The sequence below is a fragment of the Phocoena phocoena genome, chromosome 19 (assembly GCF_963924675.1).
Source record: "Phocoena phocoena chromosome 19, mPhoPho1.1, whole genome shotgun sequence".
Classification (NCBI taxonomy): domain Eukaryota; kingdom Metazoa; phylum Chordata; class Mammalia; order Artiodactyla; family Phocoenidae; genus Phocoena; species Phocoena phocoena.
This window is the reverse complement of record NC_089237.1, coordinates 33,215,073-33,286,649: the sequence shown is the minus strand read 5'-3', so window position 1 is coordinate 33,286,649 and position 71,577 is coordinate 33,215,073. Positions and strand designations below refer to the sequence as shown.

At 46.0% G+C, this 71,577-nt stretch overlaps 1 protein-coding gene across 1 annotated transcript; it reads left to right on the top strand.

Moving 5' to 3' along the window:
- The first annotated feature begins 20,322 nt into the window (after nt 1–20,322).
- HLF (HLF transcription factor, PAR bZIP family member) lies at nt 20,323–70,338 on the top strand. Its single transcript, XM_065897172.1, has 4 exons — nt 20,323–20,437; nt 22,618–22,953; nt 64,914–65,134; nt 70,123–70,338. The coding sequence occupies exons 1-4, from the start codon at nt 20,323–20,325 to the stop codon at nt 70,336–70,338; spliced, it is 888 nt and encodes a 295-aa protein (XP_065753244.1).
- The last annotated feature ends 1,239 nt before the right edge of the window (nt 70,339–71,577 follow it).

The window sequence follows — 71,577 nt, the reverse complement described above, 5'->3', positions numbered from 1 at the left end:
TCAGCCTGAATACTACTTCTTTTAGAGTAACCTGACTTCTGCTGGGGCACTTATAGATTGTAAACTTTAGAATAACAACTTCACAAAGATTATGTGATAGCATTGGTCAATATTTAATCATTTTAAAAAACACCATAGACCCTTCATTGTGTAGCTCATTGGCTTTCATCATTCCATTTTCTTGTTATGTTGTTTAACTTTTCTTTTTACTCTGTTATCTTCAGATACACCAACTATCTGTCTTAACTCATTCATCCATTCAACAAATATTAAATATTGGTTACCACTCAATATTTCTATGTGGCAGGCATTGTTCTAGATGACAACAGTAGAGGAATGAATGGGATGGACCAAGTTTCCACCCCATGGAACATACCTTTTATAGGGAGGAGGTAGTAAATAATTAAACAGAAAACTAAACAAGATCCTTTCAGATAGAGATACGTTTTAGGAAGAAAAACCAGGATGATGTTAAAACCAGTGTGACTGCCAGGAAGCAGTGGATCGAGGATAACTTTAGTGTTTGAGCTGAACCCTGAATGACCTGAAGAAGCCATTCATCCAAAGACCCTCAATTCCTCTTTCTTTGTCTCACTTCACATCCAACCCTTCAGAAATCCCAGCTGAGGGTTTTTGAAAGTAGATTTCAAAATATATCTCAAATCAGGTCACTTCTCACCACCTCAGCTGCTACTACCCTAGACCAAGCTATCTTTATTTCTCCACTGGTCTCTGTTTCCACTCTTCCCTCCTGAATCTACTTTCCTCTAGTATCCATAACAACTTCTGAAGAATCAGTCACATTGTGTCACTGCCTTGCACAAATCCCTACAATGACTTTCTATGACAGAAAGTGTTATTTTCTTTCTTTTTAAAACAATTAATTAATTTTATGGCTGCGTTGGGTCTTCGTTGCTGCACGTGGGCTTTCTCTAGTTGTGGCGAGCGGGGGCTAACTCTTTGTTGCGGTGCACAGGCTTCTCATTGTGGTGGCTTCTCTTGTTGCAGAGCACAGGCTCTAGGCACTCAGCCTTCAGTAGTTGTGGTGCACGGGCTTCAGGAGTTGTGGCTCACAGGCTCCAGAGCACAGGCTCAGTAGTTGTGGTGCACCGGCTCGGGTGCTCCGTGGCATGTGGGATCTTCCCAGACCAGGGCTCAAACCCGTGTCCCCTGCATTGGCAGGAGGATTCTTAACCACTGCACCACCAGGGAAGCCCGAGAGCATTATTTTCAACCAGAAAACATTTATGTCTTCTTCCTCTGCTAATAGAATTACCTAATTTTAGCAAAGCACATTTCCCAACTTCCCTTGCAACCAGTTTTGGTTATGTGACCAAATTCTGGCCAATAGGATGCGAACAGAATCGATGTGAACAATTTCTAGGTTGTACCCTTAAAACGAAAAGAGTTGTCCTTTCCTTCTCCTTTCCTCTGGTCCCCATGGGGAACATATGGTGATGAGCTACCTTCTACCATGTAGAAGATGGCAAATTATGGGGGATGAATAGGATAACAAGAAGAAAGGTGGTTCTTTTTTTTTTTTTTTTTTGCGGTACGCGAGCCTCTCACTGCTGTGGCCTCTCCCATTGTGGAGCACAGGCTCCGGACGCGCAGGCTCAGCGGCCATGGCTCACGGGCCTAGCCGCTCCGCGGCATGTGGGATCTTCCTGGACTGGGGCATGAACGCGTGTCCCCTGCATCGGCAGGCGGACTCTCAACCACTGCGCCACCAGGGAAGCCCAGAAAGGTGGTTCTTGACACCATGGAGGTCCTTGGACTGCTTACCTTCAGACTGAAACCTTCTCTTACCTTCAGAGGGAGAAATAAACTTCTGTGTTACTTAAATCATTGCTATTTAGGGCTGTGAGCAGAAATGACGTGTGGTACTTCTGGATCATGCCCTTAAAAGAAAAGATCAGGGCTTCCCTGGTGGTGCAGTGGTTGGGAGTCCGCCTGCCGATGCAGGGGACGCGGGTTCGTGCCCTGGTCCGGGAAGGTCCCACGTGCCGTGGAGCGGCTGGGCCCGTGAGCCATGGTTGCTGAGCCTGCATGTCCAGAGCCTGTGCTCCGTAACGGGAGAGACCACAACAGTGAGAGGCCCGCATACTGCAAAAAAGTAAATAAATAAAATAAATAAAGTAAAGAAAAGATCACCTTGCCTTTCCCTGACTTTGCTGTCTGGGATGCAAACACAACAACAGCAGAGGGAGCAGCCACCTTGGGTTCAGAAGTAGAAGCGTTATCTTAAGGATTGCCTGGCCACCTCCTGATCCTAGGCTTCCTACTTATGGACAGTTATGTGAGAGAAATCAAATCAACTTCCAACTTCTAACCTGTTGGAACCTCTATACTCTTGGGGTCTCTTTGTTACATCATCTTAGATCCTACCTAACTGATATATTTCCTTTCACACTTAAATCTGAAGTCCTTAATGAGAAGACCAGTATGCATAGGGAGGTCAACACCTAGCACAGTGTTTGGAACAAAGTATGCACTAAAAATATGAGTGTCCTGCCCCTCCCCCCACTTCACTCAGCACATAATTTTAATGCCTGGAAACCCCAAGGTCAATGTGACTACGTTTTAATGGGAAACTAAATACCGATAATTACAAAAGGTTGTTCTTAAGAGGATAGCATCACTACATATGTTTGCCAGGAGATATCTTGCTCTATTTTTGACATTAAAAAGTTTCCAGTTCTTTGGGAAAGTGAGGCATTGTTGATTTCATGCCTTATAACTGTCATAGATAGCTCTTCATCCAATCTAAGCCTTAGTTTTCTCACACTTCTCAGAACGCCTGCAGGAATGGATTCATTAGACATTCAGTGGCAGAAGCTTGATGTGTTAGCCCCGTGTGACGGTACAAGCTCTTTTCTTACACTGTTAAGGCCTGTGAATGTCAGCCCACTGCCAGGGCATTAATTAAATTGGGCAACAGTGAGAGCCCTGACTAGAAAATCCGTGGAATAGTGAAGAGAGGTTTCATCTTGTTCAGCCTCCACCAGCTGCTGCCACTACAGAGAGGAAAAGGCAGCCAACAGGGTTTCTACTAAATACCAAGAATGAGACAGGTGCTTTACACACATTGTTTCCTTCATTACTCGCAAGAGCCGGATAAAATTGTCATTACGATCTCCGTTTCATTGATGAGAAAACTGAGGCTTAGGAGACTTGGCTATTTGTCCCCAAGTGCTGAACAAGGAAATTATGAAGTCGGATTTTCTTGTGTTTGTTAAAAACTCATGGTTCTTCTATCCACCCACCCTGCCCCCACCCCCAGGCTTCTGACACTGTGATGAAGGGATGTGAGTTCTGGGTGGGGCCCAGGAAAAGGGGTTCTCAGGACCAGGCACTCGGGGCTCAGTGTCCTCGTCTGAAGGCCGTGAGTGCTGGGGTTGAGCTAGACAATCTCAGGCTCTTGTGGGAAGAAGGCTGTGGAACCTGCAGCTGGTTAGGAATGACACAAAGTGCTTCCCAATCCGCACGTTGGGCCAGTGTCTCTGTTCTCTTTCTTGCAGCCACACACACGCCCTGGGCCGGAGCTTCCTCACAGGCCCCGAGACAGCCAAGGATCAAGGGCTTCATTCACAAAATATGTATTGAGCACCTTCTAGGAGCCTGACCTTGTGCCCTGGTCACACTGATCAACAAGACATGCATGATTCCTGGCTGCATAAAGCTTATACTTTAGTAGGGGGCACAAGCCAGAAACAAACAATTACCCAGTTTTAAAAGTATTTAGGGGCTTCCCTGGTGGTGCAGTGGTTGAGAATCTGCCTGCTAATGCCGGGGACATGGGTTCGAGCCCTGGTCTGGGAGGATCCCACATGCCACGGAGCAACTAGGCCCGTGAGCCACAGCTACTGAGCCTGCACATCTGGAACCTGTGCTCCGCAACGGGAGAGGCCGTGACAGTAAGAGGCCCGCGCACCGTGATGAAGAGTGGCCCCCGCTTGCCACAACTAGAGAAAGCCCTCACACAGAAATGAAGACCCAACACAGCAAAAGTAAATAAATTAATTAATAAACTCCTACCCCCAACATCTTAAAAAAAAAAAAAGTATTTAGAAAGAAAAAAATAAGGCTTTGAAAAAAAGAGAAAAAGAGTAACTCGACTTTAGAGACAGCAGCTGTGGGGGCAGGGGGCAGACCTGGGAAGGTTAGGTTTTGACTGACCAGTCCGGGCTGGAAGGACTCGGAGTTCTAGAGAAAGTGGCAGGAAGAGCTCCAGGCAGAGGGAACAGCGTGTGTAAAGGCCCGAAAGCTGGAAAGAACATACCAGGTTTGAGGACCGGAGGCTTGAAGAAGTAAAGCTGGAAATCGAATCAGGGGCCAGAATCTGCAAGGCAGGGCTTGAGAGCTGTACTAAGGAGCTTAGATTTTAGCTGAAATGCAGGAGAAAGCCAGAGAAAGATTTTAAACAGGGAAGAAAAGTGATCCAATGCCTCTGTCTTTTTTAATCCTCATGCTTTTCAGGGGGTAAATTTATTGAAGTTCGTAAGTTCAGTAAAGTCCACTTATTGTAAGCGTTCGGCTCAATAAATTTTAACAATGTGAAGATCTCTAACCAGCACCCAGATCAAGAAACAGAACATCACCCCAAGCCCAGAATCTCCCCTCATGTCCCATTCCATTCACTTATCCATCCCCGTCTCATGCTGAAGCTGGCTCCTAGTGGCTTGTGAGTTATGAGGATGAAGTTTTCAGGAATTTATGAACTGGTTGTTAAACACAGCAACTATGAAAAAAATTTATACAAACTTCTAATTAAATAAATTATATTAAAAAGAAAGGTAAGAAATTCTAGGAAATGAAAAATAATGAATAGTGACAGAAAACAGACCAGTGTATCCTGGAGATGAGGGAGGGCAGGGAGGGAAGGAGGAAGGGGTCGCACAGGGGCATCAGGATATGTTGAGGTTGGTGGATATGTTCATTATCTTGATTGTGGTGATGGTTTTGTGGGTGTATATACAGATATCAAAACTTAGATTGTATCCTTAATCATGTGTAGTTTACTTTATGTCGATTGTACTTCAACAGAACTGTCAAAAAGAAAAACTGATTGGAACATAGCTTGCTAAATATTTGTTCATACACTGAATAAATATAGATAGACTAGGAGGGTTCAAGAACGGTAGAAATCGGGCTTCCCTGGTGGCACACTGGTTAAGAATCCGCCTGCCAATGCAGGGGACATGGGTTCGAGCACTGGCCCGGGAAGATCCCACGTGCCGCGGAGCAACTAAGCCCGTGTGCCATAGCTACTGAGCCTGAGCTCTAGAGCCTGCGAGGCACAACTACTGAGCCCATGTGCCACAACTACCGAAGCCTGCACACCTAGAGCCTGGGCTCCACAACAAGAGAAGCCACTGCAGTGAGAAGCCCGTGTACCACAACGAAGAGTAGCCCCCGCTCACCACAACTAGAGAAAGCCGGCACGCAGCAACGAAGACCCAACACAGCCAAAAGTAAATAAATAAAATAAATAAATCTATTTAAAAAAAAAAGAATGGTGGAAATCAAGAGGGTATTTGGACATTTGACATCATTTCAGTCCTATGTCTTAGAAGACATTAGCTGCTGGGGCTTTCAAATTTGCATGTGAGTGAGGCACTGGACAGGTCATTTAGTACCCAGAAAAAGGTAATAAATATTCAAAATTCTCCACTTCCTAAGCATTCTAATACATTTTATTAGTATTTATGCTCTTGAGGTTATTTACATCTGTCCAGTGGAAATTCCACATAATGTTGTGCTACAATATAGCTTTTCCCAACTCTGCATTAAATGACATTGCATTAGTAGCTTGAAATTGGCCGAGATAGAAGTATTTACACAGGGAAAACAGTCAATGCTAGAAATCTTGGCTTTCTTTTTCTGAGAGCCAACTGTTAAACATTCATCTGTCCCCCCACCCATCCCTCCAAGAGTAATGGCAACTATACTGGCTTCTAGACCCATAGAAACCTTATACACGGTGCATATACTCTTTTGAATCTTTATCTCTTTGGCTCCATCCATACTGTATTTGTGAGACTCATCCATGTTGTTACGTGGAGTGGATGCACTGAGGAGAGAATGAATAGCAGGGGTACAAGGATGGCAGAGGTAGACACCAGTGAAGAGGTGCTTTTGGCCAGATTTTGCTTTCAGGATAATATCTGAGAAGGGAGTTAGAAAGGTGAGGCACAGCTTTGCGGTGGAACACAGTGTGGTTGGTTGTTGGCCTTGATCCCAATGTCAAGGAGGGTCACAGCTTCTGGAAACATTCTAAGACCTGGAGTTTTGGGGTAAGAGAAAGGATTGAGGACTGTATGAAAGGTAAAATGTGTCTTGTTTAAAGAGGGGGCAGCTATAGGATTTGTAACCTATAGTTGGAGGATTAGGTGTACAGGAAATAAACATACGGTAAAAGAGACGGGGCTCTTGTAGGCAAGGCAGTTTGCAGCCATGAAATTAAGACGCCCATACTTTTGCTGAAAAAGCAGGTATTATTGTGAATCCTTGGTTTCAAAGACTTCTTTAGTTTGAAGCAGGGGAAGGTGGCTAACACACAAAAAGAGAAAAAGGAGGAATCTTATCTCAATGGTAAAACCATACTGATAAGACATAGGGAAGAGAAAACCAGGATAAGGATTACAGGGAGGAAGGGCTGATTATTTTTCAAGGTTCAATATACAAAACCCTGCATGAGTTGAAAGAAGAGGAAATACTTCCATTCTTTTGTGTGTTTGTTCATTCATTCATGCATTTAATATCTATGTTTCCAGCAGTAGGTTCCATGCGTTTGGTGAAGAGGCAGCGTCTGAGCCTCAAACTTTGCTTTTAGAGCCAAAGGCTTATATTGGCTGGAAAGGAAAGGAATTCAAGAGGGGAGAGAGAGAGGGAGAGGGAGAGAAAAGAGGGAAAAGGAGGGGAGGGGAGGGGAGAGAGCAGTATGGAGCAGAGGAAGGAAGCCAGCCCTTCTGCACTTCCTCCCCTCCTTTTCTTCCACAACAGCAATGTGGGAAGGAAGATGTGCTCTGCCCAGGGGGAGAGCATTCTCTTTTATTTCTTATTTTTCAACTTACTAGTATTCTAGTGTAGAACTGTCTAGATATCATATAAACTAGTACAAAGATAAGCTCTAAAACTGATCCAGGACCTAGGGCAGCATTTTTACAGTATAATCCCAGAACTCCATAAATCAGAATAACTTTCTGTAGTGGGTCGAACTTAATCCCATCAAGAAGATATGTCCAAGTCTTAACCCCCAGTATCAGTGAATGTGACCTTATTTGGAAATAGCATCTTAGCAGATGAAATTAAATTAAGGATCTCCAGATGAAAGCCTCCTATATTTAGGATGAGTTCTAAATCCAATTACTGGTATCCGTATAAGAGAAAGAAGAGGGATATTTGAGACACATCTCAGAGGCAAAGGCCATGTGAAGGTGAAGGCAGAGACTGAAGTGATGCAGCCACAAGCCAAGGAATGCCCAGAGCCCACAGAAGCTGGAAGATGCAAGGAAGGATTCTTCCTTATGTGCCTTTGAGGGGAACCTCATCTACCAACACCTTCAGTTTTGGCCTCCAGAACTGTGAGAGAAAAATTCCTTTTGTTTTCAGACACCAAGTTTTTGGTAATTTGTTAGGGCAGCCCTAGGAAACTATATGCCTTGATGAAAAGGCAAATACTTAGACCCTACCCCAGACTACTGAACGAGAACCATTAATAGCAGGCCCAGGAATCTGCATTCTTACAAACCCCTCTAAAAGTTGGTATATAAAGCTTGATGGCTGCTGATAAAGAACAATGGAGTGTGGCTTCTGTCTTTCAGGACTGAAGTGGCCCAATATTTCAAGATTTTTTTTTTTTTAATGAAAAAGGAAATCCCATAGGCTGCCTGCCATTTTCTTAGCACAGAACCTAGGATTATTAGGCAGAAGTATGAGATACCCAGATTACTAGTTATTGGAGACATAATTACTTAAGCCCTGACTGTGCAGCAACTGGAGCCACAAGCCTGGAGACCTGGTGGCCGGTCTCATTGTGGGAAACCTCTCAATTGTGTGTGCAGAAACTAATGAGGGAGGAGAGCTGAACGGTCATGGGTTGGTACTGGCAGGTAAACAGAAACCAAGCTGGAGAGGTAATGGAGAATCTGGGAAGCATTGATAACAAACACGACTAACACTTGACGTGGATAAAAGCTGACAGGTGAAGGTGGAAGGACCAAGCTACTGAACTCTGTAAATGATATTTTCCACGCCTTTGAATGTAGGCAAGTAGGAACAGCTGAAATGTGAGAGTTAGAGAAAACAATGGTTAGGTAAACTGATCGGTGCCTTTGGATGACCTGGGCAAACGACTCTAAATTTTGGTGTTGCCCCCATGCTATCTATATTTTAATGCCTTCAAACAGGTATTGTCTTCTATTTGGTGGTACAGAGTTAGGTATGGTGATGAATACCAAGAGGAAAGAACCACACCCTCGAGGAGCAGAGGGAGAGATGGACATGTAAGAAAGAGTTTCAGGAGTACAAAGGAGGAGGAAGTGTTTCTCAGGGTGTCAGGAAGGTTTCAGCAAGGAGTGGTAGCTGAGCTGAGCCCGAAGGTCAAGACAGGCATTCATCAAATGGGGAAAGGAAGGGAGCATGTGCTGTGAGAGCATGACTACTCATATTTATTGAGCTCATACTTTGGGCCAGGCTCTAGCCTAAATTCTTACGTGTATTAATGCATGTAATCCTCACCTGTGAGGTTGGTACAAGTGCTATTCTCATCTTATGACTGGGGAAACCGAAGCACCAAGAAGCTAAGTGACTTGCCTCAAATCATCCAACTGACAGATGGTGGAGCCAGGATTTGAGCCCTAAGGTCTTGTTCCAGAGGCTTCCACCTAAACACTGCATGCTGCCCCCTGCTGGTGGAGAGCAGCAGACGGCAGGAGCTAGAAAGAATCTGGAGGCTGGTGCTCAACTGGGACGGGGTGTCTGCTGCATGGTAAGAAGGCTGGGTTTCACTCTGCAGGTAGTGTGGAGACACTGAAGGCTCGTAAGTAAAACAAAACAAAATAAAATCCAATCAGACTTTTGGAAGATAACTTTGGTGGGAGACTGTTTTGGGGTGGGAGTGAAGAGAGAAAGTACAGGGACAGCAGTAGGTAAGGAGGCGCCCCTCTAAGGAGAGCTGAAGCAAGTCTTAACCAAGCCAACCGCACTGAGGACAGAGGGGAGGGGGTATTTCTGAGAAACAGATAGGATCTGCCTTTGATTTTAAATATTGCATTTAGTCCTCAAAAAGTCAGATTGGGGGGATAAGGAAAAAAGAAGGGTCAATTCTGTAGGTTCTAACTTGGTGACTTGGTAAATTGGTGCTAGTGGTGGCAGGGGGCGGGGGGGGGGGGAGAAGGAAATACAAAAAGGGGAGGAGTTAGTTTATTTGAGAGCAGGAGGAAAGTGGAGTATAACTTAGAGTTATATTGCAAAGAGCATTAGATTCTCAGCTAAGCTTACTTGGTTGAATTAGAAAATTGTGCTAACCAGGCCGTATTGTTTCCATTTTCTATTTTCTTCATATTATGATGGTTTGACATCTTAAAAACCTTTCTGGCTGGGGGGAGACTGCCCCTCTTGGTGCTAGACAATTGTTAGAGATAGCAGAGGACTCAGCTGGGAGCATGCCTTTGATTTACAAACCAACCAACCCAGAGCCATACCTCCTCTAACTGGCCTGCACACCCCTGAAGACAAAATTTCTTTGCCTTAATTATCCCAGGGCTGGGTGCTATGCAGCTAGGGACTATCTCTATAGCCTGGAGCCCGCTGAAATTATTAAATTAGCCAATTGTAGACTGTGTACCCTTCCCTGACTTGCCTTTCCTACAGAAACTCCAGTAAAGGCTGTGGCCCAGGTTCTCCCCTCACTCCTGCCCCTTCTGCCTCTTGACTAGCACTGGCGTTTTCCCATGTGGCCCCGCACGGAGTGCCGTGCCTCCCATTTCTAGGACCTGTGGGTATAATAAACTTGTTTTCCTGAGTCTCTCCTTGTCTCCTCTTGTGGCTGCACCTGACTGATCATCACCTGAAAGAATAAAAAAACACAGGCAAATTCACCAACTCTGAAGCCACAGACTGCGCTATTATCCTTGAGGGGAGAGATAGAAGAATATAGTTACCTCATTGCAAATCCATCTCTTCTCATGGAAAAACAGTTCTAGGCAGAGATAATACGTAATCCTCATATATTGAAAGCATTTTTTTAGACTATCAACTTTAATTTTTATAAAATAATTTAGCTCCAAAGGGTTTGAATTTAATTTTGTCCATTATATGGCATCTAGTTAGCATTTATGTGTACGAGTTGAACCCAGCACTTGAAAACAAGGAGGCAACTCTCTGACAGGGAAACTGGTAAGACTCAAAACCGAAAAAAAGGAGGTTGAGATAACCCAACTTATTGTCTGTAAATGCATGGGGAGGAGGCCTGGGGGCCAGCAAAGACCAAGCAAGGTCCTTCGAGAGTGTGGGGCTGTGTAGGGGAGTGGTAATCAGTACTCAGATGGACCAGGGCTTCTCAGCCTTAGCACTACTGCCATTCTTGAGCCAGATCATTCCCTGTGGGGCTGCCCTGTGCAGGGTACAACTTTAGTAGCATCCCTCGCCAGAAGCAGCCCCACCCCCAACCAGAGTTGTGAGGAGCTGAGATATCTCTAGATGTTGCCAGTTGCGCCAAGGGGAGGGTGCAAAATCCTCCCTCTTTGAGAACCACAGAGAAAGACTTAGATTGGATTCCAGTTTCTGCTACTTATTAGCTGTATGACCTCAACATGTTAGTCAGCCTCTCAAGCTTCAATATCCCCATTCCTAAAATAAAGAATGCAAGGGGCATATGTGATTTTGTCTGCCAAGGACCCTCTTCTCTAACTGGTCTTCCTTCCACTCCAACCATTTGGTCCCAGTTGGGTGGTCACATTCTTACCATCTACAACCATTGCTGATTAATCCCAGAATGGGCAGCCAACTTAAGCTGGGCCCATCTGAGCCCTTCTCTGGGATTTTTTTTTTTTTTTTTACTAAAACCAAGAAAGATCTGAAGTCAGGGAGCCTGATTCCTCCAGCTCTGTTTTTTTCTTTCTCAAGATTGCTTTGGCCATTCAGGGTCTTTTCTGTTTCATACAAATTGTGAGATTTTTTGTTCTAGTTCTGTGAAAAATGCCATTGGTAGTTTGATAGGGATTGCATTGAACCTGTAGATTGCTTTGGGTAGTATAGTCATTTTCTCAATGTTGCTTCCTCCAATCCAAGAACATGGTATATCTCTCCATCTGTTGGTATCATCTTTAATTTCTTTCACCAGTGTCTTATAGTTTTTTGCATAGAGGTCTTTTGTCTCCTTAGGTAGGTTTATTCCTAGGTATTTTATTCTTTTTGTTGCAATGGTAAATGGGAGTGTTTCCTTAACTTCTCTTTCAGATTTTTCATCATTAATGTATAGGAATGCAAGAGATTTCTGTGCATTAATTTTGTGTCCTGCTACTTTACCAAATTCATTGATTAGCTCTAGTAGTTTCCTGGTGGCATCTTTAGGATTCTCTATGTCTAGTATCATGTCATCTGCAAACAATGACAGTTCTACTTCTTTTCCAATTTGGATTGCTGTGGCTAAAACTTCCAAAACTATGTTGAATAATAGTGGTGACAGTGGGCAACCTTGTCTTGTTCCTGATTTCAGAGGAAATGGTTTCATTTTTTCACCCTTGAGAATGAATGATGGTGGCCGTGGGTTGGTGATATATGGCCTTCATTATGTTGCGGTAAGTTCCCTCTATGCCTACTTTCTGCAGAGTTTTTATAATAAATGGGTGTTGAATATTGTTGAAAGCTTTTTCTGCATCTATTGAGATTATCATATGGTTTTTATTGTTCAATTTGTTAATATGGACAGGACAGGAATAAAGACACAGACATAGAGAATGGACTTGAGGACACGGGGAGGGGGAAGGGTAAGCTGGGATGAAGTGAGAGAGTGACATTGACATATATACACTACCCAATGTAAAATAGATAGCTAGTGGGAAGCAGCTGCATAGCACAGGAAGATCATCTCGGTGCTTTGTGACTACCTAGAGGGGTGGGATAGGGAGGGTGGGAGGGAGATGCAAGACGGAGGGTATATGGGGATATATGTATACATATAGCTGATTCACTTTATTATACGGCAGAAACTAACACAACATTGTAAAGCAATTATACTCCAATAAAGGTGTTAAATAAAACAAATAAAAATAAAAAACCAAGAAGGAGAGTTAGTCCTTCTCTGGTGGAAGAAAGCCAAAGAGTTTAATGAAACTCCTAAACAACCAGAAGTCATATAGTGCACAGAAGAGGCCAGTTTGCAGAAAGAGGGAAGCAAGAGACAATGAGAAGGCAAAGAGGAGCCTTCCCAAGCTCCCCACACTTGCCTCAGCCAGTGTGACTTTGGCTTATGACACCCCAAGAATTTTCATCAATAAAAATATATTAGGGCTTCCCTGGTGGCGCAGTGGTTGAGAGTCCACCTGCCGATGCAGGGGTCACGGGTCCGTGCCCTGGTCCAGGAAGATCCCACATGCCGCGGAGCAGCTGGGCCCGTGAGCCATGGCCGCTGAGCCTGCGCGTCCGGAGCCTGTGCTCCGCAACGGGAGAGGCCACAACAGCGAGAGGCCCGCGTATTGCAAAAAAAAAAAAAAAAAATTAGTGCCCGTCTCATAAGGTTGTCTTGAAGATGGTCTGTGATGATCAAAAGTATTTAGTACAGAGCCTGGCCTGGTCTGTGTTCTGCAAATAGTCATTGTCATGGTTAAGATCATCTGTATCATTCTTATTCTTGTGAACTTGGCATTCCAGAAACTGAAGAGCCCGTAGTTCCAGCTGTGCTATTCCACACCTGTGTACTTTGTACTGGGCAGACCTCTCCTGTTCCCCACCTTCCTAATCTACTCCTATGCTATCTACAAAACCTTCCTGAGGCCCCTCTCTGAAGACTTCCTAAGCCATTCAGACAGAGGCAGTCACTTCCCTCTTCACACCCCCTTTTTCTCTCTCAACTGTTCAGATCATACTGACGTAGGTATCTAGTTAACTGGCTGTCTCCCCACCTGACTGCAGGGAACCCCATACTTCTCTTCTTTGCTTTAATCCTCAGCATCCAGCATGGCACTTGGCCCCGAAGGGTCCTGCATCAGTGTTTTGTGCACTGAGGAGAAGAGGACCTGCAGAATCAGGAAGACAGGCCCGCTGAAAGCTCCTCAATCTTCATGTTCCCTGCCTGACGTTAAAAAAAAAAGCACTAACAGATGGGGAATAGTGTGCTTGAAGTCTAGTAAAAGTGGCACCCAAAGAGTCAGGAAGCCTGCTTCCAGCTCTGTGCAAAGACCAGTAGATGTGAAGCCTGGGAGATATAACCAGTAGGAACGGTGAGCTTAGAACATGTCTGTCAGTGTGTGAGAAGACCTAGCACCACCTCTAGCCAAGAAAGGCCCTTTCTCCTGCTTCTCCCACTCTGGCTCTCAGCCTCTGTGATGTAAATGTCCACATCCTCACAGCTACTCAATGGGAGAGAAGTCGCAGCAAGACTGTGTGCACCCGGCTGGCTCTGCCTGGTGGCATTAAGGCCGTGCAACTCACTTGCCTTACTCTGACTCCATGCCCAGCAAGGGTGCTCCCACGGAGAGTGTCCCTATGGGGCAGGGAACACACTGTCCAGCTGACATGAATTTTTAAGGATTGCTTGAAGTTCAACATACCTGGTATGCCCAGAGCTCCTTTCCAAAGGAAAGCCGTGCCAAGTTAATCTGCTGGCACATAGTTTGTGCCACGTGTTTGAGTTAAACCAGCTGCCTTGGCCTCTAGTAATTGAATCGATTACCAATGTCCCAACAAAGACACACACTTATAGGCATCAGGTTGGCCAATCACTTATGAGATGGCAAAACTCGATATAGAATGGTGACGCTGTCTGCGGATCAACTTTTGTCTTGGCGTGAAGACACAATGAACAGAGGGAAGTTTGTCCTGCATCCCTGCATGCGGAGAGCCAACTGTTCCTGTTCTCTCCAGGTCTGCGGGATGTGGTGGTCAGGGAAGTGCTTGATCCATGAGAGCGTGTGTCCTTAGCACGATTTTGTGGTCTTCCTCTCTGCATGTTTAGCCTAACAGTAAATTCTCATCACCTCAGGGCATCTGGCCTTACATTTTCCATGCACCTAAAAGAGCCTAATGTGCAGCTTGGAAATTATATTTTAGAGAGTGATTAACGCTAATCGATTTTGCTGAGCCTGATGGACCCTGGATCCTGAGAAAACTGAAGACTAGATTCTCGGTCATGGCAAGTCCTTTCCTCTGTAGCTCAGCTGTCTCTAACTTCCGTTATATTTACTAGATTTGAAATATTTTCACGTATTGATTAAGCCACAAATTTCTATTCCTCAGCTTTTAGTAAGACAGGAAATGGGCATCCCTCCTCTACTCTGGCTGAAGAGCTATTTGGAATCTGCTTTACTTGATTGTTTCATTGAACTTCAAACTCATACGTCTTTTGGAGTCTGGGAGCAATAGAAGGTGGCTGGCCTGGGGAAAGGGAGAAGAGGGTGAGAAGAGAAAAGGACATGTGTGTTTGGATGAAAAGGAGCATCTAATGTCATGGACCAAATAAACAGAAATGCAAACACACAAGGGGGAGCATCCCTGCAAAGGAGCAGAAAAACAGAAAATGCAAAAAAGCCCCACTAAACAAGTTCTCACATTTGTTTAGTCCTTCACAATTTACCAAGCACCTCCATGTGCACTATCTCATTTAGTCCTCCAAGCGACTCTGTGAGCTTTAGTTTATATTTTACACAAAGAAAGTGGAGATCTGAGAGGTTATTCAAGGTCCCACGACAGAGACAGAATTTGAACGAGCTGGAAGCCCAGCAAGTTTATTGGATGGATGATTGCCATTCATTTACTGTATGGAGGTTAAGAGCGTAAGATTTGCAGTCAAGCAGAACCGTTTTCAACTACAGCTTCTCCATGTCTCAGCTAGCCAGAGGACCATGGCAAGTCACTGACTTTTCTGAGTCACACTGCCCTTATCTGTAAAACAGGGATAACAATGCTCCATGCCCTATGCTGTTGTTGCAATTATTATTTTAGTAGGAGCAGCAGTACATACCGAAGTACGTCTCACCCCAAACTCTGTTTATTCTACTGTAACACACTGCATTTTTTTTCTCTCCCTTTTTCACATATATCTTTTTCTTTCCTTCTCTTCAACACAGCTTTTCTTCACCTTCCTTCCTATCACACATCCATAAAGCCTCTGGCTTTCAATAAACACACACATACTTGGCTTACTACCTATCTGTTTGTCCCAGTCTTCCTCACTCACATTTACTAAGCACCCCACGACCCAGAGCTGGGATAGAAAGTCCAGCCATGGTCCTTTGCACGAGTCATCCTTTGGAGGAGAGCTTAGCCTTCCAAACACGTGTTTGATTGTTTTTGGTTTGCATGTTCCTGCACCAAGAAAACGGATTTGAGGGTCTCCAGTAGTTAAGCTAATTCAATATAATTTTCCATTTTCGGTGTTTTAGCTGGGATAGAGGTTTCAGGAAGGAAAGAAAGCTGGGTTAGGTGTATCCAGCTCAACTCCCATGTGCTGCCTTTTACTTCTGATTTAATTCCCTGGATAAAGTGCCCTTTCTGGCAACAAGATGAACATCTTCATCTAGAAGTTTGGCTCGCTGGCATATAAAGACTTTTATAGCCCCAGTGCTTATCTCTCTCCACCCAAGGCTCCTAGCCCCTGGTAGGATACAGTGGCAGGCATTGTGTGCTCAACAAGGTTTCACACCCATTGGGAATCTGAAACACAGACACTATTTACCCTGCAAAGACCTTTCTGCAGACCTGCAGGGCCAGTGCCAAGGTGGCTGCATCACATCTGCCCCCACTGGGCTGCGAGAAAGACTTCCTTACCCAACCTCACTATTCAAACTCCTGAAATAAGACAGGTAGAAACCATTGGCTGGGCAGAAGGCTGATTTTCAGAGCTTCGGGGCAGAGTAGGGCTGTGCTGGCATCTTTTAAGAAGTGGATTCTGAGAAACCTTTCTTCTATGGTCATTTCTATTTTTAGGACAGTTCCATACCCTGGAAGCCTCTGTTATCCTTCCTCGCTTGAAGAGGCAACTGAAGAGTTTTCCACTGACTTGTCAAATGTTCTCTTTATAGTATTTATTTGTTTGGATTTATGCAACAGAGGTTTAGTTTTGATTTTTTTTCCCCCTCAAGCACATGCAGGTTAGGACAGGAGTGCTAAAAATGTTCATAGTGTAACCAAAAACATCCAATAGACTTGATTATTTGCACATATACATAAAAAGCAAATTGGCCATTGCCTCTGACTCTAGGCTCTTATTTACCTTAATGTAGACAACTTTGTAGAAGGTCTTGTAACAAACCAAAGGAGCCATCGAAAGTGAGCCATTCATTTTAGCTATGAACTTGGATGAACTTTGTTCTGTTGCTTGATATGAATCAGAGCCCAGGAAACTTAGAAATAGCATTATTCTGTCCTTGGAAATAAAGCACCCACTTTCCCTTGGGGTCAAAGGTTTTGGTCACCCACAAATATACAATCAAATAATTTTCAATAAATACACTAAAGCCATTCAAGGGGGAAATAAAAGTCTTTCAAACAGTTGCTGCTAGAACAATCAGATATTCCCATGAGAAAAAAATAGAACCTCAACCCCTACCTCAGTGCTATTCACAAAAATTAATTTGAGGTGGGTCATTGACCTAAAAGGAAAAGCTTAAGCTATAAAACTTTAGAGGAAAATATCTCCAAAACTCAGGATTCTTAGTTCACAGAAGGTAATAACCATGAAAAAATTTTAATAAATTTCATCAAATTAAAGTTCCATGAGTCCATGAGTTTTTGCTCATGGAAAGACAATGTTAAGAAAATTAATAGGCAAGCAACAGATTGGAAGGAAACACAACACATATATTTGTCAAAGGACCTGTACCCAAAGTATATAAAGAACTCCTAAAATTCAATAATAATAATAAAAAAACGATTTAAAAATGGACAAGGCACTTGAACAGACACTTTGCACGGAAAGATGTACAAATGACTAATAAGCACATGAAAAAGTGCTTACCATCACTTGTTATCATGAAAATTCAAATTAAAAGCGCAATGAGACATCCACCCACTTCAATGGCTAAAATACTTTAAAATTGACACCACCAAATATTGGTGAGAATCCAGAGCAACCAGAATCCTCAACTGCTGCTGGAAACGTAGAATAAGTCACCTACTTCAGGAAGGTGTTTGGCGGTTTCTCGGAAAGTAAAACATGTATCTACCCAATAAAACCATTTCCACTCCTATTTGTTTATCCAAGAGAAATGAAAACACATTCACAAATTGTCAGTTTCCTTTCTCCATATCTTTACCCATGTCATTCCCTTCTGGAATTCCCTTTTTCCTATCCCATCCCTGATTTCTGCATGTACAAATACTATGCAGTCTTCATGTCCTGTTTTGAGGAAGCTTCCTGGTTCCCTTCCCTTCTCTTTATCCTCCAGACCTCTTCTGTACTCTTCCAGTGTTTCTCATAGAACATCACTTTTCACATTGGTTACATATGGCATATCGCCAGCCAGTCTCTAAGCTCCCATCTGACCTGATCCCTCTGGTCTGATTTATCTTTGCACAGCCCTCAGAGCTTTACAGTACCGAATGAATGACTGAGTGGACACATATTCATCCAATGACATGCTGGACTTATGGTCAGAAGATCTTGGTCCAAATGCTGGCTCTGTCCAATGACGTTGGATAAATTCTCTGATCTTATTTGCCTTTATTTAAGATAAAATAACTTAATGACTGTGGTAGACTCTTACTTTGGGGGCCTCCCAATGAAGTATGCCACCCAACTTCCATGCCCTTGTATGGTACCTTCACACACCAACTCGAGGCTTGGCCACATGTCTTGCTTTGACCAGTGGAACATTAGCAAGAAAAGTCCTGATGAGCACTGCACACTGGGGCTTACCTTGGATGGATGGCTCTTGGCAGCCCTGAGCTGCCACGTCAGAAGTCAGACTACACTGCTGGAGAGACCACACAAAAAGACCATGTAAGGAGGCCACATGAAAGTAGAGAAACCTTGACCCTCCATAGAGAGGAAGAGAAGGCTGGCCATCTCAGATTCCCAGCTGAGCCTAGGCCAGATTGCAGGATGATGAGAGAAAATAAAATGGTTGTTCTTTTAAGCCAGTAGGTTTTTGAGTGATTTGTTTGGAGATGTCACTTCCATCTATCCATTTTTGCTCATTTAAGACAATCTTATAATGCACATATATGCCAGGCCTGAAACTAAACTTCCTTGAGGGTTAGATATGTCTTATTCATCTTTTTCTCCCCAGTTCCAGCATAGTCCCTGGCATACAGTTGGTGCTCAATAAATGTATGTGGCATTAGCTAAGTCTGATGTTTTTGGAATTTGGTTGAAATCTGAAACATTACAGCACCGTCTCACTTAGAACGGTACCTCATCTTTCGTCATAATTTTCTAGTGAGGAGAAATGTAGAGGTCACTTGATCATATGCCTTTTACGAGGAAACTGCAGCTCAAAGAGGGAAGGGCACTTGCCAGTAGTCACCCTGCCAGGGGCACCCTGCACCTGGTCTCCTGGCTTCCAGATGCCATCGGGGGCTCCAGGGAAGAGCCACTGAGACTCCAGCATATCCCACCTTAGAGGCAGTCTTTACAGAGGCCTTTCTGCCTCATTGAAAGAATGTTTTCTTTAATTTGTGCCCATTCCTTCTTTCAGTCCTTTCCCCAGATGACGGTACCCTAATCTTAGCGAGGAGACAAAGGTGGGGTGGAAGACCCCGATGCCTGCTGTGAGCTCTCCAAGCCTGGATGCCAGCGCTTCCACCCAACCCACACCCAGTTGCTGGCAGTGCTCAGCGACCACCAGTGCCCTGAGACCAAACTGGCAAAGCTGCAGCCGCTGCGATCGTCCTGAACGCCTATACCACTTTAAGGGAAACTTTACAAAATTATTTCAATTACCGTGCAGATCTCGTAACCCAGGCACAGTCATATGTTCTCTCCTAAAGCAAATATTTCTGAAATACCATGCCCTGTGTGTCTCTCTCCTGTCCTCACTCAACTTCAGGCCAAAGTTTATCCCTATGAATAGCCCCTTCAAAGCGTGGGAAACAGTTCACAACGAGTCTCTGTCGTCCCCCTCTCTGCTTTTTGTAACTCATTAGAACTTCTAGCAAGTACGGGGCAAGAGAGAGGGTGCTAAGCTTGGCTGGCGCCAGGAGAAATATTTAGAAGGGTATTTTCAGTTCGATCTAAACCAATCATTGTCGAACTTGGCTGCTCCTTAAAACCACTCCGGGAGCTTTAAAAACTAATGTTGCCTGGATGTCAGGCCGGAGGTCCGATTTAATTGATCTAGGATGCGGCCTGGGCATCTGGATTTTTTTTTTTTTTTTTTAACTCCCTAGATTATTCCCAGGTTAAAAACTACTGAGATAAATTTCTCATTCCTCTTCTTGCTCTGAAAAAGTTAGATTCTCAGCCCAGGTCTGTGGCCCAGGGGACCTGATGCCCCGACGCCTGTCTCTTTGCAGCCCGCCAGAGCCACACGGTGCCAGAAAATTGGAGCGCGCGACGACGCTAAACACGCGGCGGCGGACGGGCGGGCCCGCGTGGGGCCCCGCCCCCGCACGCCTATCGGCGCGCGGTGCGGGCCCTGACGTCACTCTTGTCAGGCCGCGGCACATGGGCGGCCGGATGCGCTGAGCCCGGCGCTGCGGGGCAGCGGAGCGCGGGGGAGCAGCGGCCGCTGGCTCGGGGAGGGGGATGGGGTGGGACGGCCCGCGGCCTCTGAGCTAGCGCTACGCGGCCGGGCGGTGCGGTGCCTTCCGCCCTCTGCAGCTGTCTGCATATTTTTTCTTTCTTTTTCGCAATTTTGAACATTTAACAAGACGAGGGGTTCGAAGCAAGTGAGAGCATCCTGCACGTCGTGGAGGAGCCCGCGGGCACTTGGCGCGCTCTCTGGGGACTGCATTGGGAACCCGAAAGTTTTTTGTTTTTATATTTTTACGCAGATGTATTTATAAAGACATAAGTAATTTTTTTTTCTTCCCTGTCTGCACCGCCTTGAAAGCGATAACTTTTGGCAAAGGACGGAGGAAAAAGCTCAGCAACATTTTTGGGGGAGGTTGGGGTTGTTTTTTTATTTTTTAAGAAAAAAAAAAATTGAGTGCATCGCGATGGAGAAAATGTCCCGACAGCTCCCACTGAATCCCACCTTTATCCCGCCTCCCTACGGCGTGCTCAGGTCCTTGCTGGAGAACCCGCTGAAGCTCCCCCTTCATCACGAAGATGGTGAGCGCTGCCCTCCTGGCTGCCCCGCTCTGGGAAGGAACAACGCTTCCGGGGCCCCCTCCTGGGCCGGGCACCCCCGCTGGAGCATCCATACCCCTCCGTCCCTGCCCCCGGCACCCCGGCCTTGTTTTGATGAAATCGAGGAGCTCACCTATCGCCCCATCCCTCCTCCTTAAAAAGGGGAGGGACCCCCTCGCTGAGCAACGTTTAAAATAGCGTTGGGGACCCGGCCGGGCCTTCCCGGGTCCCGCTCGGGCGGCGCAGGTGGGAGATAGAACTTGACAGGTCAGTGTTCCCTAGATTGAGGTTCACCCGCACGCAGAGGGAAACCGCCTGCACGCAGGCAGAGTAGCGCGGGCTGGGAAGAGAAACCACAGGGCCGGCTTCCACGCGGGTGGGGGCTCGAGTCGGGGGGTCTCACTGCGGAGCCTGGGTATTGGGATCGTGCTTATCGCTGCTGTTAGTTGTTAGTGTTTGGAACACCCGAGGTGAAAGCGGAGATGCCTGTTCTCCCGGGCTGGGTGCTTCAGAAAGGGGGTTGTTGGCTGGGGTTGGCTGGGGGAGTGGTCTCTGGGCGGGATGCCGCGCACGCCCCCAGCGCTGCCACCTTCCCAGTGCACTTTTCCTGGTGGGAGGGGAGAGCGGAGCAGGCTCACGTGTAACCGCGCAGGAGCCTCCTCTGGCTTGAGCCTTTTCTTGGTAAGTCCCAAACCTTCCCCAGGCAACCTTGGTTGGAGCGGGCCAGGAGGGGTCGTGCGAGGAGGCGCCGAACCCAGCTGGTGCCGCCAGGGATTTGCCGTTTGGGTTTCATGCCTTCGATATCACGGTAGCAGATATGAACCGTGCGGTGAACCGTGCGGCTCAGAGTGTAAAGTCTTGAAAGATCATTTGGCTACAAGTAGCCCGGGATTACTCGCATCTTCTTTCCTAGGGCAACCTGTTGCATTACAAGAGTTGAGGGGTTTGGTTCGCCGTCTGCAGAACATAGCTTCCCTCTTAACTCCCCTTTAAGGAGGAGCACTTGGGAGGAAGGTGCTGCCTGCAGTCTTTTGCATCTGTGGGTGTTTTAAAGTCAGATTCTTGAGAGATGAGACCGTAGAGGATTAGAATGAATGGCGATGGAGACTGTGTTTCTGTGAGGAAGAAGCTCAGAAGCCAAATTGCTTAATCCCAGATGCCACCCGCACCTGAGTACTAGACTTGTCCAAATCCAGAGCGCTGGTTAAAGACCTAATGGGGTGAGTGATACTTACAGGTAGAAAGCAGCTGCACACCTCCATCACAGGTATCCAGAGGAACCACCTTTTCTGATATTTGTGCTTTTGACAGGTTGCATACATGTATAATTTTTGAGTTGGATCATACTTCAGTGTTTGGGGAAGAGGAGGAAGAAAACACTTCGTATTTAAAACCAAACCAAAACAAAAAACTCCTTTTGTAAAATACAACGTACCTCAGTGGCTTTAGAAGCAAAGCACATTGTGGGCTAGGCAGTTCTCAGCTTTCCGCTCTGCAATGTGAGGCATTGGTCAAGCTCCTATCAAGTCTCAGAGCCTCCGTTGCTTCATTGTGAATGGGGATCGTCGCTATTTGCAAGTTTATTATGAGATTCTTTTGGGGGGAAAATATATGGAAAGAACCAGGTATGTTAGTAGGTGCTCAGTACATGGTATCAAAGAAGGGTGGAGAGTCCCTGCTTTACCAAAATTAGAATTATGAATGCATGCACTGGCTTTCTAAATATGAATGACCTCATATTGTTACTGTAGTCAATTTCCTGGAGGATAAATCATGCCTGGTTATTGGCTGTGTTCTTAAAAATCACAGCAGTTGTATGTAATTGCAGGTGTTATTTTACCACTGTAGATTTAAATTATCGTCTCCTCAAATAATGCACTGAATCCTGTGCTGTCTTGTTTATATCCCAGATCAGTCTCTAGCCCTGTCCCGAGGACTAGTGCTTTCTTTCCAAAGTAAATAGGAAGATGTTGAAAAACAGGCAGAGATCCATGTCCTGCCTGAACTTTTAACTCTAGGTCCACAAGAACCAGCAGCTAGAGAAGGACCCCGGCATTTGTGGGAAGTAGTCTTGTAGCAGAAGCCAGGAGGAGTGATTAAAAAAGCAAGACTTTTTCATTTTCTTTTTTAAACTCCAATTCCCCCCCCCCCCCCTTTTGCAGCATTTAGTAAAGATAAAGACAAGGAAAAGAAGCTGGATGATGAGAGTAATAGCCCGACGGTCCCTCAGTCAGCATTCTTGGGACCCACCTTATGGGACAAAACTCTTCCCTATGACGGAGATACTTTCCAGTTGGAATACATGGACCTGGAGGAGTTTTTGTCGGAAAATGGCATTCCCCCCAGCCCGTCTCAGCATGACCACAGCCCTCACCCTCCCGGGCTACAGCCGGCTTCCTCAGCTGCCCCCTCCGTCATGGACCTCAGCAGTCGGACCTCTGCACCCATTCACCCTGGCATCCCATCCCCAAACTGTATGCAGAGCCCCATCAGACCAGGTAAACTCTCAGAAGGTTCTCCCTTCAGGTGGGGAGGAGGGAGAAGGAGGGAGAGGGTGTGGGTGATATAAACGTCTTAACGAACAGGGGTGCTTTAGCACACTTGAAAAGTGGAGTCTTGTATTTCATTGTAGTGGTTGTCCCACTTCAATGAGCATATCACCTGGAGAGTCAGCTAAAGGCAGATTCTATGGAACCTACCCCCAGAAAGTCTGATTTTTCAGGTCTGGATGAGGCCCAGGGATATGCATTTTTAACCGGCCCCCTGGGGGATTCTAATGCAGCTGATCCAAGGACTGCAGTTTAAGAAATACCAACCTACAGTTAATGATTTGGATAATTTAGGCATCCATCTCATCTTCTGTCTCTTTTCCTCATTCTCCAAATACACAGATAATAGGACCTTGCTGAAGGATTTGGGTAGACTGTCTATAAGGCTGTGGTTTACCTATATGCATTGTTCTCTGGCCCAAAGGAAAAAAATGTGAGTCAGGGGTGTGGGGCAGATAGCTTTTCCATCCATTTCATCTTGTGTTGTCGTCGATTGAGAAACTAAATCTAAAAGCAGCTCTCACATTAAGCGTGGCTTAACCATCTTCAGCATCAGATCCCGCCTCTCTCTTTTCCCCATTCCTATAAACCAAATTGTTCTTATATATATTTTTTCATTTTCATCTGTTCACCACACATAATCCACTTTTATCAAAACCCACAAGGCCCCAAGGCTGGCTTTAAATGGTGTTGAAATATTACACAAAAACGTTACCTGAAATGACCAGTACTTCAAAACCCACCGCCAAATGCTCAGATATAAACACAAGTTGAGGGAGCTCTGTCTTCGTGCCTTTAGTACCCTGTCGTACAAAATGAACAGGAAGAAAGGCCACTTCACGAGCGAGCGCAGGTAACCAGGAACAAAGATGAAGCCAGATTAATTGTCAGGAAGGTCGCTGAGCCAAGGGCCTTAGCTGTGGGGAGGACAGAAAGCAGGACAATGGGAGACTTGTGCTAGAGATCATTCCTGAAGTCTATGTCCTCAACTCGTGTAGAATTTCTGTGACACACAGAGCGAGATTAAAATGAAACGAAACGGTGCAGAGGAGGAAGAGAACGCCCCTGCCTTGAAATGTTAGTGTTGAAGCTCTCCCATCAAATCTCTCTGTGCTGCCCCTTCTCCAAAACCCACTTTGAATTATAACTTCAAGGCTACTGGCTGGAATGGCTTTAAGTCTTAGCCTCTGACCACCTCAGAAGGCCATGGAAGCTTAGGGAAACACTCCTTTATGTGACCCTGAGCCCCTGTTACTTAGGACACACAGGCCGTTTTCCCAGAACAGACAACAAAATAAATAACCATTCAGAGTGAGAAAACAACCAGGAGGAAGGGGACAGAGCCTCAGGGAGAAGGCGCAGTTATGCCTCAGTCATCTTCTCTGCAGAATGAGACTGACCACTTCGTAGCCGTGTGACCTTACAAAGTGATACAGTCTTTCCGGGCCTCAGTTTCCCTTTGTGTAGGAGGGTATAATTTCTATTTGATTGGACTATTGTGAAAATTAGAGACAGTATGTATAAAGGGTCAAATGACAAGCACTAGTTATTTTTTAATGAGAGCAGTTACGATCATTATTCTGTGTCAACTTTCATCATTTATTCCAATTCCTGCCTTCTGAAATACCTTCATAAAGCAATTAGGTACAGTATATAACCCTTTTTTCTGGAGAGAAATGTCAGGAGATTTTGACCAATAGTTTTTGGCTTGGGGTATTCTAAGCCTAACACATATACTCAGTTGACAAGTATTTCTCAGTTTTCTCTCACGTACAGGATATGTGCCATGTTAGAAACTCTGTATTTTTTCCCAAGAGGCATTTAGATATTGGGACCCCACCCTTAGGTTTCTACTGAAAAATCAAGAATTGGGGTTTCGGAGTTTGAAGCTTCCTTAAAAGTCACTTGTCAGGCCTCACAGAATCAGTATTAATGACTTTCAGAAACGTCTGATGCCCGAATCAGGTTTGCAGTCCGTAACAAAGGACTGCTGAGTTTCAGTGGCTATCATTCGGTTAGGTTATGGAGTTAAAGGCACTAGGATCAGACGGGGCACTGGCATCTAGAAATAAGCTCTTCATGTAAACGTCCTTTTTCATAATGGAAACACACTTCAAAATAATACTCTTCAATTCAGTTAAACTCGGTGATAGTCCTGACAAAAAAGGAAAAGAAGTTAGAGCTCTTCTTAAAATACCAAATGCAGGTAAAACAACACTGCTTTTCGTACAGTGCCGGCCATTATAAAGGTGATGATGCAAAGTAAAGTTCTAGGGAGTGTTGGGTGGCGTATCCCAAGCAAACCTGAAAAAGGAGGAAGTTCCTGATCATTCTCTGTAATCACAGTGGTGACCAGAATAGAAATACCAAGTTAATCTTGAGGAAAATAAGTCCTCAGAAGGGAAGAGCACAGATGTAGCTGTGAACATTCTGGGAATTGTAGAATTTCAGTCTAGAGCAAGATTTCTCAGCTTTGGCACTGTTTGACGTTTCAGGTTAAGTCTTTGTTGTCAGGACTGTCCTGTGCATTGTAGGATGTTTAAGGGCATCCCTGGCTTCTGTCCTCCAGAAGGCAGTAAAACTACCCCCTCCCACAACCTGTGACAAGTAAAAATGTCTCCAGTTACTGCCAAATGTCCCCTGAGGGCAAAATCACCCCCGTTGAGAACTACTGATCTCGACTTTCGATTTGAATGACAAAATCTGGGCTTAATTCAGGGTCCTGTCGCACACATGGATGCTTTTTACCTCCTGTAATGCTTTATGGCAAAACTTTTGAGAAGGTCAGGAGACCTTAAGTTGCCAAGAAGAAATATAATGTTAATAAGAGTATACTTATACACTTTTAGTTGATAAAACTGAGACATCAGACTAATCAGGAGATAATTGCAAAGCAATTTTATTAAACATTTGTTTTCTGCTCTCTGCTCAGCGTGCATCTTTTGAGTTACACTCAGTAACATTGTGCCATTAGTGCTGCCTGTGTGGTTGAAAGGAAATGAAGCTGTGAGGTGACAAATTATGCATTTCTAGGTTTACCCCAAGCGTGTCTTGGGACGACAAGGTGAGCGTTCTTGTGAATTCTCTTACCATTTACCCTCACTGCCCTCCAACCCCTTTCCTGTTTTATATACTCATCCTTATTCCTCTGTCTAGCTACCTGATCAAAGAATGAATTAAATATCTGAATACTATGTTCCTTGAAGAAATAACCCAGGGATACATTGAAACCTCCTGTGGCTATGGGGTTATTGCTAAGCTTTCTGGGGTGACATCTTAATGAAGGAAGAGTGGTGGTTCCCGGATGCTATAGCCACCTGCACGGGCTTCTCAGTCACCTGAGATGCAGCTTCCTGGACTTTCCCAGGCAGGAAATCATCCTGACCACTTCGATGTTTGCATGTCAGATGCTATCAGAGGTGGTACCTGGGAGTGCTTTCCTGGAGGTATGTGCTGCGTACTGGAAAAATAAGAATCAGTTTGCCCTGAGAATTGAGCAATTGCTTTAAGGACAGCAGTCCCTTTAGGGAAGTCATCTATAGCAGACAAAGGCAGAGTTATTTTTAAATCACATGCTTGTAAAGCCAGATTTGAAATTGTTTCCTCTGGTGGTTTTTCTTTGAATAGCTTGAGGGTGTCCTACCACTTTAGACCCGTATTCAGCTGAGAATTACGAAGCCTCTCTTTCCAGTTCTGAGCACAGAGCCTAGGTTGTGATGAAGGCTGGTTACGGAGTGAAGTGAAAACCCTTACATGTGGTGGTGAGTGGGAAGAGGAGGGCATGAATGGGTGGCCCAAGGAGAGTGAGGAGGTAGGGGAGACCCCATGGTACCCTTGCAGGATGGAATCCGTGTCCTGGAATTGCCGACCTTGCCTTGTAATGAGCTTTTCACGTGGAAGGAAGATGCTGGCTCTGGGTTCTGAACCATGGTGGAGGGGAGTTCTGTGCTGGTGGTTCTGGGATTATGAGTCCTGCTTAGGCAACAGGCTTCTTTTGGTTTTTCCAGTATCATGAGATGAAGCTTCAGTTTCTCCCTCCCCTTCAGGTCATGCAGTTCATATATTTTCCCTTCCAGCATGTTGATAAATCTGCAGATTGGCAGCGCCCTGATTGAGTTGAGGTGCACTGTGCCCCAGGTATATCTTGAAAGTGCTTTTCATTCATCAGGTTCAAGGAGATCACGAGGGGAGAGAGACAGCTTTGTTCTGGAAGCAGGCAGACTTTTTTGTTTCTTGTAAGGGTTTGTCTTCTCCACCGCACCTTGTAGAGGACAGGCCTGCCCTGTTCTCTTGGCTTTGTTGTGCGAAACATTGCCAGGACAGTGGATCCTAGCCTTCTGGCAAGAGGTATTCCCAGACAGGTATGGACAGCAAGGGTGACTGGGTGCTTAAGAGTATCAGCTCTGGACCCAGGGACTTGGGTTCACATTCTGGATTTGTAACCAGAGGTCAATTCCTTGACCTCTTTAAGCCTTGGTTTTCTCATCAGTAGAATGGAGACTGTAAATAATCCCCCTTTTGTGGGGTTTTAACAGGGTGTGTGGCACATGCATACTCAGAGCCTGGAGCTAGAATGATGTCGTGGCTTGCAAGTAGGGAAAGGAATGGCTTATTCCCAAACCTGTTCTCCATTTAGGGATTTGTTTCATCCAGTGCCCTTCCCTCTGCAAAAATAGGACGTGCGTTTTTTTTTGTTGTTGTTGTTTTTTCCCCAGCATGCCCAGGCCCTATTCCTTAGAGCCTGCCTGACTTTTCTCCTCTGCTCTGGGTTGAGACGAGCCACTTCCCTGACGTTACCCCAGCAGCTGCGCTTCTGGGTTAGCAACTCCTGTTCCTCCAGTGTGGAAACAGCCGCTCACTGGCTACCCAGCCCCCAGGTCTCGTGCGAGCTCCGGGCACCCTGGCTGCCTGCCTGCGTGACCGTGTGCTCCAGGCACGTGGCTGTGCCCTGTGGAGCTCGCCCAGCTCTGGGTGGCGTGCTGGCTGCCTGCCACCCTCCCACCCCCACTCTCGCTTCCCTTCCCAGGCCAACCACAGCGAGTGCCAGCGAGGAACTGTAATCCTGACCCTGGCATGAGAAAGTTGAGCTCTGGAGGGCCGTTCCCATGCCAGGGAAACCTGCTCTGCCCCACATTCTAGCCAGACCCCAAATGCGGCCCTCTCTCCTGCCCGTCTGCCCAGAGGCGCTGTGTTCTCTGCGCTGCTACAGGAGGCGGGATTCCTGCAGGCCAGCGCCTGCCAGGGGGCTTGTCAGAGTCTTTGCAGTTCAGCGCTGTGTCTACCAGACTAGAAAAATAGCAACATCAAGACAGAACTCGGTAGAGAAGGAAGGGGGTGGGGGTGTGGGTGCGAAGAAAGGCGCTGTGATAACGTCCTGGTGTAGAGAGCCAGAGGGTGAGAGACAGCGGTGACTTACTAGGTTTCTCAGAAACCTCCCCTCCAACCGGCACTAATCACTTTCACCCAGGAATCATTTTTTATGTCTCAGCAGTGGAAATGGAGGAGAGAGGGAAGGTAGTAGGGGAAGTAATGAGATTGAAAAAAACATTGGAAAAGAATACATGAGAGAGGGACGGGGAGGTACAGGGCCTGTATTTGGTTCTGTAAGGGAATGATTGAGAGTATTGGTCCCATCTAATGTCTTCCTTTATTATAATATTTGGTGTCCCCGCAGCAAATGTCTTAATCTGAAACCACTAAACCATTGTTTTGGAATAAACTGAAATGTGCTGCAGACCTAGATGCCTGCTGGCTCACCATTCAAATGTCCATCAGAATGACCTGTGTTTGAAAAGACACAGATCCATCCCGGCAAAATCCCGCCCCTGCCATGCCTGCTCACGATCTCAGGCAGGTCCTTCAAATGATCTGAGCTTCGGATTTCCCACCTGGAACTTCGGAGTAATCCCTGGACCTGCCTCCTAGGATTGCTGAAGTTTATATGGAGATTACTTGGCACAGTGACGGGCACACAGCAACGCCCAATAACAGCTGCTCCGAGTGGCTTTCTCATTACCATCTGATCTCATTTCTCATAGGAGGACCTCACACTGGACTCCTAGGCAGTCTCCATACTTTTCCCTTCCTAGCCAGTTAAGGCCTCTGGAGTTGGAATTCCTCCTCTGCTTCTCTGCCGAGCCTTTGTCGCCCCTCTCTTCGCCTCTGAGTTTTAAGTAGCCTTGGGTAGCTAACTTTATTCAGTCCTCCTTGTTCATGAGATTAAAAAAATCAAGCAAGCCAAACGCAGTTCAAAGAAGTTCTTGAGTAGAGGATTTCTCCAGGACATATATGGCTAGTAAATCAGTCAATCAACTGTTGTTACTATTGTGAATTTTTACTAGTAGGCAGTAATTATACTTGAAGGAAATACAGTGACCTCAGGGGTAAAGGAACCATAAAGGCGTGTTAGGGTGCTGGGAGAGGAGGGGAGTCTAGTTCATCTTCCTGCTTACAAGTAAGACTTTACATAAGCATTCCAGAATAATAATTCCTCCTTCCCCCCAGTGGTCCTTTAATGGATAAATCTTTCTCTTTCCACACATTTATTGTCTCATCTGCAAAGTAGCATTTTGGTTGGGTCGATGTGAGCTTTCTAATGTGCATGAAGGGCCAGCATGGTACCTACCCTAGTTGGCCAGCCCTTACCCGAGATCCATACCGTTACTTTCCTGCAGTCAATGGTATGAAGATGAGAAAGCCGCAGAGGAAGCTGGCGGGGTGGGGAGCCATGTGGACGGTCCCCAGCAATAACGCCAGCTTTGGCTTTGTGCTGCCCCCTGGGGAAGACAGACAAGGGTGTGATTTGGCTGTTGGTCTCCAGGAGATGGCAGCTTAGTAGGGAAGATAGAACTTGTAGGTAAAAAGATGAGTGACAGGACAAGCTCGCATGTCCTCAGTGCCAAGTGATGTGTACATAGAAGCCTCCAATATCTACTGAAAAGAGGAGGGTGAAACAGTAAGCAAGAAAGTGAGTAAAACATTTGAAAATTAATAAGGGAGCAGTGCAGACGGTGAGGACTGCCAGGCCTCACAGGAAGCAGTCAGTGCCTGGGGCGAGAGGGCCTGGGGCGAAGCTTCTTGCAGGAGTTGGACCTTCCGTTGGGCCTCCAAGTGAGTGGTGGAGGAGCCAGGATGGTGAACGGCAGAACGTGGAGGCAGGGATGCCCATGGGTGTTTAGGGAACAAGGTGTGGATCCAGTTTGGCTGGTGCAGAAAATTCATATGAAGGAGGCAGGAGTGTGAGTCTGGAGAGGCAGGTGCCAGCCAGGCTGGCAGCTTCATGCATGCCAGGCTACCGAGCTTGAACTTGATCCAGGAGGCAGTGGGGAGCCATTGAAGGTTTTTGAGCAGGGAAGTGGCATGTGGACGTTTCCTCTCGGGTTCAAGGTTGGATTTGAAACATTTTTAGATACTTCACAATAGTTTCCTCTGGCGAACCGGGACTTCCTTATTTTTGTTATTTCGAAAATAAATACTCTCCCTTGAACATAAAACAGCTTTTCAAAACACAATGTTCTAATGATCTAGAGAAAGTAATTCAAAAACACAGGGTTTAAGTTTCACTTCTGAAGCCCATAATTTTGGCAATTAGGGGAAACACTCTTTGGCAAGAAAATAGTTTGAGGGATTTGAATGATTCAGAATTTGAAAGTCCAAAAGCAGGCCTGATCTCATAGGAGTAGAAAAATAGATTTTAATAAGCCCAAGCCATTAATATTCATGACTTTACAATGCCTCTGTTATAAAGCTTACTGGGTTTGCAAACAAGTATGTTAAACCTATTTCTATGAGTGTAGGTTTTTGTTTTTCTTTGAGTGTGTGTATATGTGTATGTGAGAGAGAGAAAGAAGGAAGGTCTCAGTGATACAAATAGTACTTGATTATAAGGATTACCTGCAGCAGTAATATCAGGCTGAAAACACTTAGGCAAGTGTTTGGCCAGCTTAGTAATTTTACTCCTGAGAGACAAAGGAGTCCTTATTACAGTTTTGTATTCGTTTTTTTTTTTTTTTTTTCCGGTACGCGGGCCTCTCACTGCCGTGGCCTCTCCCGTTGCGGAGCACAGGCTCCAGACGCGCAGGCTCAGCGGCCATGGCTCACGGGCCCAGCCGCTCCGCGGCATGTGGGATCTTCCTGGACCAGGGCACGTGGACTCTCAACCACTGCGCCACCTGGGAAGCCCCAGTTTTGTATTCTTGAGTCCTGACCTTGTATTTGTGGCTCCCTTCTTCCCTGAAGCCGGAATTAGCTGCACAGCATGCAGAGATCTGGTGGCTGGGGTCGGGGGTGCTGCTGGAGGAAAGGGACTTTGTGGGAGCAGACAGGCTCTGCGAGAGCAATGGGAGCTGCTGAGTGGCACCTGCACAAAGTAACTCACTCAGGTACCCCTGAAGTGTTCTCTGAGATCAAGCCAAGATGACAGAAATAAGGAGGAGTTGCCCTAACCCAAACCAGTTCCCTTAAGTAAAAGAAAAAAAACAAAACAGTCAATGTGTGCACTTTCACCTCCAGCTATGTACAATAGACAATTACAGGAGTGTTGGCAGAATCAGGCGTCTGTTGGGGGAAAACTATTCAGTACTTGTTTCTGTCAAATTGGCTTCTGGTGGATATACACTCCATGACTTAATGTGAAAATTCCTGAAATGTTTGTTTTCCTTCTTTTCTGACTTTAGCAAGTATTGTTACTGTCTCAAGTCCCTAACCATCCAGCTCATAATGGGAATCCAGTCTCATTTTCTGTCCTGAAAAATTATACAGTTCTACTGTCACACAGATCTCCTAAAAGTTTTGTTTTTAGAAGTTTAATCTAGGATTTTTTTTTTTTTTTTCATTAATGATTTTTGGAAGAATGCTTTGGAATTTAGGGTCTTGTAATGAGAGATGGCTTGTGGCTAATTAAACCCCTTTCCCTCTCAAATCTTGCCTGGGAGACCCTAGATTCCTAAAAACAATGAGTGCATGCTGCAGAAGGGTGCTCCAGGGAGCTACAACATTAAATCATCTGTGACAAAATGTTCTCTTAGAAAGTGAGATTGCATAAATGGTTCAGCAGAAATAAGTGCTTTGGCAGAAACTCCTTGAGTGGGAAAGAGCAGTGCTTTCTTTTGTAATTAGCTCTGGGTAACAGTCTGCTTTGATGTCCTTGCAGTGGATCCCAAGCATGGATAGTGGAGCAGAGAAGGAAAGCCTCACTGCTGCTCTGTAAGTGTTTTTGCACTTAATGGAAAGAGTTAAGTGAGGCTGTCCATTCATGCACAATAAATGCCTCTTGAATTGAATTGAATGGGTAAAATGAAGGTTTGTTTGGGGAAGGATGCCACCAGGCCCTGACCAATGGGAATCAGGGCTGTAAACCAGATGAACAAGATCATCTAGATAGGCAGTAATCAGATTGCTCAGAACAGAGATCTCAGTACCCCAAGGTAGGAAGAGTTCTTCTAAGGAGAGTGACAAAGAGTCAAACTCCATCTGCCAAAAGGATTGATCAGAAGACTTAGTTCACCTTAGAATGGATTCATTGTGCTGTGGGCTTAGTATCACTGAAGGAGATTATGGAGGCTTTTACTAGAGAAACCTTTAAAAATAGGATGGAGATCTCATATCCAGTTGGAATAATACTGCTTTTAGAGACCAAATGCCACTGAAAGATTTATAGAGGAAAGAGTAAATACTATAAAATGTAAAAATAGAAATAAAGCCTTGATGGAGTTTCTGAGGCTAAAAAGAAAATTTGTAGAACTGACTTCATAGGAATTTCACAGAATTCATTTCATTACAGTTGATTTCTTTTTATTAATACACTTTACCAGGGGAGTTGGATGCTTTTTTTTCCCTCATAGAATCTAAAGTATGTTTATTTCAAATGGCCAGTAACACATGAATGATTTTTAAAGTAATATTTATATTCATGTCAAAAATATTTTTTAGCATTGTAAATGAAATTGGCCCAAATATAACAGGGCATTTAGTGATATTTAGTTATTGGATTCCTTAGATGTTTAAAGGCAAACGACAGGAAGTTTCAGTATTGCAAAAATTAGGTATAAAGAAGCAATTTGAGTTTACTTACAGTCTACTTATTTCTCTTTACCCTCAAGCTTACCTGGCAGTAACGTTGCATTGATTCAGATTTTGTGATCATTTGATCTTACACTGATGATTAAACTGAAATTGGTATCTTTGTCTTCTTTATAAAGATATTGCCAAACACATTAATTATGCAAATATAATTTTAGGAGGCACTTATTTGAGTACAAGATAGGCTTTAAAGACATTAGCTGCGTGTATATACATTGATGTTCTTAATCACAGCGTATATTAGCGAGGAGCAAAAGAATTTCTGTCCTTTAGATGTTTCAGTAATTGGGATTAGTGTTCCCACCAAGTTGTTGCAGTTTATCTCTCTCTGCCCTTCTCTCCCACTTGTCTCCACCCACTAAATTTTCATATTTTTAAACTTAGATTTTCATTTAAGGAAATATATGGAAACGAAAGAACGTTTTTGTTCAATTATGTACCGCCAGAGAGGATGTCATAGACCAATCTGCAAAGATGGTGGTTTTCTCTCGAATTTTACTAATGAAATAATCATCCCCTAGAGCAGCCTGCTCTCATTCTTCGCTTCCTCTCACCGACGGGCAGCATAATGTGGTTAAAATTCCAGACTCGGCTTAGATCTTGGCTCTCAGAGCCAGATTGACCTGCTCTCTAACTCTTCTGCCTTTGTTTTCTCCTCTGTAAGTGGAGGTGGCAGTACCTGCTCGAGCCGATTCCTGGACCAGTAAACGAGATGCTCTAGGGGAAGCACTTAGAACAGCGGCCGATCTGAATGAAAGCTTTCACCACTTTCATTTGTATTCTTTTTTTTTTTAATTTGAGAGATTCTATTTCTTTTTTAAAAAATATTTTTCTATTTATTTATTTATTTTTGGCTGCGTTGGGTCTTCGTTGCTGTGTGCGGGCTTTCTCTAGTTGCGGTGAGCAGGGGCTACTCTCCCTTGCGGTGCGCGGGCTTCTCATTGTGGTGGCTTCTCTTGTTGTGGAGCATGGGCTCTAGGTGCACAGGCCTCAGCAGTTGTGGCACGTGGGCTCAGTAGTTGTGGCTTGTGGGCTCTAGAGCGTGGGCTCAGTAGTTGTGGCGCATGGGCTTAGTTGCTCCGCGGCATGTAGGATCTTCCTGGACCAGGGCTCGAACCCATGTCCCCTGCATGGGCAGGCAGATTCTTAACCACTGCGCACCAGGGAAGCCCCATGTTTATTCTACAATTACTATTTTTCTCTTTTCCTACTTAAGTGGGAACGAATCTTGTGCTGTAGTAGTGATGGCCAGCGATGATTGCTGTAGCAATGCTCTCCGCCCCTTGAGTCATTGTAGGGAAGAAAGGGTGATGGAGAGGCAGAGCTGGAGCATTCTAGGTACTGACATCTGTGAGAAGATATACCCCACCCCCCAAAAAAACCCGTTTGTGATCCCGTAACAGTGTAAGTGCCTGTTTCCTTGGATAGCTCCGTGGGCAAGGTCTGTGTCTTTCATCTTCACACCCCTTACCGTCCTCTGACTCTGTTCCTGGAAGACCTTGAGGGGGTGAAGGGGGAAATGTGACTTAATTCGTTTCTGTTAGTGCTCTCAAGCTTTTCCAGCGTGCTATAGGATTTGTGACTGGGGTTTCTCCTTTTTCCTTTTTTGGTGACACCTTTGGGTTGTGGAATGGAGGACTGGCAGTGCCCCTAGCTGTGAGTGATGGGCTGCTGAGTGGGGGAGGCAGGACCGAGGGTTTCCATGGTAACGAACCCCCTAGGCTTCTGCTCCCCCTGGTGTAAATCTCTCAAACATTTTCTTAACCCTCCCTACAAGATGAAAACCTGGCAGGGGGTGTCTTCAGAGAGGAAAAATAGACGCTTCTGTCAAGGTACAATGGAAACATGAGGAAACTGAGAAAACAGAGGTAAATTATTCAGAAGAAAAGTGTGAAAATAGTTTTTTACACAAAAGGGAAAGCTGTAAGTCAGTTAATTTAAGAATTGGGATTAACCTGATATAACTTTGCTTTGCAGCCAGATCAGAGATGTGGAGTTCTTGGCATGGGTCTTAATATAGTACAGTGTGTACATATGGGTGTGGCAGGATAAACCTTTTAAAGGTACAACAGTCCTGCCTTAAGGATAACAAAGTACATCAGCATCAAACTAGTCAAGACCGTTCCCTCTTGTGAGGGGCGTTTGAGTTCCCTCACAAGAGGGAACTAAAGCTCCCTCAGCATATTTTTACATCCGATCAGATACCTGAGCTTTTATAAAAGAGTAGGCACAATGCTCCTAAGTTTAAATGAGCTAATTGCATATGAAATCATAGCCATACCCATTATGTGTTAAAGCTGGGGTGCTGCCAAGCACTCAGTGTAAGAGGTTGTAGGAAATCAAGTCAGTCATATTAGAAATGAAATTGGGGGACTTCCCTGGTGGCACAGTGGTTAAGAACCCGCCTGCCACTGCAGGGGACACGGGTTCGAGCCCTGGTCTGGGGAGATCCCACATGCTGCGGAGCAACTAAGCGCATGCACCACAAATGCTGAGCCTGCGATCTAGAGCCTGCGAGCCACAACTACTGAGCCCTCACGTCGCAACTACTGAAGCCCGCGCGCCTAGAGCCCATGCTCTGCAACTAGAGAAGCCACCGCAGTGAGAAGCCCACGCACAGCAACGAAGAGTAGCCCCTGCTCGCTGCAACAAGAGAAAGCCCACATGCAGCAACAAAGACCCAACACAACCAAAATTAATTAATTAATTAATTTAAAAAAAGACATGTAATTGGTTCCTGGAATTTAGTCTGCTCGCAAGAGGATTGGCTGTTGAGGATTCACTGCCAAAGCGTGTTTTCTCTCTTCTTTGTCAGCCCTTCCATCCTGATTACAAGCTGCTTAAAAATAAATGTGGGCCCATCTCGGGGGCCAAAAACCATGGTGATCAGGATGAAATCATTTTTAGGCAGAAATAACAAGCTTTGATAAAGACATTCAGAGAAGCACAGTCTTCATAGCATCAGCACGCTCTTGCTGGAGCCTTTAAACACCAAACTGTTATAAATCAGATTTGGAGTCAGAGGTCGCCTGAGAAGCCATGATACCCAGGGCAAGTCACTTAAATTCTGAGCCCTGTTTCCTCGTCTGGATCATAGCGACCTATTTTGTAGGAATGCTGTGAGGGTTAAATGCCATTAAATGGGCTAATCAGTGAGCAGACCTGGGAGAGTTGTCACTCAGTAAGTTTTAACTCAGAGTGATAAACTGGTATTTAAACATCACTTTCTACAAGAATGTACCTGTAGTTCATATCTTTGGAGTCTCACTTTTAGAATTCTGACTTGCTGGGCTGAGTCTTTTCAAGCCCCATGATGCTCCTTTAGGTACACTAACAGATCTAATTTATTGTCTCAGCTATGCTGTTAATTACCTTAAGCAAGTTGTCAACCTCTCTGGGCTTCACTTCTTCATTTGTAAGATGGTAATAATCTATGTTTTTCTAACTTACAAATAAATATAAAATAAGATAGTCAATTAGAAAATTGACCAATCTAAATTCAAATCAAAGTATAAATCGTGTTAGCATTTTTATTTACATTGGGTTTTAAGTGGTAAGAGGGGAAAACACATAGCAATAATTTCAAGGTAGACCATTTACAAAGAACACAGAATTTGGAATCAGCCAATCTAGGTGCCGGACCTGGTTTGCAAGGATTGGTGGTGTGTCTCTGGACAGGTCATTGAATCTCTCAAGGCCTCAGTTTTCTTATCTGTCAAACACGGGTGCTATTTTTAGCTCTGTGACCCTGTATTCTAAGACTACTATGAATCGAAAGACAAATATTCAAATTTTGGTGCAAAAAATGTAAAGCTTCTTGGGGTGATGGTGCTGCTTCCAAGCTGGTCAGTGGATTAAGAGTCTGACGTTCTGCCACTCACAAAGGATGACAGAGTTCAAAAACTAAAACTGTAAAGCAAAAGACATTTGACACCTTTGGGAAAAAAAGGCAACAGCATTAAAGCTTGTTACTTCCTAAAGAATGGTCTTCATTCTGAATGGGAACCACTGGCTTCTCTCTGGTGTTCAGCATTCCAGAGGAAGCCTGAAAGCAAGTTATCTGGCTAGAGTCATTGCTCCAAGGGTTAGATTTTTTTAAGCAGGGTTTTTTATTAGCCAGAGAAAAGAATTTTTAAGAAAGGAAAACCCCAAGACCCACAGCTAGCTTTGATGGCAACTTTTCTAGAAGGGCAGTTGCCGGCTGCGCTTTGGCTTTGCTCCCCTGGGCGGCCAGATCCCGGCTTGAAGGAGCTTCCCATGCAGCAGGTTTCACCTCGGCCGGTTTGGATGGATTAGTAGGTACCTGGAATGTCATCTCAAAAGACTGAAACTTGGTCTGGGCTCAGTGGAAAGAGTTCTGTGATTGATTAGGGATGTCTGCCCTGGGCTTAGGTAGGACCGTATTTGTGCCAGGTGTTTGCTCTCCTGACAGAGCAGGTTATGAAGGATCCTTTAGTACTTGTCCCTCCAGTGGGCAGAAGATCAAGGACTCGGGCCAGTGCTGTTTCCGGTGTCCTGGAAAAGTGTTTATCCAAGACCCTGGCAAGTATTGTTTTTTTGTCAGCGGAAGTGTTAACTCTGGTTAGCTTCACAGAATGGAAGAAGGGAAGTCTGTTGATTCTGTACCATGGTCACAGGACAGGAGTGGCCAGGTGGAAGGAAGCTATAATTCCAACAGTCCCCGTCAGATTCCCGTGGATACTCCAGTGGAGCACAGACTGGGGTGCTTACTGCTCAGCAGAGGCAGCCACAAGCCATAGAGCCTGGCAGGCTGTGGCCAGCGGTCACGGCTGCAGAGTCCCTGGAAAACTGGCCCTTGGAAGGACGAGGAGGCTGGGCCCTCGGGACTCCACACACTGTGATTCTTTTTTTTTATATATATAAATTTATTTATTTGTTTTTTATTTTTGGCTGTGTTGGATCTTCGTTGCTGCACACAGGCTTTCTCTAGTTGCGGCGAGTGGGGGCTACTCTTCATTGCAGTGTGTGGGCTTCTCATCGCAGTGGTTTCTCTTGTTGCGGAGCACGGGCTCTAGGTACATGGGCTTCAGTAGTTGTGGCACATGGGCTCAGTAGTTGTGGCTCATGGGCTCTAAAGCACAGGCTCAGTAGTTGTGGCACACGGGCTTAGTTGCTCCGCGGCATGTGGGATCTTCCCAGACCAGGGCTTGAACCTGTGTCCCCTGCATTGGCAGGCAGATTCTTAACCACTGAGCCACCAGGGAAGTCCCTACACACTGTGATTCTTGACATTGAATACAGAAGTTCTGTTACCTTCCTTAAAAAGCATTGGAGAATTTACCAGTCTCCTTAGGATTGGAGGTGACCTTCAGTTACCCATGTTAGTAGTTCTGAAGTTTTTTTCTCTTCAGCTTTGGAATGTGCTTTATGTTTTTGTGCTGTTGATCTGCTTTCCTAGAGATGTTTGAACGCTTCAGATTTTTCTTTTTGTAAAGCATGCTCTGGGGGAGTGTAGTGCTCTTCACAGCTCCCCCAGTGTGCTTCCCCTAGCCAGCCAAATGTCTTGGAGACCCCCTAATCTCCTAACTTTAAATCCATCAACTACACTAGTGGATTAATAATAGTTGCGATTTATTGAGCACTTAGTATGTGCTTCCAGGCACCAGGGTCACTGTGTGACAAGGGATTGGTGCAGGAGTGTATGGGGGCAGTGGGGTGAAGTGGGCTCAAGTTTAAACATTGTCTATGGAGAAGCTACAAAAGAGTTCACTGAGAGTGGACCTGACTTCCTCTGCTACTGCGGTTTCCTGCTGTTTCCAGTGACTGCACTTGAGCTGTGCATATTATTAACTTTCAATTATCCTGAACCAATTAACCGGTTTGCAGATTAACCAAGGTGAAGGCTCACCTGGGCCTAGGAGGTGCTCGTCATCTCAACTGCTCCATAATCAGCTGGTTATGGCTGATTGCATACCCCGTGGTCCAGGAGCCTGAGGGCTGGGCTGCTGCAAGGGAGGGGAGACAAGGAGCAGTGTCTTCTAGGACCTTCCACCCCCTTCAACGAGAGGAGCCCACTGGCTCATAAAATCCTGCAGTCCCTGGTACAGTCCCTGGGAGGTTCAGAGGCTCCTGGGGTCCTGGGTGCTCTGCCCCTGTCCCCGGTACCTTCCAAGTTGGGAAGATCAAGTTGGCTGGAGGGCACAGTGCATTTGAAATTCCCAGAGATGAAGTGATCTAATATGTTGAAAGGGGTGCAGTGAGCAGGGGCACTAATCCCCCTTTTCTTCCTCAGCCCGTGAACCACCCTTCCATCGCCACCCCAAAGATGTAGTTGACAGGCTTGAGACCCTGAGCAATGGATCCCTCCTGTGGTCATAGGAGGCCAAGGCCACAGTGGCAACGAGGTGGGAGTTGCCCACAAAAGCAAGGTGTTTGCCACACCTTACACCAGCCCAGAGTATACACAGTTTAACCCGGGAGCCAAACTCCTGCCATACTTGGAGTGATCTCAGTTTTGTGGGGAGGAACCTTGAATCCCAGGTAAACTCCAAATGTTGAGAAAGTGTCCATGACGGACTTTGGTCTATGGCCTGTCAAGGAGGAACAAGCCTTTGCACAGGATGGTGTTTGATGGGCTTCTGTGGATTATCTTTATGTCTTAAGCAGTGTTCACCCGAGCACCTGGCACGTCCTTTCACCTCTGACTCCGTGATCATCCTGCACCTGCCAGGCCTGGAGGCCTTGCCTCAGTACAACCCAGTTTGCCGACAGCTGCGTTCCGTTCTCAGCCTGAGCCATGGGTTTCCTTGGGTCCTTCTCTTTGGCTCACGTTTTCCCAGGGCTGCTTGTGTGTACAGTCTAGAGATCACATTTTATTAACACAAAGAAATCTGCTCGGGCTGCCTGGCTCTCACAGTCACATGGAGAGAAATGTGCTCCTTCGCTTCGCCAGCCCTCAGCTCTCTGTGCAGATTACAGCCGAGAGCTGGGCACCAGGCCAAGCTTACATTTCACTTTGGAACACACTTTCACATCACTCGTTGGCAGGACATCCACGGCGGTGTCTATTTGGGGGGTAAGTCAGAGAAGTGTTATTTCCCTCTTCTGCGTGTCGAGAGATAGGCCCTTTAAAAAATGTTTGACCAGGGCTTCCCGGGTGGCACAGTGGTTGAGAGTCCACCTGCCGATGCAGGGGACACGGGTTCGTGCCCCGGTCCGGAAAGATCCCACATGCCACGGAGCGGCTGCGCCCGTGAGCCATGGCCGCTGAGCCTGCGCATCCGGAGCCTGTGCTCCGCAGCGGGAGAGGCCACAATAGTGAGAGGCCCGCGTACGGCAAAAAAATAATAATAATAAAATAAAAAAATAAAAATAAATAAAAAATGTTTGACCTTTCCCCATCCCTGTTGTCTGCAAGGTGCCCAGGTAGTTAGGTGATCCAGCGAAGCGTGGCAGCAGCACATGAGAGAAGCCCCCTCCCTCCCAGTGTCCCCTGTTTCCTAAATCAGTAAACATAGCCAGGACTGCCTGGGACAGAGAAACTCAGGCCAAGGTAATAACATCAAAACCAAAGTCCTGGAACTCTTGAGTAAACTAGTTACCCTCCCAGATAAAACAACTTTGTTGTCCAAATCTTCCTTTCCAAAGATCTAAGACTTTTCAAATGCTGGTCCAAGGCCAACCATTGAAAGAGAGAACTTCAGCAAGCCTCCTGGAATGGAAAACACTGTTAAAGTAAACAAACGAGCCTCTTCCATTCAGTTTTCCCTTACTGGTCTATTTTTATGTCTTATTTTACCACCCCCCACCCCAGTACTTAACATTTTGTGATACTCTCCCTTCTCCACTTCTACTCCCATCTCCGTCTCACTTTTCTCAGGGAGCAAGCTGATCATTTTGCCTTCGGTAGCACAGATATCCAATTTCAAAAAGAGGAGTTGGGGGAAAGAGGTGGTATAATTCACTTCTTTTGGTGTCCCCTCATACTCAGCTCTTGCACGTGGATGCCTGAAGCCTGACTTGGGTTTGAAAAGAAATTTGATCCTGGAATTTTAAACCCTTTTTAGGAAAGATCGGAATGGTTAGAAAACAAAGATTTACTGGAATAATACTGACTTTTCTCAATGAAATAGATCCCTCTTGAAACAAAAAAGTTGAAAGTAAACTCTTCCTTCCCCATCACACCAACCCATAAATTCCATGAGGATTTCCCAAGTGCCAAAGCTTATTCTGATTCTAGTGTTGACTACTTTGGGATGTTGCTTTTGCTGTCGGTCCCATCCAGCCAAGCAACAACTAATCAAGATTTAAAGAAACTTTTTCCCACAAGATGCATATGCCACCTGCTGCTTCGTAGGACAGGCCACCCGTGGGAAGCCCCCTCTCACTGAGAAGGATGCCCAGAACCTTGGGGACCCGGATGCAGTCTCCTGGGACCCGGATGCAGTCTCCTGCCAGTCACCTGGTGAAGCTTATGCTTACTCTGCAGAAGGGAGGTGGCAGAAACCCATTCCACCTGCAAGTAAGTAGCTTTAAAAATAATGCCAAGATCTCATATGGTGGGTAGATGCCTCAGCTCAGTGCAGGGTGGAAAGAGTGCTACTTCACAGAGTAAAAACGTTGCAATCACATTACTCATTTCAGGAGAGGTCAGATAAAGTTTATTGGAGAGATGAAAGTCACCCTGCACTTTCAAAGAGTTCTCCTGAAAGCATTGAGAAATGGTTGAAGTTCAGAAGTTGATTTGAAGCTTTGTTTCCCTTCCCCTTATAAGCGAGACAGGTATTTTTTAGCCACATTTTCCTTTTTGATGGACAGAAGATCTGGCGGATGACTGGGATGGTCTGATCTGCAGTCAGCGGCAGGTCTGTTGTGTGGGTCATCTGCTTTCTGCATGGGCCGTGGTGAATGTGTAAGCTCTGGCTAGTTGCCATCTGCCACCCAGCAAGACAGCACCTCGAGGCTTTAACCCTCTGCCCTCGCTTGGGGAGGTGTTCAGGGAATGTAATTTCATGTTATAATTAACTGAAGCAATGTGCAGTGCTTTTCCTTAGTGTGTTATAGTGGCACGACACTTATCACTCAGAATTGACTGTATCGGGACTGCTTTGACAATCAGTAGGTTAAGTGGTTGGGCCTGAGTTTGGCCTACTCTTGTGCCAGTGTGGGTACTTGAATCCTGTGAGAGTTTTGCATAAAACGGGTAGAGGTGTGTTGAACCCAGTTTTCCCCAAAGCACTTCTGTGGACTCGGCACTCGGCTTGCGAGTGTCTCAGAGGCACAGGAAAGGGTTTTCTCTAGGGCACCTAAGCCCATGCTTTACACTGTAGTTGGTGTAAGTGTTTACTCAGTAAACATTTGTTCAATGATTGAAATAACAAAGACATTACTTTCATTATAAATGGTTTTACAAGAGCACTTGTGCTCACTTTAATATCTTCAGTGATGCTGGCAGAATTCAGTTCAACATGGCGAGTCTTTGCACAAGGTCACGTGAGTGTGTTGAGCTCCTTTGGGGGCAGAACTGAGTCAGGGTGGTCTTGGAGGAAGGGACATGCAGACAGAACCCTGTGGACAGTGACAGGGCCAGGGCTCACCACAAGGCTTTGGTGAGCTGCTCTTCCATGTGAACTTTTTGCTATTTTCTGATTGGTTGTTAAATAGCCAAGGATGAAGTGTTTTCAGATGAGAGATCACAAGTAAAGGTGGATACTCAGCCCTGACTTTCCATCTTCAATGACAGACACAACTGGAAGTCAGCAGCTCCAGACTCTACAGTATTCCCAGATCACCTGTAAGAGTTCTTGAAACTCATCTAACAGTTTTTTTTTTAAATAAATTTATTTATTTTATTTATTTATTTTTGGCTGCATTGGGTCTTCGTTGCTGCATGCGGGCTTTCTCTAGTTGCGGAGAGTGGGGGCAACTCTTGGTTGTGGTGCGCGGGCTTCTCATCGCGGTGGCTTCTCTTCTTGCAGAGCACGGGCTCTAGGAGCACAGGCTTCAGTAGTTGTGGCACACGGGCTCAGTAGTTGTGGCTCATGGGCTCTAGAGCACAGGCTCAGTAGTTGTGGCACACGGGCTTAGTTGCTCTGTGGCATGGGGGATCTTCCCGGACCATGCCTCGAACCCGTGTTCCCTGCCTTGGCAGGCGGATTCTTAACCACTGCACCACCAGGGGAGCCCATCTAACAGGTTCTTAATTGGAATTTTTTTAAACATGGAATTCATAATATTTTATTTTATTATTTTTTGGCCACTCCACGCGGCATGTGGGATCTTAGTTCCCCAACCACGGATCGAGCCCAGACCCCCTGCAGTGGAAGTGAAGTGGAAGTGTGGAGTCTTAACCACTGGACCACCAGGGAAGTCCCCTCTTAATTGGAATTTTAACTGAGCAAGTAAGAAGTCCCATGTTGGGCTGGGGGAAGGGAGGAATGGAGAGGGATGTCGATTTTTTTTAGAAAACACCAACTTATATTTCTTTGGCTAATAGATGCGGAGGAGGCCTCTCTGGCTGGCGTGTGAGGATGTAACTTCCTTGAGCATAGGATTTGATTGGTTTATGGAGTGGTGCTTCTGCCCTTACCTGCCAGTGGTTGGGGTCCCTAAAACACAGCCCTGCTGGAGAGGAGAGGTTCTTCCGAGGTCCACCCCAGGAGCAGCTGCAGCCCGCCACTGAGGGGTGTCAGGAGGCTGCCCTTCTGGCTCACTGCCTCCACAGCAACAGGTGAAGAGTTAGAATAGGTTGATGGCTGGACTTGTGATGTCCTCAGCAGTCCCTGAGCAGAATTCATTCTAAGCCCCCAACATGCTCTGTGCCCACACCAGGGAATACAGTGTGAAGCTTCTAGCAACACCCGGAGATGCTCGACCCTTCCCACGTATGCATGTTCAGTTTGCTGTATCTCAATTTAGTAGAACGTTGGGGAGAATAACCTCCCTCCTCCCAGGGTGAGGTTGCAAAGGTCTCTGGAAGGAACAGTGCAGAAAATTATTCAAATAACTGAGGCATGTGAAAAATTATTTTGAGAAAGATTTAAAATATTCTTAAAAATACATAGCAAGCACCCTTCCTCCATTATCCAGAATTAACAACATATATTTACCATATATGTTCGTATATAAATTTATATAGTCATCTATGAATTTAAACATTATAGATCAAGTTGGGGTCTTGGGGAACTTTTTTAAAAAAAGCTGTGTGTGAACTCATAAGGCAGAGCAGAAATAACTCCAAATCTGCTTTCTCAGATGTGAATCCCTCGTGGCACTTTGGGTCTGTTGTATTAATAAATAAGCCTGGTTTTAGTCTAGTTAGAAAAGAAGGCCAGGCTGGTGCATCAGAGCACTGCATTCCTTTTGGTTAGACTTTGTCAGAGGACAGGCAGGCGGCTCTTTGGCACAGAGTTTCTGGGTGTTTCCCTTTGGAATATAAAAGGAGTATCCCTTAACCCCAGGAGAGACTGCACACCAGAGCCATCTTCTTCCCTCGGTGCTGAAGAAAAACAGGCAAATACGCACAACCAACATTCAAGAAGGGCGTGGTGCAGCCTGAAGACAGGTAGTGAGCTGTGACACTGGCTCACTCCAAGGACTGCAGTGTCATAGGGATGCCCGTTAGAGGTGGCAGCCGGAGTGGTCACCATTGTGCCTTCTCTCCTGGTTGGTGAAATCCTGTGAATCAGGCAATCTACAGCGTGCACCAGTTTTCCTCTGAACACAGAGCTTCCATCAAACAGATGGGTGAAAAGAAACAGCGTGAGAGTAGCTAACCCTTCTCTAGTGTTTACTGTAGTCTGGGCACTAGGCTAAGTACATGTATTATCTCATTAAAACTCAAAACAAACCCTGGGCGCTGCTATTTTTAGTACTAGGTAGGTACTATTATGATGGTCCTTTCACAGATGAGAAAACCAAGACCCAGAGAACCGAGTAAATGCTGACGGAAGCCCAGTTAGTAGACAGCAGGGCTGGTACGTGCAGCCCCACGGCCTGGCACCAGCATCCATGCGCTGAGCCGCTACCTCTCCTGCTTCTCCATAGGAGGCACTTTGCTTCATGGAAGGTGGAGAACTCCTGGGACCTCAGAACTCCCATGTGGATGGCACAACACAGTGTCTTAGGTGTACTGGGAACCTGGGTGTGGAGGGGATGCAGACGAAAGGAGCAACAAAGCCAGGCCAGTCAAACGCATTGTCTCTGGCGGCCCTGAGGTCTCCGCAGCCAGGGCCTGGAGAGGCCAGCTTTCAGAGCACAGGCTTTACTTTTAAATCATGAAGGGTTTAATTTAAAAATGGATTCTGTGCTTTGGTGTGACTCTCAAATCCACAGTGCCTTCCAATTTCTTAAAAGTGAAACTCTGTGAAATGATAAACACAGACATCCAGAAAGAGTCAGGGACAGTCTAGAGGGGTATTGGGAACATGTCATGCCTTGGTGCCAAGCCCACGGCACAGTCCACGTGAGGCAGAGAGCAGGGATCATCCTCCTGGTGCCCATTCTTTGCAGATCTGCCCTGGTACAATAGTGAGACCCACCAGTCCAGAGAATCTCAGTCTTCCACGCAGAGATCCCCCACTTCAGCCGCCCTGAGAAGCCCACGTACAGAAGCATGCATGGCTGTGTGGATGTGCTGGGCGGCAGCTCTGCACTTTGCCGTCAGCCAGGTGGAAGGAGTGTTCACCGTCACGTGCTTCTCAGAGATGTGCTTGCTGAGAGCTCCTTGCAGATTCAAAACATGGGGGACGTGTGTTCTTGAGAGCTGTGTATGTGAAGCAGCACAGAGCATGCCGCCGGCACTTGGTAAATATTAGTTCCCTTCCCCTTCCTGTGTGTGAGGCAAGTCGTACAAGGGAAGCATCAGCAGTTCGGATGCAAAAATAGATCTCCATGTGAGGATGCGGCCTCTTTTCCTTGAGTGTGGACCAGATGTCAGGCTGCCTGGTGAGGACTCCAGGAACGTGACAGCTTCCTTCTTAGGGGCTTCATTGCTTCTTCACTCTATGGAGAGGCCTCCCTCTCCATGCACTTCTTGCATCTGAAAAACAAGAATGAAAAAGAGGATGGTAATAAAAGTCCCAGGAATGAACTTTCTGTTTTCTCCTTCTTAAAAAGGATTTGCATGTTATTTGGATCTTACTTTCAAGTCTGATACCTGTTCATCACATCATTATCCCTGTTATTTAATAACATGACAAAAATTAATGTAGAACCACAGCAAATGGACATTTGTTTTGAGTGTGTTTATCTTTTTCCTTACCTGACATTTACTGAGGGCCAACTATTTACCAGGCACTGAGCTAGGTGTTGGGAATTCAGAGATAAGGAAGGGTCTATCCCTTGAGCTTGAGCAGTTTATGAATTGCAAAGAGATAGTTAAATAATTGCGAATAAAGTGTTAAGGGTATGTACAAAGTGAAGGCAAGAGAGGTCAGCTCTGAATGGGGTGCAGAGGTAAGATCAGAGATGATCTTTGAATTGTGTATTGAAGAATAAGCACAAATTGTTCAATAAGAAGGATACATTTAAGTGACTCATTGAGTTTTTCTTGTCTGATATTAAGTTAATTTCCATTAAATATGCTCAAGAATTAATTCAGGTCATAGTGTTAAGGGACATGGGACTGGAATAAAAAAAAAATGAGGGGGAAAAAGGAGAATTAAAAAGAATGTATAGGGTGGTTAATCCACAGAGGGGCTAACTAACTCCCTCCTACCCAGAGAAGGGAAACCTTGCTGCATGGTGAGGGACCCGGGCTCTGCACTGCCAGGGCAGCCGAGCCACGTGTCTCAAACATGCCATGTTTAAAGAAGTTGGGAGGTTATAGGCGGCATAACAGATGTGATTTGACAGTTGCTGTGGCAACACACCCACTTCCAGAAAATCAGTTAGTGGGAGAGCAGGAGAACTCATGGTACTTGCCCTGGGCTGCCCTGTGCCCCACACTGCCTGTTCTGGGCCAAAGGTGTGGACAGATTGAGAAGGACAAATGCCCCACATGGCTGACTGCCACCTGCCTTTGTGGAATTGACTCTGGAATAAGATAGGAGATGCGTAAACCAGAACAAAGACAACAGGGGAACAGTGTGGGGGAGGAAGGGGAGTTCTGAGCAAGCAGTGCCAACTCCTTTCAGGAAAATACCTCCCAAGCATTGTATTTGAATATATTGAATGACCCATGGATTTCTGTGAAAAAATGCATATGGCATAAATATGTATAAATCTCCCTTTATGGAAGCAGCAGCAGCGAAGAATGCTGTAGGCATAAGTAAAAGCGTCCCTAGAGTAGCAAAAGGACTTGAGTTAATGAAAAATTGGTTTTGAAGTTTTGGCTGAAGAGCTGGGTGATTGCCTCTGTGGCACCACCTTCTGGCAAATCAGAGATATCACATGGTGTGAATCCTCGGACTGTATAGGTGGTGGGTTTTCCAAGCTTCAGTGTACCAGCTGCTTACCTCCACAGGGGCTATTTCCTCCAGACTATTGGTTCTCAACCTTGGCCTCACTCGAGAATCACCCGTGGAGATTTTGGAAAAAGTTATTTAGAAATATTTAATTACAAAGTAATATATGACCGTTGTAAAATAAAGTCAGAACTGTGCAGGTGTACAGCTTGAGTTCCTATATCCCATTCCTAGATTTAACAGTCAACAGTTCCTTGGATACTCATCCAGACATTTCCTTTGTGTTTATAAGCATATGTGAGTGTGTATATAAATATATTTGTACATATATTTATATAGAGATGGATTGTGTGTGCACAGAAGTATGGAAATATATGTATATGCACACACTATACATGGACTATATACTATACATAGTGCATATATACTATACATAATGTGCAACTTGCCTTCTTTACTTAATATCTTTTGGATATCTTTTCATACTAGTACATATAGATCTATCAGCTGCATGGAATCCCATTGCCTGGATATGCCATCATTTATTTAACAAGTACCTTTAGCTTGTTTCCATCCTTGGTTGCCATTCTCTGTACATTCAGCATACCTAAAGTTTAAATCCCTAGATGTGGAACTGTTGGATCAAAGAATGTAGGCTCCAGGGGCTTCCCTGGTGGCACAGTGGTTGAGAGTCCGCCTGCTGATGCAGGGGACTCAGGTCCGTAACCCGGTCTGGGAAGATCCCACATGCCTCGGAGCGGCTGGGCCGCTGAGCCTGCACGTCCGGAGCCTGTGCTCCACAGTGGGAGAGGCCACAACAGTGAGAGGCCCGCGTAGCACACACACACAAAAAAGAAAAACAAACAAAAAAAAAACTGTAGGCTCCAAAAGAATTGTACTAGTTCATACTCCCACCAAAAGTGTGTGCGAAGGCTATTTCTCCTTTCATAAATAAGTAAAACAAAACAAAAATACAGAGCCCCAGGCCCCATTTTCAGAGCTTCTGATTGAGGTGGGAGGGGTGCTGAGCATCTTTATTTTTTTAGATCCACAGGTGAACCTGGTCCATAACCAGGGTTGGGAACTATGGCCTTAGATAGAGGGGGTAAAGTTAGGAGCCGTTCTCCTAAATGCTGATGCCTTGGTTATGCCCTTTCAGACGCAAACAGCAAGATTTCCCTTACTGTGGCCAGTTGGGGAATAGAGCTACCCATTTCCTCTGAAGTTCTTCTTAAACTAGAGATCTTTATTTAGACAGACATAAAATTAAATGAATCTGTATTTATTAGAGTAGGATTAAAGCTACAAGAACCAGAGAAGTAACACCTAGGTGCAGTTTGATACTTTTCTCACTATTCGGTAATTATTTGTTCATAAGTCATTTCTCCTTTAAAGACTTTTAAGAAATAATTGTTTAATTCCTTTCCGTGTGGCTTCAGATTCTATTAGAAGAGGTAGAGTTTGTGGATATTAAAGTCAGTACCTTGTTCTCTGATTTCAGTATGAAGAGCCCCTGGGCTGGTAGGCAGCTGGCCAGCTTTGGGAAGTAACCAAAGTGTCTCCTTTCTGTTGCTTAGTTAGCCACAGTAGGTGGAGAGAGAGAAAAATGACATCTCTTTTCCAGAGAACCTGTTGTAAGCATTCTCCATCTTGGGGAATGATTCCTCCTTCACAGCCTGTTTCATTCCTCCCCTTGAGGCCGTGCCTTGCCATCCTCTTCTGTGTCTCTGTCCACTGAGCTGCTACCAAGGACGGTGTCCCTTGCTCTGTGGCATTAGGAAGCTGTGTCACGCCTTCACCCCTCCCACCAACCCGAAGACCATTGCCTGCAATCTAACAGCAAGTCTGTCTTTGCCTTTTTGAGGAAACACCCCTGCGCCCTCCCGTTTGTCGTTTGCCCACATTTCTTTTCAGTTGGTCTCTTTATCTCACTTCCATGTTTAGGTAAGAACTGCCTTCCGTTAAGTTTATATTAGGAAATCTGAGCCGATTGGGATGGTGGGGGGAAGGGGCCGGGGGTCTGGTGCGCACTGGAATGACAAAGGATCTCAGAGGTGCTTGGACACTCTGGGTCCACAGAAAGGTTGCAGGCTATGCTGGGCCTTCCCGTCTCATGTCTGTCTCATGCGTGGTCCTGACGGGCCCCGGCCTGAAGCTAAAGAAGAAGGTGTGCCACAACACTAAGGAACCCGCACAAGTGTTTGATGATGACTTAGTGTCTCATTGCTGTTTACCCAAGAGGCACACAGACCTCACCTGTGCCTGTGGAATAGAAAGGCAGATTTCTGCCCCATACAGATTTCTCTACATTAGGCAGGAGCCAGATGGGTTTAGCTTGGCTAATCTTAGTACAAGCTGGAAAATTCCAATTTTTCCAAAACAACACATTTCTCAGAAATTGTCTGGTTTAGAATATTATTCTAGCATATGTAAGGGAACCGCATGACTATGGGCTGACTTACTGCGGGCTTATAAATATGTATGAGAATTTACCTGCGGCTCCCTTTGTCCCGCACCAACGTGGTGGTGGTAAGAACTGCACTCAGTAAGCCCCTCCATTTTTATTCCTCGTCAGAATCAGTGGCTGTTGGGCAATTTTTCCCTTGTGTGGGACTTGAAGTTATTTGAGAAAACCTGAGTATACGCCTTTTCCCAAGCCTTGGCTTGCATCTGGATGTAAAATCAGATGCATGACGCATGCTTATTGAATGTTGATTCAGATTATAGATCACTGGAAACTGTATGTGTTGCTCTTTAGTCTTCCCTTTTCCTCTGCCCAGATGACTGAGACTGAGCTGTCACTTCTTTAAAATAGAATTCCTCCCGTGATACCTCATCACAAATGTATATGCCGGTCAGGCGATAACAAGACCGATGAGTACCTACATGAAGCAGAGTGCCTGGCAGCTGCTGCAGAGGCTGGCAGTGCTCACCCCACCCCGGATGAGACACTGGGGGGCACAAAATCCATTGTGTTTAGTTACCAGCTGACTCTGTGGAATTAAGTTGATTTTCCCCCCAAGAATCCAGATCCCTGACTTAGCGTAACGCCACCCCTCACCCCCACCGCAGCTTCTGTTGCCTAGCAATAGTTATTTAGTAACCTTTCGGAAGTATCGTTAACTAATAAAGGAAGAGGAAGAGAACATCCCTATTCCGTGTTATATACACAGCCTGCGTTACAGACCTCTCTGTTGTTGGCTGGAGGGGGTGTCTACAGTCATTTTAATCTGTCACCCTCCCTCTCTCTCCATAGCCCCTGCCCTCCAGCCCGCAGCATACACTCTCTAGACCAAGAGTAAAAAAAGGTGTCATAGGCCAACAACGTAATAGGCTGGGTCGCTCAACACCGCTCACAGAGATCTCCCTCAGAGAAGGCAGGGCAGACAGGAACGTCCTGAGGACCATGTCAGAGCCCCAGGATTCCTGCCACAGGTGGGGTCTAGGTGTGGGCTGCTTGAAGGGAATTGTTGGCCACCGGCCTGTGGCATTACTTTTGTGGGTGGGCACATGCGGGTGGCAGTGGAAGTGTAGAGAGGAGGGTTAGGGCTTTGGAGCTGGCCCTGGTTTGAACGTAGGCTCTTCCAACTCACTAGCTGTTTGACCTTGAGCAAGTTACCCAAGCTGGTCGGTTGCTTCTCCTTTGTTCAGTGGAGATGATACAGCTCCCTGGTTTGGAGGCGCAGGGACTGCCTGTGAGGGGTTGATAACATAGCTAGGAGAACCCTTCCTCAGTCAGTCCCGCTGCACCAACCTGTCCAAGGATTAGTTTACCTCCTGCCTTTCTGGCTCCTCTAAAGTACTGTCCATGGGGTCCTCTTCATCTACCCATCCCTGAAATGTCCATGGCCCCCCAAGGCCTTGTCTTTGGTTTTCTTCTTGCTCTGTATTCTCTCCTGGGGGAATCTCGAGGCTATGAAATCTGCATCTCCAGTTAGGATTGCTCTCCTGCAGCCTGGACTCATGTGTAAAGCTGAGATCCACGTCCTTCAGCATCTTTATCTGTAGCCCAGAGGAGCCTTGGACTTGAAGGATCCACAAGCAGATGCGGCCTTTTCTTCTGGATGTGCTCAGGACACTGTGTTCCGCATCTCAGTGAATTTTACCACCTCCTTTCTGGCTGTCCAGGCTGGAAACCTGAAAGTTAACTTGCTCTCTCCTTCTCTCTCCCTTATATTGACTTGACTGAGACTTATATTATAAGTCTCTTAAAGGTTATTATATAATAACCTTTAAGGGTTATTAATAACCCTTAAATCTACCTGGTCCTCTGCCATTGATGTGGGCGAACCTCTCACCATTTCCTGTCTCCCCTCCGATGCCTTCTCCTCTTGGTTGCCACAGCATTATTTCCTCGATTGCTCACCATTCCCTTGAGGATAAGATCTGACCATCAAGGGCCCCTCTCTGTCTGATCTCAACTCTTCCTACCCCTCTCCTTGCCCTCTGAGCTCTAACTACCAGCTGCTTTCAGTTCCCTGCCTGGCCCATGAGTTCTGTCACATCTTCATGCCTTCACAGATTCTGTTCCTCTGCCTTGATTACCCCTTATCTCTTTACTTTCTGGCCAATTTCAAGAATCCACCAAGATGCCAACTCCCTCTGAGAAGCATTTCCTGATGCCCCTGCACTCCCTCCAAGGATCTGGATTAGTGATCCACTATTGGATTCCACCCTTTGGTTCCCCGGGCAAAGCCCTCCCATAGCACTTAGCACCTGTACTATGAACACCTGTTTGCTTACCTGTTTCCACTTCCAGACTGTGTGCTCCCAGCCATGGGTTTTATTTATATATTTCCAGAGCTTAGTCTGTAGTATGTCTCAATATATATTTGTTAAACAAATCAGTGTTTTAATCAACAGGCCTTTGTTAATCATCTTCTATGTGAGGCATTGGTAAGGGCTTTGCCTGAAAAGATTTCCAGTCTAGTTTGAGAATAGATAATTGCTTAAAAGCTATAGAGTCACTTAACCTGATAAAACTTCCAGGCCAGCATGTGCTTAAGTGCAAGAGGATATAGATCTTAAGTGTGAGGGAAGTTGGAAGTTGTCACCAACACTGGGACAGTCAGCGGGAGGAGGACTTGACTTAGGCCTTGAGGGATGGTGCGACAGGTAGAGGCAGAGAGGATGAGAAGCGAGACCAGTGTGCCCGGAGCAGAGACCAGAGGTGGGAGTGAGGACGTCCTTGACCTCCAGATGGAGAGCTTGGACTGGAAGGCAGTGGGAGGCCACTGCTGCCGTTGATCATGGTAGAGATGTTCCAGGAAGAGGAACCTGGTGGTCGTGTTGCAGGACAGGATTGCAGGTGGCAGACAGGCCAGTTAGGAAGGCACTGAATTTGTCCAGGTCCTCAGAGGAATGGCCTGCCCTGCACTGGCCTGTGACAGGGATCTGAACCACAGCGGAAAACCTTCACTGAACTTAAGGATAATTTATTGCAAGAGCTAGAATGAACCTTTGCTGTCATCCCAAACTCTTGTCCCATTATATAACGGGTGGTCAAACCGAAGCCCAGGGATTCTCCCCCACAGTTCCCACTACTGGCGTGGTCTCTGGATTTCGATCCTTCTGCATGAGAGGGGTGTGGTTAAAGTTCAGAGCCTGATGGAAAGGCGACGACAGTTCTCAGGCTGATGGTCCCTGGGAGCTTGGAGGATGAGTTTGGCTTTGAGACAACAGTGAGCCATGACCAGCAGCGCCCAGACCAGTGCAGGATTCTCTGTGAACTCTGGGGTGAGGGAATTTCAGAGAGCGCTGGCCAGGTGCCAAGGCAGGAGGCTTTAGAAAAGCTTGTTTACTTTTGGGTACTCAACTTGGAGACTCGCACAGGAAGGAATTTTTGTGGATCTCCTTGAGCAGCCACAGAACCACAGACACACCTGAATCCTATTCACGTTCATCCGGAAACTCAGGCTTTAAAACAATTCTGGTTTTCTTCCTATGTTTGTTTGGACTGGTTGGGGGGTTGAGAGAGGAGGAAGGGTGTTGCTCAGGAGAGTGTGGGCCACTTGTTTGCAGTCGGTTCCTGGGTTCACAGTGGACGTCAGCAAGCCCTGCACTTACCTCATGCTCTGCTTCACTCTCTCCTCTAAATCCAAACCAAAAACTCACATGGCCCAAAGGAGAATAGTCAGTTTAATAACTCAGCGTGACAGCAATTTGAAGACTGCGGGTTTCAAATGACTAGGCCTGCACATTTGCACCATCTCAGACAGTTAAAGAGACTCCAGGGACCGAGGTGGTGCTGATTCCAGCGGTGCATGTTGTCATTAAAGATGGAAAGAGCCTCCAGGTATAGAGAGCTTGTTTCTCTGCTTGATAAGAAGGTAGCCCCAGCCTAGGGGGACCTCAGTAAGTTGCTTAGTGGCTCAATTTCTCCGCAGGTAAAATGTGCCCATGGGCCCTACGTGCTTCGCAGGGTTGTCAGGAGGGCGGGATGAGGCTATAGATATTCAGCGTGCACTTGAACCAGGTCCAGATGCAGCACGTAAATGCAGGCAGGAGCCCCTCCTCTGCTCCTGCCTGGAAAGCTGACATCACCACCGTGCACACATGGGGGCTCTGAGGAGGGGCTGAGGTTAGGACTCTAGTCCCCTCTTTATCCTTTCCAGATGTCTCTTGTTGCTTATCCTCTAGCATGTGGAGTTGCAGAAGGGCTTGAAGTATCCATTCTGGATTATAGCCACTATCACTGTTACAGCCTTGGGAGGATTGGGCCTCTGCTCTCTCAGAAGAGATGGCTGCGGGGACTTCCCTGGTGGCTCAGTGGTTAAGAATCCTCCTGCCAATGCAGGGGACACAGGTTCAAGCCCTGGTCCTGGAAGATCCCACATGCTGTGGAGCAACTGAGCCCATGCACCACAACTACTGAGTCTGTGCTCTAGAGCCTGCGAGCCACAACTACTGAGCCCGTGTGCCACAACTACTGAAGCCCACACACCTAGAGTCCGTGCTCCGCAACAAGAGAAGCCACCACAATGAGAAGCTCGCACACCACAACAACAACAAGAATAGCCCCCACTCGCCACAACTAGAGGAAGCCTGTACGTAGCAACAAAGACCCAGCACAGCCAAAAATAAATAAATTAAAAAATAAAAAAGAAGGGATGGCTGCTGCACAGAGCATTTGAAGACTGGGCAAGCAGGCAGTTGGTGGGACTCAACCTTGCACTTCCCAGGTCTTCACCCACCTGCATTTCCTACAAGTGCAGAGGAAGCCAGGAGGCCTGCTTTTCTCCAGCCATGCATGTTCCATGACTTGGGGTGGAGTGGTGCAGGGACATGAGTGTGTGTGGGGGAAGCACAGTGCACCTTGTTTCCAGCTTATGACACTCCCTACGCACCTGTGACGGGGCAAGGGTGGGGGTCAGTGTCGCAAGGTCTGAAATCCAGTTCACGCAGGCTTTGGTCTCTGGCGCTGTGAGTACATTTCTGGCCACGCTGTTACTTGTCTGCACACGGAGGTGCTGTGACAGCAGTGGGGAGAGGCTCTTAGCCCCCGGGAGAGCAGGTGAAGGGGACTCTGCTGCTCTGTCTTGGGGACAGTGGCGTGGTGGCCAGGGGGCCCACACGTGCCCTGACCCCTGAATGGAAGTGATCTGCCCCATGTCACTGACTGCCAGCGGGCGTGGCTCTGAGCCGCTCTGCTCTCGCCTCTCAAGTTCACCTCAAGGAGGCAGGTTTCTTGCTGACTCCACTGGCAAGACACGCGCTGATCCGCAGCCTTGGAATGAGAGGCCTTGCTAATCCAGTCGCAGCCTCTGCCAGATCAGGAGCTGCCAAGTCAAGTCAGGGCCATTTTGGGTACTGGTGCACCATCCCAGGGCAGCATGCTGGTCCTGGACACAGGTCACACTTGGTGACATCCGGCAGGCTTTTCTTGGGCTGCAGCCGGAGGGAGGTGTGTGCTGGGGGGCTCAGGGAGGGACGTGCGGACTCCACACCCCCGCCCCCGAGTGGCCTCCCCACATCCTGCCCATCCCAGCCGGCCCCAGCGGACAGAGGAGGGAGCAGTACTCTGCATGGGGGAGTGGCTGGCCCCAAGCCACAGAGCTATTTAGGGGCAAAGGCACCGTGAGTCCAGGTCTGTCTGTGCTTTCTGATGAACCGAGCCATCTCCCAGGATGGGTCAAAGTGAGGGACGAAGGCCAGAGCAGGAGCCTGGAACGGTGTTCCAGCTGTCTCTGCCCAAACCCAGACCCAGTATTAATTGGCATACTGATAATTCAAGGGTATAGACCTAAAACATGCCTCCCCCATGACGTGGCCTCTGCAGCCATATCCCATAACAGAATAAATGAGGCGTGGTCTCTGGCTATCCAGAATCTCTTTAAAGATGCCTGAGTGAGATGTAGTGTTGACAGGAGCCCTAGCCCTGAGGCTCATTAGTTGTTTTGTCATTGAAGGAGTGCTCTTGGCAGGAGCTCGCCATTCAGGAGGACCGAAGTGGTGGAGGAGGGAAGGGAGGGAAAGGAAATGGGGTGGCTGGCTGCCCAAAAGTTCCTGGGGCTCTTGTCCATAGCCAGAGGCATTCCTGCCTCCTTGGGGGACCATCTGCTGCCCAGGAACCCGGTGGGCCATGGGAGACTGAACCCCACCAACCTCCCGCCAGCTTTCTGGCTGCATGACTTTATGTATGGGTGTTGGGGGCAGATTTCACCTCTGACCCTCCACTTCGTCATTCATAAAGTGTGGCGCGAGCTGATGGGTCAGTGGAACATTGTACTTGAGGCCAGGAGACCCAGGTCCTGATGCAAAACTCTCAGTTGAGAAGCACACAGTCCCTTGCTGTCCTTTGAAGCATTTACATGCTTAAGAACTTGGGCTTTAGAATCAGAAGAGTTGGGAGGTGAGATTCCATTTCATGTACTAGTTGGGCAACCTTGGGCAAATCATTTAGCTTTCTGAGCTTGTCTTAAACTGTCTGGAAAATGGGGTTACTAATGATTCCACCTTCACACAGCTATCTTTTTTTTAAATTTCTTTATTTTATTCTTTATTTTAGTTTGGCTGCATTGGGTCTTCATTGCTGCGTGCAGGCTTTTCTCTAGTTGGGGAGAGGGGGGCTACTCTTTGTTGCGGTGCGCGGACTTCTCATTGCAGTGGCTTTTGTTATTGTGGAGCACGGGCTCTAGGCACGTGGGCTTCAGTAGTTGTGGCACTCGTGTTCAGTAGTTGTGGCTCACGGGCTCTAGAGGGCAGGCTAAGTAGTTGTGGCTCACGGGCTTAGTTGCTCCGCAGCATGTAGGATCTTCCCGGACCAGGGCTCGAACCCGTGTCCCCTGCATTGGCAGGCAGATTCTTAACCACTGCGCCACGAGGGAAGCCCCACACAACTATCTTGAGGATTAAGTGAGGTGATACACTGGCAGGGCCTTGGCGAGGGGGTGGTCCTCCCGGCCACTCATCACTGTGACTAACTGGTTACTAAGTGGGCAGGGGAGGCCTGTCTGCCAGCCCACGGGACTGCGTTTCATTCGCCCTCTCAGTAAATGGTAACAGACAGACCCTTCCTAATGTTTACAAGTAATGGATTGGGCTGGCTTCTCAGTGCTGTGCTTTACCCATAGTTCTGTTGACAGCCTGTTACTGGGTGGAGAGAGTTGTTGGAAAAGAGCTGCTTTGATCAAAGTAATCTTTATAGAGGACCTTTCAGTGTATTTGGTCCACAATCATAGACAGCACTTACTGGGCACCTTGTCTGGATATGGCACAAATGAAGTGTGTGTGTGTGTGTGTGTGTGTGTGTGTGTGTGTGTTTGTGTGTGAGACAGAGAGAGAGAGAGGGAGAGGGAGGGAGGGAGGGAGAGAGAGAGAGAGAGAGAGAGAGAGAGAGGCGGTGGCAGGTGGGGATTTGTTTTTGCCTTGAAGTCAGTGTATCAGCTGAGTAAGGCTCAGGACACTTGAAAATTCTCAGGGTTATGACAGATTCCCAGCCGCTGGAGTTGAGAAGGACTCTTTCTAATATAATCTTTGGTTAAGCCTTTTCTTTCTCCTCCTCTTCTTCCTTTCTGGGGGTTTGAATGGTCTTTTCTTGACAGTATTTAACACAGCCTCTTGAAGGTTATATATGTGCAAAGTCCATTTTTAGAGGATAATTTTTATTTCTGTCTTTGAAAGTAAACGTTGCTCATTATAGACAATTTGAAAAATATAACAAATAAAAAGAAAAAATAGTCCCTGTTCCCCACAACAGTCCTTGTTAGGAACCAGGGGTGTTTATCTCCAGTTACTCAGTAGTTAGTACTAAGCATCTTCTCCATGCAGGCTCCTTCTAGAAGCCAGGGATGCAGCAGCAAAGAAGACAAGGTCCCCGTTCCCTGGAGCTTACATGCAAATGGAAGGAGGTCACTGACAAAGGTCAAACAAATACAAAAGATAATTTGGGTGGGGGGAGATAAATTTTGCAAAGGAAATGAAACAGGGTGGTTTGATAGGTGGTGAGTTGGGGCAGAGGAAAGTCAGAGGGTTTGAAGATGTGGCATTTGAACTGGTGTCTAAAGCGTGCAGAAGGACCAGGCAGGCAGAGAGCAGGGGGAAAGTGTTTAGGTGGAGGGAATACTAAGGACACAGGCCTTGGGGGAGGGAGGTGCCCTGCTTAGGGCAGTTGAGGAGCAGAAGGAAGGCCGGCATGGCTGGGCATGTGCGGTAAGGAGGGGCCTTGAGTGTTACCATGTGTGGCAGTGCAAAGCCTTTGGAGGGTTTGAGGTAGGGGGTGACCTGCATAGGTTTCTGTTTTTAGAGTGTTTCCTAGTGGCTGTGTGGAGAGTGCATTGTGGGGACTCCAGTGGAAGGAGGGGAACAGTAAGGAGGATGTGGAGAGATGCTCAAGGGAGATACCGTGCCAGCTTGGATGAGGAGGCAGTCTTTTTACTTGATTTTTTTTAAAGTATCTGGGATCATAGTATCTGTCTATCTCTCTATATATTTTGGCTTGCAGCTTGCAGAATCTTAGCTCCCCAACCAGGGATCAAACCCGGGCCATGGCAGTGAAAGCGCTGAGTCCTAACCACTGGACCACCAGGGAATTCCCCACAGTATCTATACTTTATATTTGTGTTTGCGTGGAGACTACTGATTGCTTTCCAGGCACTGTGCATTATGTTAAGCACTCTATAAATACCTTGTCTCATTCATGTCTCACGTAGCCCTATGAGGCGGGCATTGTAATCTCCATTTGCAGATGAAAAAACTGGAACTAAGAGAGGTAGGTTTAAAAAAAGGAAGAAAATTCACCAGTAGTTCCTGTCCGCACAACAGACCTTACTAGGAAATGCGGAATATTTCTTTCTGGCCCTTTATTCTCAAACACTCAAGTTTATACCGTATAGGTGATGGAATGAGAATCAAACCTAAGTCTGACTCACTTCACAGCTTAACCACTACCCGGTACATTTTAAAACCTTACTGTGATATTAATGTTATTGTATACGCATGTCCCCAAATATACTAGCTCAGCTTGTAGATCAGTCATCTATTGCCATGACAGTGTTTACCAAACACTCACAAATACTTGGTGGGTTTATTGTTCACTCGTCTGAAATTGCTGTGGGTTGGTCAGGTAGCTCTGCTGATCTTGGCTGGACTCGCACATCTCAGGAACAAGTGATCTGGGCTGACCTAGACTGGCCTGCCCCACGTGCCCTTCACACCCCCGAGGAGGCTAGACCAAGCATGTATATATGGTGGTGACGAAAGTGCTACAGAGAACCAGCGGGACATGCAAAACCTCTTTAGGCCCAGCCTCAGAACTGACACTCTGTCACTTCTGCCACAAGGCCAGCCCAGATTCAAGGGGTGGGGAAATAGACTCAGCCTGGAACTGCAAAGTCACGTGGAACAGGACATGGGCAGAGGGAGGGATGAGACCTCTGGCCGTTAGGACATTGTTGCCTTTGCAAAGTGCGTGTTGGACAAGTTAACAGGTTCCTGCCATCAGAATAGAGACTAGCTAAATTGTCCTCAGAGTTCAGAAAGCCTGCATCCTGAGGGTGTACTTTTGAGGCCTTTATTTAATCTCCGTACCTCGTATGGTAACACTTTACATACCCTCGAGTGTTACTGCAGTCTTCTAAGTTAATTGGCACCCTGTAATGTAAGGATTCTCGGAAGCAGGGTGTTTTGCAGTGAAGGGAGCCCCGATGATGGTTCTCTTCTGAAAGCAGTTGGTACAAAGAGGGTCAGAAGTGCTATTTCAAACTCAAATTATGACTCTCTAGGGTCAAAGAGGTCGTGAGAGGCAAACAAACCACAGACTGGTTATGGGAAGGAGAGGAAGATGATGAACCAAACTGAATCACAAGGAATTTCACCCATCAGTTCTAATAGAGAACCCACGGGCCCAAACCAAATCGTTTTCTCTCTTCTCAGTATTCTTTATAGAGGATAATGTTCATCAGCTGGCCGATGCTCGTCAGTGGTAACACTAGGATATGGCGTCTGTCCTGACAGTACGGCTGTGTTTAACTTCCTGAATGGGGAGCACATCAGAAAGGTTGGAGATGCTGTAGTTAGTCTTGAGGGTTAAATTGTAAACGTAGCTACAGTTTATTACTTTGTTGCAGCCGTAAACTAAAGAAATAAACCATCAACTTCAGATTGGGACACGGAACACAGATTGTGGCTGTACCCATTCATTGATGACTTCTAGCTAATCAGCTAATTGAACATGAGATGCTAAATTCTTGTTAAGTATGTAAGAATAAAAAACATCCTATCTTCAGTTATGCTATTTGGAGGTTTAGGCATGCCTGCTCTATGACAAAAGTGGAGGCCAATTTTGGGTTTGAAGGTAAAACTTCTAATCTTCTAGATTTAAGCCCTTTGTTCCACCCTTTCCACCAGAAATCCTCCTTGGCTCTCCTGGAAGTGACTTTCATTAAGATGCTTTTAAAAAGAAGAAAACAATGTTCCAGCAAACTGCAGTCTACACCGTGGGGTTGATCCTGTCCACCCCTGATATTTCAAAGAAAGCCTTGGAGAAATACCAAGCTCAGACTTAACAAATACAGGAAAAAACCACATGATCGTCTCAACAGATACCAAAAGAGTCATTTGAGGAAATTTAATATGTGATTTCTGATTTTAAAAAAACAACTCTCAGTGCAGTAGGGCTGGAAGGGTTGGAAATGCCTTAGCTTGTCAAACTGTTATCTGCTAGGATTCTATAACAGACCTTAAGGATATGAAGCATTAAAAGTTTTTTCATTAAAGTTTGGGACAAGCAGGGACCTCCAGTCTCATCCCTTTTACCTATTGCCTTGCAGAGCCCAGCCAGTGCAGGGAGGTGTTTTTTTTAAGGTAGGAATTATAAACATTGAGGCAACAACTATCTCTAGAGGCAGAAAAGATTATTTACCTAGAAAACTCAGAGAAGTTAGAACTATTAGAACTAATAAGGGAGTAAAGTGGCTGGATATAAACCCAGCATTTTAAAACCAGTAGCTTCTTATATGTCAGCAGTAACCAATTAGTAAGTCTAACAAGGGAAATTTACATTAGCAACAATTATGAGAAAACATTGAAGGGATAAACTTAGCAAAAAATGTGAAAGTTTAAAGTGAAGAAAACTGTGAAACTTAAAGATGTAAGAAAAAGAACAAAAAATAAAAATGGGGAGTATACTAAGGTTATATTGAATATTTAAAAGGTATCAGTTGTCCCTAAGTTAACCTATGGCTTTCATGCAATCTTCATTCAAAAATTCCATTAATAATTTTAAATATAACTTAATATATCCTGAAATTCATCTAGAAGAGTGTAAGAATACTGAATAAAATTTTACGAAAAGAACAATAAAGAGGGAAGAACTTGCCCTATCAAATATCAAACCTTACTTACCATTATATTAAGACACTTGGAGAATACTGTGTAATGCCCCTTGCATGTACTTTATACAAAAATAAATCTTAGGTGATTCAAAATCCTAAAAATATAAATTAATTATAGTTGTATTAGAGAAAAGTATAGAGTAATATATGTACACACACGTATGTACACACATGTATATGTATACAAACATACTTGTATACGTGCATGCATATAATATAATTTGGGGATAGAGAAGGTATGAAATTAGAAGCCATAAAGGAGAAAATTTTAAGACATTATTACCATATTACAGTGTAAGATCTTGTCAGTAGTGCAAAACTCTATAAGCAAAGTTAGAAAACAAACAGTCTGGGAGAAAATATTTTCTACAAATAAAACAGATGAAAGGATTATATCCATCGTCTATAAAGAGTTCTTTCTATAAAGAATTCTTACAAATGAATAAGCAACAAAATCCATTTAAAAAGAAGCAAAAGATATGAAGAGGGTGGTATACAGGAGAAGAAATGGATCCAATGGACATGTGAGATGCTCAGTCTCACTAGTAAGGAAATGTAAATTCAACAATAGTGATATTTGTATATATCAGATTGGCAATATTTTAAAAATTCATATTGTACAAAACTGCACTCTTAGAAATGTTGGTACAACTATAAATAGATAAGATTCAGCAATGCTTTTAGAAATATAAAATATACATGTCTTTTGCATGAACAGTCTCACTTCTAGACATCCCTTCTATAAAAATACTCACATATCTAAAAATCCTTCCATTGGGGAATGATTAAGTAAATTGTTACATATCCAAGCTATGGAATACTACTCACCCTTTAAAAAGCACAGAGTAGTTCTGTTTGTACTAACATGGGAAATTGCATATGGTATACTGGTATATTGAAAAAGTAATTTAAGATCTGTGGGTAGAATAATCCTATTTGGGTTAAATCATTTATATATAAAAACCAAGGATTGAGAGGTTCACAGCAAGCAGTTAAGGGTGGTCTCCTCTGGGAAGAGCAGCAAGGTAGATTGGGGGCAAGGGAGACACATTTCTGCATTTGTTGAAATTTTGCAATGAACATCTTTGGTAATTTAAAAAAATTAATGTAGGGCTTCCCTGGTGGCGCAGTGGTTAAGAGTCCGCCTGCTGATGCAGGGGACACGGGTTCATGCTCCGGTCCGGGAAGATCCCACATGCCGCGGAGCGGCTGGGCCCGTGAGCCATGGCCTCTGAGCCTGTGCGTCCAGATCCTGTGCTCCGCAACGGGAGAGGTCACAACAGTGAGAGGCCCGCATACCGAAAAAAAAAAAAAAATTTAATGTAATGATGCATTCTTAACTTGAAAATTCTTATATTAAAAATTTGCAAATCCACAAAAGGTAGGACAAAATAATAAAGATCTTCCTCCCTGTTACTCAGTGATACTGTGGACATTTAGGAATAAAGGGGAAAAAATGAGTCCAGCAGAGTTAATACAGTAGAAAATATAGACAAACAAGATGATGCAAGGGTATCTTGGGAGAAAAGAGACCCATCTGTGTTTCTCATGTACTTTGCTGGTTGCTCTGTGATGCTGGGGAAGCTATTGAAAGCCATTGACTCGTCTGGGGTCCAGTTAGGTTTTCTCTGTGCTGCAGGTAGGGCTGACCTACTTCCACTGGGAGAAAGGGCTTGAGAGAAAGAATGCAGATAAAGCTTCTGCCTAAATGTGAAGTGTTATTGTTAGAATGTTCATGAATGAATGTCAGCGCCCAGCATCTCAGAGGGCCCCCGTTAAATGAGGAGTATTCTTTGTAGAAGCAGAACTCTGAAGTAGGCACCACCGTGAGGAGTGGGGTGGGGATAAAATAGAGAAAACATGAAAGACCATGTGGTCTGGTAGAGGAGGGGGTGTGTGTGTGTGTAAACCTTAACATGTATAAATCAATAAGGGGGATTTAAATACAACATAATTAACAGAATACTGAAGTACTAGGGAAGAACTTGAAGTAACTTTGAGCAATTAGATTTGGGAAATATTAATTAAGACATGCTTCCAGAGGGGAGCAGAGGGTGTATCTACCTGTGGGTGTGTGTATGTGATGCGGGGGTGACGCATGGGGCGTGGTGCTTGAACTGAGAGGGCATTGGGTAGCTTTATTATTAAGTTCAAAGAGAGTTTCTAAAGGGAAGGTAAAATACCTGTTTGACTCAGATATGGTCCATTTTCTAAGGCAATGTCGAGAAGCACAAGATCAAATTTAGCTTGACCCCATCCAGTGCAGAACTCAGCAGCCTCTAGAAGCTGGAGCTGAACTGAGCGTGGCTAATGAGAAATCTCCATCCTCTGCCAATGCCTTGGGACCCATCTCTTCCTCTTTGGCAAGCAGGATACAAAGAGAGCTCAAAGCAGAGTGGGGACCAAAAGGTCCCCAGAACGTTCATTCTGCAAGCTCCCTACCAGGCCTTTCTGGAAAACAGACGAGCCTGGTTTCACAGGTTAGCCAGAAAGCAAGTCGATGGCTTTGCCCTTCAACCCGGAGTAGTTTCTAATGGCACCTACAGGATACTCCGCATGGCGTCCAGCCTTCAGCAGTGAGGGAGAAGAGGACTTGTGCTAAGCCGAGCTGAGCTGTATCCTCTCATTTCTTCTCTGGGCGTGAAAGGGGTGATTGTAAAATTCAAATGGAACTAGAAGTTGAGGTTCAGAGCTCCCCACATAAACGCTGCAGTCTGTTATTCCGAAATGCAGTCCACCCTCTTTCGAGGACCTTTGTGCGTTTCAGTGGTTTGGTTTGCAGAACCGTCAAGTGGAAGTTAGATCATCTCCGTTGCATCTTTTCCATTTTGCTCAATATTCCTTGAATGCACACATGGGTTAGCACCACAGCCTGGTAGCTCATCTCCTGTCTCCAGTCCTGCCCCCTTCAGTTCACTCCTCACACTTCTTTCCACACTTCAGCTCTGCTTCTCACTTCAGTGCTCAGAACCCCTCAGTGACATTCAAGGCCTTTTATAACATCCCTACTGCCCACCTTCCTTGACCACGTCTCTTGCATTTATGTCTCTCTCCTTTCCATCTTGTGTTCTGATACAGCTACCCAAGACTACTTGTGGTTCCTCAAAAATGCAACCCTCTGTCTTGTATCTGTCCGTGGATTACCGTTTTTACTAATTAATGTGTGTCTCAAGACGCCGCTATACCAAGCATCTTCTCTAGGAGTGTTCCCTAACCTGCTTCGGGTTATGTCCTTTCCCCCCACACTCTGGAAGCACGTGTGGTTTCCTTTCATCCCTCCACTATATCTCACTGGCTAGTTTTGGTCTGATTCCCTGACTCACCTGGAAAACACCTTAAAGGTAAAAAAGAGTACCTGACACATAGTTGGTGCTTCATGAATACGTTGTAGGACGGAATGAATGCATGTATTTTTTAATTTAGTTTGTGAATATGTGTATGTGGGTCCTTGTTTTCCCTGATCTGACATGAGTAAAGCCATTCAGCCTGCTGTGCCTCAGGAACGATGTTAGAGTCACATTAAAGTAAGTTTAAGACTCTTGCCCTCATCCTCATACTTGAGCATCATCAAGTAGCTGTCTCCTGGGCCTCCATAGAGTGTGCATAAATTAAAACTCCTGTGTTGTTCCAGGCCAGCTGTTGCCAGCCAACCGCAATACTCCGAGCCCCATTGACCCTGACACCATCCAGGTCCCGGTGGGCTATGAGCCAGACCCGGCCGACCTTGCCCTCTCCAGCATCCCCGGGCAGGAAATGTTTGACCCTCGCAAACGCAAGTTCTCTGAGGAAGAACTGAAGCCACAGCCCATGATTAAGAAAGCTCGCAAAGTCTTCATCCCAGATGATCTGAAGGTAAATTGGAACTGGTAATTAGGCTGTGGGCAAGTGGAGAGTGGGATCAAGAGGCAGCTTAAAAGGGTGACCCCAGGAAAATCACACAAGCTAGTGAACAAAGACTTGTGATTTCTGATCCCATTTCTTGGCACGTGACGAGGCAAGTTGCTTCCTCTCTGGGTGTCTTCTGAACTACGCCTTCCATATCTTGATAATGCATAGATATAAGGAAAAGCAATAAAATGGAGTGCTTTGCAGCCCATGAAGGAAGCAAACCCACTACTATCTGCAAGGAAACCTATGAAAGCCTAATAAAATCAAACCAGGATCTTTCAAGGTTGAAAAGAGAAAAAAAAATTACTTGGGAAGGGCATCTGGACCTCATAGTCTCCAAGGGTTACCTTTCCTTTGGGAATTTAACACTAATTAACTGCTTCCATTTCTCTGTAGGCCTCAGGGAGTAACAGCCAGAGACAGGACCTCTCTCCACATTGCCAGACTTGGATGCTAGGGTGGGACTTTTAAGGAAGCTGGTGGGTTTCCTGACACTATTTATAAGTAATATTCACTCTGTGTCTCAAGTAAAGATCACCTGAGTATCTCAACAAAAGGTTAATTTGGGGTTGGTTTTTCTCTACTGTGTTGAAGGCACACATTATTTATAAAGGAAAATAGCCTTACCTTAGGAAATCAGATACAACTTAAAATTAATCTGACACATTTAATGATACCTTAGGAAGAGAATTCTTTCTAAACTTACGCCACGCCTACTAATACCAAAATAGAACCATTTTTGATTACCCATTGCTTAGAATTTTTTGTGTTTATGTTGCTTTCCAATCATATGGACAATAGAGATATGATTGTATACATTCAAGGCATTGGAAGCAGACATAATTTCTAACTGCTGACCACCATTTCTCAAACCTAAATATGGTTCACATGAAGAGACACTCCTGTTGGGAAAATGGGAGTTTGGGACATTGTCCTGGAACTGATTTAGACCATTTACTTCTGCTTTTCACATATACAAAGAGCACTGGAGGAAAATGTACCCGGCAGATTTAAGTCACTGCTGTCATCCAATACCTCAGATTACCTTCAGTGATGCAGAATCATAAAATGTCCGGGTTTTGGGACTTCCCTGGTGGTGCAGTGGTTAAGAATCCACCAGCCAATGCAGAGGACATGGGTTCGAGCCCTGGTCCGGGAAGATCCTACATGCCGCGGAGCAACTGTGCCTGTGCACCACAACTACTGAGCCTGCACTCTGGAGCCCGCGAGCCACAACTACTGAGCCCATGTGCCACAACTACTGAAGCCCACATGTCTAGAGCCCATGCTCCACAACAGGAGAAGCCACCACAAGGAGAAGCCCTCTCACCACAACGAAGAGTAGTAGCCCCCGCTCGCTGCAACTAGAGAAAGCCCGCACGCAGCAACAAAGACATAATGTAGCCAAAAATAAATAAATAAATAAATTTATTAAAAAATAAAATGTTGGGTTTTAAAAGGGACCTCAGAGATTCACTGGACCAAAGTGATCATTTTACCACTGAGGAAATGGAGACACAGAAAGGTAGAGGTGAGCACTGCTAGTTAGTGTAAGGCCCAGCTTCGTCCCCAAGTCGGCTAGCTTCCAGAAAGGTCACTGAAGCACGTTGGCCCTGACAGGAGCTACATCGGGAGCCTTTGGGTGACAAACCAATAGCTGTCACCCTGAGAATCAAAAGAGGAAAGTGCATAGTAAAAACACCAGAAAATTGAAGCTAGTCAGGGAATCGATGGTTAGACTAAGATGGGGTAAGAAAGGGGCCCCGTGGGATTAAGTCCTGGGTGATTAGGCATCTTCTTTCAGCTCATGCTTTTCCTCATCTTGTGTTCTTAGCCATACAATTCTGTGTGCATTTTGGAACTTGCATCTTAAACTAAACTGGGGAGCCCATTCAGTAGGGATTTCCTCTTGAATGGAGGCAAGTTTGAAGGGATGCTGCTGAGTAGTAGATACAACTTCCAGCCAGACCTGCACATGGTCTCCAAATTTACACATTTAAAGCAAAGAGCAGGCTTACTTAATTACCCTGGTAACCTCAGCCACAAAGAGGCCACGTGAAAAACGTCTGTGCTGGAATTATGCACGTTACTGCCACCGTGGCTGGGCCTGGCCTTCTCACGTGCCAGTGAGGGGAGCGGGCAGGAACACTGTCCTGCCAGGTGTCCCTGGATTCCTTCAGTTGTGAGTAAAGTCTCAGGCCCCAGAGCATGAGCAATGGTGAAGAAAGAAGCAGTGCTGTAAGATGTTTCTCGTGTGGCAGGAGGACTGAGCTGGGTGGGGCAGGTGACCTCCAGCCCCGGATGAGCAGACCGAGTGAGTGAAGTGGCTCTCCCTGCCACTGCCTGCACTCTCTCTCTGAAGCCATTCATTTGGGTTAGCGGGCAGCCCCAGGAGGATGAAGGGGTGGCATGCTGATTCCTAGCTGAGAATCAGTTTAATCGCCTTGGTGTCTTTCAAACACCCATTCATTTACTTGATAAATATTTTTCAAATGCTAGTGTCTGCCAGGTCCGATGTCAGGGCCTGGGGATTCCAAGGTGAGCCACTACTGACATTGTTCCTGCCCCCAAGTGAGAAAAAGGGAGTGTTGACATGTCAGGGGGGGCCTGCTGGGCAGAGGTGTCATCAAACACCAGACCCTCAAGAAGATGGGACTGGACTGAGGAGTTCTTTGCCAGGTAGGGGTACCTCCGTAGCCAGATGGCATCTGCCCCTGGGAGATAGAGGGAAAGGGTACAGGTGATGTATCAGCCCCACTCAATATCCCGCTCTCCCCGCCCCCCCATTTCTGTGCTGACAAAGGTGGGAACGCTGGTTTTTCTTGTCTGGGACAGTCCTCCTATCCTATCCAGTCCTCCTATCCTCCGGTCCTATTCCCAGCTCCCCTCCCACCTGAGATGGTCCCCATTCCACACCTTGCCCAGCTCATCTGCACATGTGGACAGGTGAGGCTGGGAAATGAAAGCACCTTAGAAGTGAGAAGAGCTCAGAAACTGGTTGCTACACTGAGGTCAGCTGGTGACTCCCCTGGTCCTTAAGACCCGGTCACAAACCACCAAGTCCATAGCCTACGGTGGTACCGCTTCCCCATCCTCCTGCGTGCCGCACACAGCTTCTCCTTGTTCTCATGTAACCCTTCTCTCCCTGGCCCCTGTGTGCGGGTTCTGATACATCCTAAGCCAACCCCTCTTTCCAATCATCTTGGAAACTACACTCCTGAGAACACTAATGAGTATGGTAGATTCACAGATTGACCAAGGGGGTGGAATTGGGGCTTACAAAGTAACGCAGACAACTTGCATCAGAGCTGGAGCTTTCACTATTGTTAATGTGCCTTAGGCTGTCTCACCCCTGTGGAGTCTTGTGCTCTCTCAGCTCCTCCCAGCTTCTCTGGGCCAGTGCCCTAGTCTCTCACCCCTTCCTCCCGCCTCTGCACCCTTTCTGAAGGAAAGCAACAAATCCTGCCCCAAGCTTAATTATCCAGGTATTTTCCAAAGGACAGCCTCCTCTCTAAGAAGAATTCTGGCACTAGCTATTATGAAGATCACCTTTTTCACTTTGTTACACATTATTATGAAATGTATAGCAAGCTGGGAGTGGTTTATAAATAAGAGAACAGTACTAGCCTGTGAAGGGCAGATAGAAGGTGCTTGCATATGCTTTCTGTCTCACACTTCCTGTCTTTGTGCTGGGCAAGTGTTGGCTCAGGATAAATGGCAGGGATGGCACAGACCACTGACCTTGGACTTTGCTCGCAGCCTTGGCCTCAAACCATGTGACCTCCTCCAGTGCCAAATGCCTCTTGGAATCCTGGGGGAGGGGAAGAACTGGCTCACTCATTCTGGGTGGCACATAACTGCAGGTATTAGCTTTGCTAGGATTGAGGAATTTACTGTTGCAAGTTGTTGAAAATAGGGGGTTGCAAAACCCACCAGGTGGCACCATAAATGGAAGAAGACTTACATTTCTTAGTCCTCCTAGGAAGGTTTTCCCTTTTTTGGCAGTGATGGGGGCGGGGGGGAAAGGAGGGATTGCTTTCATGTTGACCACAGTTAAACATCACTTAGGCTAAGACAGCCTAGAAAACAGTTAAACAGGAAATTCGAGTACATTATTTAAATGTTAGCCACCAATATGAGTATATTGAGCAGTGGCAGGTGGAACTTTTTAAATTTGTTTTTAATTGCCAAAGTATACATGCCCATTATAGAATATTCTAGTAGTTCAGAAGGATATAAAATAAAAGGTGAAAGATCCTACCTCTCTCCTTGGCTCCCTCCTTCAATCCCCTTTCCAAAGCCACCACTTTTAATAGCTGCGTATAAATCTTCTGGGCCTCTTTCTATGAATATATATTATTATAATTTTTAAACCAAAGTGGGATGAGGAACCTATTGATCTTCAAATTGCCACTGTTTCTACCCACATAGTGATATGTCGCTAGCATCTTTCTGGTTCAGCTGGATCATTATTTTTAACAGTTGTGTGAATTTATCATGATGTAGTTATTAAAGCTCCTGATAATTAGGGGGGTTTGCCCATTATTTTCTATTACAAACAATGCTGCAGTAAAAATTTTGTGCCCGTGTGTGCGCACGAGCGTGAGGACTGCGCTAGGGTGCGAGCCCAGAGGCACGGTGCAGATACTGCCTGGTCGCCTTTCAACAATACTGTATCAACTTATTCAGGAAGGCACGCTCCCAGGGAAGAAAAGGGTTTAACATTTCCAGCAAAGAGAGGGAAGGAGTTAGGCTTGTCCTTCAGGGAGTGCGGGAGGCTAGGCTTTGCTTGGGGACGTGCGCTCTGTTGGGCGGGAGAGGCGGCCCGGCGAAGGGCGGGTGCCCTCGGCTAGCAGAGCCGGAGCGGAGCCTGGGACGGGAAGCCCGGTGGGGATGCGGGACGCGGGCCGAGGTCTAACCGCGTCGGTGTGTGTTTCCCCCGCCCCGAGCAGGACGACAAGTACTGGGCGCGGCGCCGGAAGAACAACATGGCGGCCAAGCGCTCGCGTGATGCGCGGCGCCTCAAGGAGAACCAGATCGCCATCCGCGCGTCCTTCCTGGAGAAGGAGAACTCGGCGCTGCGCCAGGAGGTGGCCGACCTGCGCAAGGAGCTGGGCAAGTGCAAGAACATCCTGGCCAAGTACGAGGCCCGGCACGGGCCCCTGTAGGCCGGCGTCCGCGGGCGGCCTCAGGCCCCGGACAGGGGTCTCCTGGTTGATTGCACCGCACCTACCGACCTTCCTGACATCAGCACTTTACCAGATGCATCAACAGGACGGACTCACATTTTGGCGTGGGTGTGTGTATGTGCTTGTGCTCATGTGTGGTCAACGTGTGTGTGTGTGTGTGTGTGTGTGTGTGCGCGCGCGCGCGTGCGTCCCTTTGCACTTGCCATTTTGATAGCCCTCCATCGTCTTTTAGTTCCAAAATGAAAGGTGCCATGTTTTTACTGGACTGCGGAGACCTCTCGTGGGTTTCCTGACCCCCTTCCTCCTCCACTCCTGCCCTTTCCGCGTGGCTTCATGTTGGCACTTACCTACTCTTCCAGGACCCTCTGGTGGGGTTCACTAAGAAGGGCCCTGGTGAAATAGTAGATCTTGGTTTTCAAGACCACAGGCTCTTGTTTCTGTTTAATCTGTAAGTTACCATGCTAATAAGGTGCACAGAATAATTTAGCACTACACTGCAGCTCCATTCAGTTACAGGTTGCTTCCCTCCTATCTTCAGTTTTGGTGATAATCGTCTTCAAATTTAAAGTGCTGTTTAGATTTATTAGATCCCATATTTACTTACTGCTGTCTACTAAGTTTCCTTTTAACTCTACCAACCCCGGCAAGTAAGAGTACTATTATAGAACACAGAGTGTGTTTTTGCACTGTCTGTACCTAAAGCAATACTCCTATTGTACGCTAGAGCATGCTGCCTGAGTATTACTAGTGGACGTAGGATATTTTCCCTACCTAAGAATTTCACTGTCTTTTAAAAAACAAAAATTACGGTAATGCATTTGAGCATGACCAGAACATCCCCAGGACAGAGAAGCAGAGGGAAATGCCAGGTCTAAGAACGAGGGGTTAACTTATCAGTATACAGCCAAAAAAATGCATCTTGGAACAGTTTTTGACATTGATGTGTTTGCTTTTGTTTTCTCCTCTTTCCCATACCCTTAGCCCCCAGTTTTCTAGTTAACTTTTTCCACATCCCTCTTGATATTCAATACAATTCAATTAAGATTCAGTTTTCCCCATTTTTTGTAATATATATGTTTTTGTGAATTATACCTTGTCGTTTTTAAAAATCAGTCAGTTAAGTTAATAAGTTGATGTTTTGTAAAACCCTTTTTCCTAGTGGTGTCATTTTTGAATGCTTCATAAATTAATGATTTTGGAGCTTATGTTTCTTATTCT

Excerpts from the sequence above, each read along its gene's own strand:
- HLF (XM_065897172.1), top strand. The coding sequence starts at position 20,323 with ATGGAGAAAATGTCCCGACAGCTCCCACTGAATCCCACCTTTATCCCG. Across the intron at positions 22,954-64,913 it reads GCAGAGCCCCATCAGACCAG|GCCAGCTGTTGCCAGCCAAC; the intron begins GTAAACTCTCAG and ends GTGTTGTTCCAG. Across the intron at positions 65,135-70,122 it reads TCATCCCAGATGATCTGAAG|GACGACAAGTACTGGGCGCG; the intron begins GTAAATTGGAAC and ends CGCCCCGAGCAG.